The following is a 66,013-nucleotide window of genomic DNA, read 5'->3' as shown; positions in this document are numbered from 1 at the left end:
ACACTGCATTTTATTATGGATATGAATGTGGATACAGTTGTAGATTGAATGAGTCGCCTAAAGAATACAAGTGTGGGGGAGACCTTACCTATTTTGATCTAGGTTTCTCTGTAACTAGTGGGAACACAAGTGACATAGTAAAAAGGTTCCTTGATACAACAGTTATAACTAACTAGTTGCAAACTCGCGCAATGTGTGGGAAAATCTAATATGGTTATTTTTTATTGGATAATTACTAAATTAATATATTAGATTGTGTATTTCTAAAAATTCAGTATGTGTTATTTGAAATTATGTTTTAAATTAGAAATTTTTTTTTGTAGTGTAACAAAATATATTTTGTAGTCAGGTATTATATATAGTGAGATATGTATGAAAATGTAATGTAATATATATATATATATATGTATGTATGTGTATATATATATATATTTTAAATTGGTAGTGTGAGAATTATTAGACCAAGTTATAGCTATGTATATTTTGTTTATTACCATATAAATGTATATGATTCAATTCTTATTGATATATTTTTCTCCAAAACATAGACCCGTATTGATCTCTTTCTTCCTCACAATTGAAACAAAGTGAAAAAGTAAATAAAGATAACTATGCAATAGATCATTATCAATAAATTATATATTATAAAGTGAAAATATAAAATAAAATAAAATAAAATGCAAAAAGAAAAAGTTTCTTAAGTATCTATTTATAAAAACATTAATAGCATAATGATGTTCTAGAGTAAATTATTATTTTATCTTATTCTCTTTTTGACATTTTCAGTAAAGATAATCCATTAAGCAAAGTAAAAGTTGTTGAGGGTCATTTTTTGAAATAGGCAGAAGGCGGCCCAACCCAGAAATATAGGCAGCAGAGGAGTGCAGACTAAGTAAAATCATTAGGCTTAAGCGGCAGGAATAATGGATCACAGACCCTTAATATAAATAAATGGGTCTTGAGGAAGTAAGTGGGCTTAAAAAGGCCCGAAAAGAGAGAAAACAGCACCCATGAGCAGTATGTAGTATGGAAAAGTAAGAATAGGCCGTGGCAGGCCCAAAGTAATGTAAACAAAGAAAGTAGGGGATAATGACAAGCCCATGAACCCCAAGGATGAGAATGAGGAAATTGGGTCAGGAAAGCTCAATTGAGTTAGTAAATACTCATGGGATGCGGAGTTAGTAAATGAACCGAGGAAGTCCAAAGGAAGTGAATGGGCTGAATAGGCCCAAGTGAAAAGAAAGGGACACTGGAGCCCATAAGTGAGAATATCATTGGCCATATTAAGCCACTGGAGAAAGAAAGGAACGGCAGGCTTGAAAAGAGGCCTAGCAGGAACAAATCGCCGCGACAGGAAATGCCAAGTAACGCGGTAGGAAGCCAAGGCAATTAAAGGATTGGGTTGAAGAGAACGCAAAGCCCAGTACGCGGTAAAGCCCAGACCCTATGGGAGCGGGAAATTAGAGTAGCAGCTCGTGAAAAGCCAGAAATAGACGGCAGGCAATACAAGCAAAGTCTCCAGTCCATGACAGATGCATGAACAACAAGCAGATTTTAGACATATGCATGCGCAAGGCCCAGACATCACCAGCTTGTACCTAGCCAATGTGGGACGTGGTGGGGTCGTGGGTCAGAGGTAAGAGGGCATGGTTTGGAGGTGGGGAGAGGAGAAGACCTGTTTTGAGGTTCCTACTCAAGTTCTTTTGGGGGATACGTCTTGCTGGGATGACATACTACCCAAAAGAGGCAAGACTGAGTTGGAACCAATAGGTGCATGCCAAGAGGATAGAGAGAAAGAAACATCACCGTGACAGGAAGAGGTGCCGCAGCAGACTAACAGACAAAAAAGTTGTCTTTGTCTGTAACAGGAGAACTCGCAAACGGAACAATGATGGTCGGCAAGTACGCCCAGACTAGACAAAGGTGGTTAAGGGGTAGAATACTAAAATTCGGTCGCGGCAGGCACTATAAGAAGGAAGCCTCTGCTGTGTACAGGAACAACCACAGGAAGGAAGAGAGCAATACAACACAACGTAAAGAAAAAGACTCTGAAACATACTTAGAAAAATAGGGGAGCATAATACTAAAAACTACGATTGTGGAAATCACTAAGGAAAGACTAGAAAAGAGAGAAAGATAGAGAGAAAAGAGCAAGTGTTAGTGGCATGCACTGATAGGTCCCTTCCCTTCTCTCCCTCTCAAATCCCTGCTCTCTTATATAACCGTCCTGGGCATTGTCCATTTAGGTCCGCCTCCCTCAAACCATTAATTTCCACGGCAGGAATTCTTTTCCTCGGAGGTTAATCGTGTTGAGAAGAGGCGTTCTTCCTCCCTGACCTTGCCCCTGCGGACCAACTCGGCTTATTTCCTTCATTCGTTGATTAATCTTTATTACCATTTGCCCTTACTGTTTTATTTGTTAAAATTGTTCATATTATTGTAATTATGGATCATTTGGTCATTCACTATTAAAAGAACTATCTGGTCATTCAGAATACATTGCTCTATTTTTTATCAATTATGTCTGCTTGTCGCAAGCTCCTCTGAAACAGCTTTGCCTGCCGCAAGTACCCTTCTGGTAGACAAGGCCTAGTTTGTGCACAACCCGGCCAAGTTGAGTTCCAGTTGGACCGGTCTCGGCTCCTGCAACCCAGAACATTTGGGCCTACAACCACAAAAGGGCAGCCCAGCCCAACATAGTAAAAAAGGCCCCTACAAAAGCTTACCAAGAAAGTTGAAATTAACTAAAAATTTGATGGTGGAGATGCTAATTATTTGTAATAAAACGACCAAAATAAAAATAACAAAATAGATTTGAGAAAAACACATAAAATTTCTAAAAGAAATTTTACCAAACACATAGGATGCAATAATACAAAATTACTACACTGAATACTTTTTTGATACACTACAAATAAAACAACTTTATTCACTTTTTGTCATAGTATAGACTATAGAGTGATTACAATGCTTATTATATCCCCCCCCCCAAATTTTATAAGTACTTTGATTGAAATCAAAATATCCTTTTTATTTCTTTTCAATTTTTTCCCAAAGGCAAGCCAGCCTACCAGATAATCCAAATGGTTATCATAAGGACATGCTACCATAGAGCAATTTTTGGTAAATGTTTGTTATATCAAACATTTGATGATATTTTAGGTTGGGATATCATAGATCTGACTTCTCAACATAAGCTGAATGTCTCTCCACTATAAGTCTAATAAGGGGATTCTCTACAACATCACAAACCTGAGTCTTGTAACGGAAAACTAATATTTTTTCATTGTTTGTAACAACTACAAACTCGTCTTTGTGAGTTAGAAGCTCATTTGCCACAACCATATGCATCTTGTACTTTTTAAGAGTCATATCAATCTTCTCCAAAAGTATTTGTATATTTGTCTCTAGCTGTTTAGTCAGGAAAAGGAAAAATTTCAGTTCCATTTCATTATAAAATAGCAAAAAGTCTAAAAACTTATAGCAAAAGGCTTTCTATACAAAATTCTAATAAAAGGGAGACTAATAGACCATCCACTTTCTTCAAGACATAGGGGATTATGGAAGACCATACATCCTTTGACTACCCTTTCGTCTTTCTCAAATTCACATTACTAAAGAAGTGTATGAAGTTAAAAACATTGTGAATACATCTCTGTTCAGTGGAAGTCCATTGGCAGGCACATTCAAATTCATAGCCATGTATATTTTATTTTGATATAAACTCAAATTTCTATTTAAAATTACGTATTAACCCAAACCAAAATTTAACCAAAACTATAGGAGTGATTTGTGAAGGGAAATTTAAAAAATACAACACAAAAAAATTAAATAAAAAACCATGAGTTATAAGAAAGAATAAAAATCAAACAGGAGAGAGAGAGAGAGAGAGACAGAGAGAGAGTACTCACAGTTTGTTTTTGTGTGGAAAAAATATAGATTGAATGGAATAAATGATAACAAATTTATACAAAATAAGATGGAGAGAAGAAGAATTAAAATATAAGAAAGAGGAAATGATGAAGAAAGTTTAACAGTAAAATAAAGAGTAGTAAGGAGATAAAAGAGGCAAAGAGGAAGGGGAAAGGTTGGAGGAAGAAAAGAAGAGTTTTTTTTTTTTTTTTTTTTCAAGAATAGGAAGATGAAAAAGTTTAAATATTCAATTTTAACAATTATTTGAAATTAAAAAGAAGAAAACAAAAAGTTGAAATCAATTTAAGTAGCTGAATATAGTCAAACATTTGCATATAATGAATAGTAATATTTGTAATGAATAGTCAAACATGTACATTATAATACATATATCCACTAAAAAAATAATTAATTATTCAATTTTAACAATTACTTGAAATTAGTATCCAAAAGCAATTACTTGAAATTAGAAAGAAGAAAATGAAAAGTTAAAATCAATATAGGTAGCTGAATAGTCAAATATTTCCATTTAAAACAAATAAATAGTAAACTGTTGAATAGTAATGGAATACATTAATAAGTTTGTCTATGAACCATATTTAATTATTTAAATAAAATAAAATAGAAAAATCATAAAGGATTTTTTTTTAAAAGTATGACGTGGCTGATGAGGTGGCTTAATAGGAGTATAACAACAATAAACTATACGTCTCAGCTTTTAGATATATATAGAATATAGATTATTTATTTGTTTAGTATGCTTTGTAAACTATTTTTTCCCATATTTATACTTTATAGCACTCTTCAGAACCGTAGAAACTTTTGAAAGTAAAATATTGAACCAACAAAAAAAAAAAAAAAAAAAAAAATTCAGCTCACCTCCTCTTCAAAGCAAACCGGGCTCAAGAGGCAGATGCAAAATCAAGACGCAAAACACAATTCTATACAGACACAACACAACCTAAGTGTGGAAGAACAAAAAAAAATATATGATAGAGATGTTGATTTGACCCAATATGGACCTCATGACATTGGCGGTGGAAGGAACTACAACAATGGAGGTTTTGTTAAGGAGCAAAGTTTTTTTTTTTTTTTTTTCCAAACTACTTTGAATCTATCTCTTTTTGTTGAGGGCCTCTAAGACAAGGCAGCATTGTGTGGCAAGAATGCCGATACGGATGGTAGGTCTCTCAGTGTTGAATGAGTGGAGAGATAAGTAAATGATTTTGAAATGAAAATTATAATAATAGGAATAAAACATTTAAATGAAGTAAAAAATTGATAGAGAAGCTGTTGGGGGAAGTTAGTTTATTTTTTCAAATTTGGGTGAGAAACTGAAAAGGTTCTTGGAGATGCTCTTACTCCATTTTTTTTTATAGGACTTGCACCATGTATTTGTGTGTGGGAGAGACATTTAGTCAGCGTGCATATGAATAAAAGTGCAAGCATGTTTTGAGTGTACATAACTACATTTGCAGTATAGTCCATAAGACTCCATACTCATACTCCATAGTTCATATGATGTGTGTGCGTGTAAAAAAATCTATCAAGTAGTGGAGCATTAGAATACATATATATATATATATATATGAAAGGGCCCACAGTTTTAAAAAGTCTGCGAAGGAAAATAAAGAAGGGAAAACAAAAAAGGGGGACATAAAGTTCTTTTATTCACATACGGACCGCAGGAACGCTCCATATGTTTAGGGGGCTAAATGTTGAGGGTCATTTTTTGAAATAGGTAGAAGGCGGCCCAACCCAGAAATACGGGCAGCAGAGAAGTGGCAAACTAAGTAAAACCATTAGGCTCAAGCGGCAGGAATAATGGATCACAGACCCTTAATATAAATAAATGGGTCTTGAGGAAGTAAATGGGCCTAAAAGGCTTGGAAGGAGAGAAAACAGCACCCATGGGCAGTATGTGGTATGGAAAAGCAAGAATGGGTCGTGGCAGGCCCAAAGTAATGTAAACAAAGAAAGTAGGGGATAATGGCAAGCCCATGAACCCCAAGGATGAGAATGAGGAAATTGGGCGAGGGAAGCCCAATTGAGTTAGTAAATACCCATGGGATGCAGAGTTAGTATATAGACCGAGGAAGTCCAAAGGAAGTGAATGGGCCGGGTAGGCCCAAGTGAAAAGAAAGGGACATTGGAGCCCATAAGTGAGAACACCAGTGGCCATATTAAGCCATTGGGGGAAAGAAAGGAATGACAGGCCTAAAAAGAGGCCTAGCAGGAACAAATTGCCACGGCGGGAAAGGCCAAGTAACGCGGTAGGAAGCCAAGGCAATTAAAGAATTGGGTTGAAGAGAACGCAAAGCCCAGTACGCGGTAAAGCCCAGACCCTATGGGAGCGGGAAATCAGAGTAGCAGCCCGTGAAAGGCCAGAAACGGATGACAGGCAATACAAGCAAAGTCTCCAGTCCACGGCAGATGCATGAATAGTAGGCAGATTTCAGACATATGCACGCGCAAGGCCCAGGCACCACCAGCCTGTACCCAGCCAATACAGGACGTGGTGGGGTCGTGGGTCAGAGGTAAGTGGGCATGGTTTGGAGGTGGGGAGAGGGAAAGACCTGTTTTGAGGTTCCTGCTAGAGCTCTTTTGGGGGATACGTACTGCTAGGATGACATACCACCCAAAAAAGGCAAGGCTAAGTTGGAACCAATAGGTGCATGCCATGAGGGATAGAGAGAGAGAAACATCACCGCGACAGGAAGAGGTGCCGCGGTGGACTAACAGACAAAAAAGTTGTCTTTGTCTGTAACAGGGGAACTCATAGACGGAACAGTGATGGTCGGCAAGTACGCCTAGACCAGACAAAGGTGGTTAAGGGGTAGAATAGTAAAATTCAATAGTGGCAGGCACTATAAGAAGGAAGCCTCTGCCGTGTATAGGAACAACAACAGGAAGGAAGAGAGCAATACAACACAACGTAAAGAAAAAGGCTCTGAAACATACTTAGAAAAACAGGGGAGCATAATACTAAAAACTACAATTGTGGAAATCACTAAGGAAAGACTAGAAAAGAGAGAAAGATAGAGAGAAAAGAGCAAGTGTTAGTGGCATGCACCGATAGGTCCCTTCCCTTCTCTCCCTCTCAAATCCTTGCTCTCTTATATAATCGTCCTGGGCATTGTCCATTCAGGTCCACCTCCCTTAAACCCATTAATTTCCACGGCAGGAATTCTTTTCCTCGGAGGTTAATTGTGTTGAGAAGAGGCGTTCTTCTTCCCTGACCTTGCCCCTGTGGACTGAACTCGGCTTATTTCCTTTATTCGTTGATTAATCCTTATTACCATTTGCCCTTACTGTTTTATTTGTTAAAATTGTTCATATTATTGTGATTATGAATCATTTGGTCATTCACTATTAAAAGAACTATTTGGTCATTCCAGAATACATTGCTCTATTTTTTATCAATTATGTTTGCTTGCCGCAAGCTCCTCTGAAACAGCTCTGCCTGCCGCAAGTACTCTCCTGGCAGACAAGGCCTAGTTTGTGCACAACCCGGCCAAGTTGAGTTCCAGTTGGTCCGGTCTCGACTCCCGCAACCCAGAACACTTGGGCCTACAACCATAAAGGGGCAGCCCAGCCCAACACGGTAAAAAAGGCCCCTACAAGCATATCAATTTTTTTTTTTGAGCAATTTCTTACCTAGACTCAACCCACTTTTGTTATGAATAGATTACATCAATAAACTTATTAAAAATTATATAAGCAAATGTGATAGAATGAGCCAACACTAAGCCTAACAATATTTTCAATTTTAAAACTAATTCTATTTTATTAATTAAATAGAAGTTAATGAATCCTCCAGAATATAAATAAAGAAATAAATAAAAGAAAACTCAGTTCAAGGCATCAATTCAGATGCAAAACCAATAAGCTTGAATTGAGTAAAAGCCATAAAAAAATTGTGAGATTTACTTTTACATCACATCATAGAAATTCTGAAAATAGGTTAATTTGTTGTATCTAGCCAAGTTTAAACGGAACAAAAATCCAAAATTTGGTTTTCTTCCCTAATGTCAACTTTTTTAGTCCATGGCTACGTGCACTTGAGTGAAACTAAGCTTTAGACTAAATCTAATTATGTGAAATTCATCAACGTATCATTTTTGTTAAATTCAAAACTAAGGTTCATCATAAAAAAATATAACAGTACACTATGAAAATCATCAACATTTGATCAAAACATCCTTTGCAACTCTAATATGATAACCCAAACACAAACTACTAAAATTCACATGCCAAAATTTATGATTAAACCTCAATTTCAATTTATTTTGTTTTACAACAAGAATGAAACAAACAAATATATATATATATATATATAAACCTTAATAAAGCTAACAAATTCCTTTTTTATCCATTAGAATGAAATTTCTAAGAAACCAATTTTTTCATGGAAGATGGAGAGAAGACATCCTGTTATTTTGATGAGTTCTTATTTTTAGTTTTTAAAATGGAAAACAAGACCAAATTTAAGTAAAAGTGTCAATGTTTCAATAATAGTAATGGGTTTGTGTTGTAGTCAGTGATAAAACTAAGATTTGATACCCATGAAAAATAATAAACACATATTATATATGCACACATTCAAATTACATAAATATAATACTTAAGACCAATTTAAACACAGAGTGTGACTTAAAAATATAAATTGATATTTTAATATTAGAAAACCCAAAAAAGAGAAGATATTTATCATATTGTGTTTATTTGGAGAGTTTAATAAATAAACGAATTAAAAAATATATATATTGTAAGAGAATTGGGAAAAAAAAATTTGAAGTTTTTTAATAAAAATAAACTTTTGATAATTTTAAAAATCAAAATAATATTTTACTTTTAAAAAAATATAAAAATATTGCTGGAGAATAATTGCCACCGTGTAAATTTCCTAAATTCAACACTCCAAAATCCGAGAAGAATTCGGATTTTCGGATTTCCGAGTGAGCTTCGGAATATAACTTCATATTAAATATGAATGATGGCAACGTTGGATTATCACAACTCTTTTTTTCAATCCAAGTAATCACTCTCTCTTTCATTGGTTTCTTTCAAATGGCTACTTATGTTACCCTGAATCTCATCGTTGATAACTACCCTGTCTTTCCCATGTCCACTCTTCAAGTTCTATATTCCGAGCGATACCAGAAATTACGTTATAACTCTTCAGTTCCACTTGAAGGTTATGTGACTACTTTGCCCACTCCTCTCTTATTGCTGCAGATTCCACACCAATTTCTCTTACACCCACCTTCTCACCACGCTTACCTTACTTCTGCACTCTCGCGCCTCAACCTGCCTCCTTAGTTTCTCCACCAAATCATATCGTTGGCTCTCAACTTGGCCACCAGCAATAGCCTTTTTGGGTCTTATTTCATTGTGGCTGGATTGGAGTACCTCCATGTTGAACAAATAAACGACGACGATGAGATTCTTCGTGCCGAATTCAGGGACATGGTGAATGCTGGGGTGGCACCGAGTGACGATATTGATTATTTACTTAACGATTTTACGAACTTGTTGAATGGTTTCGGTTGGGAGTCGGAATCAACTGAGGAAGGTGCATCAACAAGCGCAATTGACGAGAACAAGTTGGTCAAAAACGGTGGCTTTGTTGCGAGCAGCAGTCAAGAAAGGCAAGGATTTGATGTGGGTTTTACTTGCAGTGTGTGTTTGGAGGGACCGCAAGCAGGGGATAAGCTCATACGTATGAACTGCTCTCATATATATCACCAATCTTGTCTACTTCCATGGCTTCAGAAGCATAACACCTGTCCTAATTGCCGTTGCAAACTCGATGAACAATGATGATTATCTTGCAATTTTTTTTCCTTTTTAGTGTTAGAAATTTCTTTTAGTTGTATTTGGATTCTTTGAAATTAATGTAAAGTGTTGGAATGGCTTGAATTGTCAAAATTGGTAGCTTGACAATTAAACAACAAACCATCAGAAAGTTACATAATTGCGATACGTGAAGAAATGCAAAGAAGTTGCATGTACTCAGTCGAGTATATTGACTTCTTGGTTGATAGAAGTCTTGCATTCTCATTGGTCTAGAACACTTGACATGAAGTCGAAGTATATGACTTCATTGAATTCATGAATTGTCAAGAAGAGTGTGCTAGCTGAATTGGGTGAATTCATGTTGAACAAACAAACGACGACGATGAGATTCTTCATGCCGAATTCAGGGACATGGTGAATGCTGGGGTGGCACCGAGTGACGATATTGATTATTTACTTAACGATTTTACGAACTTGTTGAATGGTTTCGGTTGGGAGTCGGAATCAACTAAGGAAGGTGCATCAACAAGCGCAATTGACGAGAACAAGTTGGTAAAAAACGGTGGCTTTGTTGCGAGTAGCAGTCAAGAAAGGTAAGGATTTGATGTGGGTTTTACTTGCAGTGTGTGTTTGGAGGAACCGCAAGCAGGGGATAAGCTCATACGTATGAACTGCTCTCATATATATCACCAATCTTGTCTACTTCCATGGCTTTAGAAGCATAACACCTGTCCTAATTGTTGTTGCAAACTCGATGAACAATGATGATTATCTTGCAATTTTTTTTCCTTTTTAGTGTTAGAAATTTCTTTTAGTTGTATTTAGATTCTTTGAAATTAATGTAAAGTGTTGGAATGGCTTGAATTGTCAAAATTGGTGGCTTGACAATTAAACAACAAACCATCAGAAAGTTGCATAATTGCGATACGTGAAGAAATGCAAAGAAGTTGCATGTACTCAGCCGAGTATATTGACTTCTTGGTTGATAGAAGTCTTGCATTCTCATTGGTCTAGAACACTTGACATACAACCGAAATATATGATTTCATTGAATTCATGAATTGTCAAGAATAGTGTGCTAGCTGAATTGGGTGAATTCTTTGGCAATAAATGCTTGGCCATTATTGTTGACTTCCTTAACAATTGGTGTTTCACGTTGGTGACATTTCAGCTGAATCCTTGGCTGTAAATAGAGGTGAATCAAATGAGGAAGCATGCAAGTGAGCTACGGATAGCAATTAGTGTCTTGCAACTTTTGTCAAAATATAATAGGGTGTTCTCTATTTATTTGTGAGAGAATCAATGGTGTATTTGGGGTTTAGATTTGTGTGAAAATGTCTTCAAGTCATTGTTGTAATCTCCACAGTTATAGTGAAAATTAAATTCTTTTTTACCTTTGGAACATGTCGCACCTCTTCTAATGTCCTCACCACATTATTGAACATCTTTATCTTAATTGTTCCTATTCCAACAACTTTGCAAGTAGCATCGTTGCCCATTAGAATAGAACCACAATTAATTGACTTAAGTGTCAAACCAATCTCTACAAGGAGTCACGTGGAAAGAACATGCTGAATCTAGAATCCAAGAATCGATTAACCTATTGGCACTAGATGAAATAGAAAGCATATCTCCATCTGAATCTGAATTTGCTGCCACAATGTTTGCAGATCTTGATGACCCTTCCTTATCTTTGTCCTTGCCTCTTTTCTACTCTGGACAATCTCGCTTAATATGCCCATTTTTTTGGCATTAATAGCATTTCACTGTTTTGCTTTCGGATTTGGATCTACTATTTCTCTTAGCAGAACTGTCATCTTTGTCTTTCTTCCTTCCACGATCTTAATTACCCTTTACCATAAGCCCTTCACCAGAACTTTCATCCAAATTCTACTTCCGTTTGAAGTGATCCAACAAGGCTCCTAAGATCTCTTCAAATTCCAGAGTCTCTTTTCCCCAAAGTAGGGTTGTAACCAAGTGTTCGTAAGATGCTGGGAGGGAGGACAGAATCATCATCACCTTGTTTTCATCATCAAATTTTATATCAATCTGCAACAAGTCACTAATAATTTTATTGAACGTGTGGACGTGTAGAGCCAAATCCGCACCCTCTATCATCTTAAGCTCATACAGTTTTCGCTTAAGATTAAGTTTATTTGTGAGGGATTTGGACATATACCGGTTCTCCAACTTCAACCATATAGCCGCAGTAGACACGTCATCCAAGACATCGTACATAAGCTCATCTGCCCGACATAGTCGAATTGTACTAACCGCCTTCATATCGAGTTCTTCCCATTCGTCATCCGCCATCATCTCTGGTTTCTTTGCTTTCCCGTACAAAGCCTTCACCAAACCTTGTTGTACCAACAATTCTTTTACCTTTCTTTGCCATAACCCAAACTAGTTCCGTCGAACTTAACTATGTCTACTTTGGCAATAGAAGTGTTGATCTCCATTGAATAAATCAACCTGGAGCTCTGATACTAGTTGTTGAGAGAATTGGGTGAAAGTTCTGGTGAAGGGCTCATGGTAAAGGGTAATCAAGATTGTGGAAGGAACAAAGACAGAGATGACAGTTTTGCTAGGAGACATAGCAGATCTAAATTCAAAAGCAAGACAGTGAAGTGCTATAAATGCCAAAAGAATGGGCATATTAAGCGAGATTGTCCAGAGTGGAAAAGAGGCAAGGACAAAGACAAGGAAGGGTCATTAAGATTTGTGAACATTGTGGTAACAGATTCAAATTCAGATGGAGATATGCTTTCTATTTCATCTAGTGCCAACAGGCTAATCGATTCTTGGATTCTGGATTCAGCATGTTCTTTCCACGTGACTTCTCATAGAGATTGATTCGACACTTACAAGTCAGTTAATTGTGGTTCTATTTTAATGGGCAACAATGCTACTTACAAAGTTGTTGAAATAGGAACAATTAAGATAAAGATGTTCGATAATGTGGTGAGGACATTAGGAGAGGCACGACATGTTTCAGAGGTGAAAAAGAATTTAATTTCATTGGGAACCCTAGGCTCTAATGGCTATTGCTATAAGTTTGAGAATGGGTTAATGAAGATTTCAAAGGGCGCTATGGTTGTGATGAAGGGGCAAAAAGTAGAAGGTAATATCTATAAGTTACTCGGCAATACCATTGTAGGTGGAGCTGCTACAGTGACTAAATCTGAGCAGGATGATACACTCTTGTGGCATATATGACTAGGGCATATGAATGAGCGTGGTACAAGGGAATTGCAGAAGAGAAATCTGTTGGCTGGAGTTAAGTCATGTAAGTTAGATTTCTGCAAATACTGTGTCATGGGAAAGCAGTGTAGGATGTGATTCAAAACAGCCACGCACAAGACAGAAGGTATATTGGATTATGTACACTCTGATATTTGGGGGCCGGTGCATGTGGTCTCTAAAGGTAGAGCTCGGTATTTTATGAGTTCCATTGATGATTATTCTAGAAAGGTTTGGGTTTACTTCTTGAAAAACAAGTCTAAGGCATTTGCAAAGTTCAAGAAGTGGAAAGTCGAAGTGGAAAACTAGACTAGAAGGAAGATCAAATGCTTAAGATCTGATAATGGCACTGAGTACAAGGATAGGGAGTTCTTGAAGTTTTGTGAAGAGCATGGTATCAAGAGGCACTTTATAGTACGAAGAACACCTTAACAGAATGGAATGACTGAGAGACTTAACCAGACATTCGATGAGATACCTAGATGCATAAGACTAAATGCTGGGCTTACTAAAGTGTTTTGGGTTGGAGCAGTGAACATGGCTTGTTACATTCTTAACCGATCACCTAGAGTTGCGCTTGATGGGAAAGTTGCTAAAGAGGTATGAATAGGGAAAGAAGTTGATTACTCGTTAATGAAGATATTCGAGTGTCCAGCCTATGTTCATATTCCTATCGAAGAAAGGTCAAAGCTTGATTCAAAGCCCAAGAAGTGTATTTTTCTCAGGTTCGAGAAAGGAGTAAAAAGGTACAAGCTTTGGGATCCAGTGGCACAAAAGGTGGTGATTAGCAGGGATGTGGTGTTTGACGAGAAGTCCATGATAAAAGATTTTAGAAAGGAAGAAGAGTCTCAAGAAAAGGGAAGCAGTAGTGGCAGCAATAAATCAGTGGTGCAGGTGGAGCTAGATGAAGTGGACTTTCAGCTAAAGAAGGAACCTTACAATAGTGATCAAGAAGATCACAACATAATATCAGAACGGCCTAAATGCAACATAAGACCACCGGTTAGGTATGGTTTCGAGGATATTGCTTCTTATTGCTTAGTAATCAATAGCAAGGATCCTTCCACTTTCAAGAAGCAATTGATAGCTCTGAAAGGGACAAGTGGATGGAAGCTATGGTGGAGGAGATGGAGTCCTTGAATAAGAACAAGACTTGGGAGTTGTCAGAACTTCCAAAGGGAAAGAAACCAATAGGTTGCAAGTAGGTGTTCAGAAAGAAGGAAACAGTATCAGAAAAGGAAGGAGAACGATTCAAAGCAAGATTGGTAGCAAAGAGATATTCACAAAGACATGGGATTGACTAAATGTTAGGGGTATTTTTTTGATAGAAAAAAAGGAGGTAAAAACCGTAAAATATTAATAGATTACCAAGGAAATTTGTTCTGTGCATTCTAGCTGGGTGTGTTAAAATGCACCGAAATTGTATGTATATATATATATATATATTATTCAAAATAGGGTATCCTGACATTTTTTAGTATTTGACTATTCTCTCAGGTGTATGGAGTCTCCATCCCATATGCACACACACACAAAATGCACTAAAATTGTATCTCTTTTTTTTTTTTTTTTTGGGATAAACGAGAATATCTAGACTTTTTTCAAGTATTTAACTAAGTATTCTATTTTCTCCTTATGCACACACACACAAAATGCACTAAAATTGTATCTCTTTTTTTTTTTTTTTTTGGGATAAACGAGAATATCTAGACTTTTTTCAAGTATTTAACTAAGTATTCTATTTTCTCCTAGGTTATATTTCTAACCTAGGATCTAATGAATATCATTAGGCCTTTGGAACTACTAAACTCTCGATTGTATGCAGTCCCTCTGTCCCATCAAAATTGTATCTTAGAGTTATGATTTTGGTGCATTTTTTTCTTGTGTTTATAGATGTGTAAAATAGTATGTAATAACATTTATCATTTGGCAATGCAAATTGCTCATTCTAAGTCTAATTGAAATTTATTTCAATTTTCTAATTTTACTTTCATTCAAGTGAGTCCTTTAAGTTTTAAATTTATTCAATTCAGTCATTATGCCCAATCTCATTAAAAAACTACCGTTAAGTATGCAATTAACTAAAGAAAAAATTGAAACAAAAATCTCTTATAAAATAATTTTATTAATTTTAAGAATTTTTTTTTTCATGTGAATATATATTTTTTTTAATAAAATGGGATAAAAGACCTTAGTAAAACTCAATTAAACAAAAATAAAGATAAATGACTGAAATTTAGATGGTGTGATTTGCATTTTAGTTTTATGCAGCGTTTGATACGGGAAAATTTACATTACTCTTAGCATCCAAATTCTTAGAAATATGATTCCTTACAATCTGGATGCCTAAGAATGCAGCTATTCCTATGTTTAGTTTTATTGGAAATCTCTTAAGATTCCTAGGAATGTAATATGATAATATTTGGTTTATTTATAAGAATTTTAAATGAATTGTTTATTTTTTTTATTCTATTCTTAAATTTGAATGTGAACTACTAAGTTCTTTAAAAAAAAATTTCATCTAAATAAATAATGAAAACCAAAATACAAACTATTAATAATTTATTACTGAATACTTGGCAATAGTGAAAGGTTCCTTTCAAACCTTTTTTTTTTTCTACACGTGAAACTTAAATAGAACTTTGTTAAAAAATATCAACAGAATTGTCTATATATAAAGACAAAAGAAAAAATATTGATAATTTATTTTATATTTTATCTTAATTGTTTAAATGATAAAGAAAAAAAGATTAAAATTGTCAATCTATAAAAAATAAAATTTCCTATAACTTGGAAATACCTAACTTTAAAGAGAATCTATATTCCTATCAAAGAGGTTTAAAGGAGAATCTAAATCCCTTGACATTTGATTGCCGGACATAATTTACAACCAACTGAGAGTTTTTAAATATTTTAGAGAATCCTAAAACATTTCCCACGTGAAAAATCGCTTTACGGTTTTCTTTTCACCCGAGTCGAACGGTATTTACACTTTGGTCTGTGAGTTTGTGCAGTCAAAGTGTTTGATAGTGGTCTTTGGACTAAAATTAGTGCACGCCCATTTTATATATATATCATCGTAATCTTAGCAGCAACTGATCAATCTCCATCATGCTTGTTTGTTTCTCAGCATTTATAACAATCATTGTGTACTCCATACTTTCCTTTCTCTACTCTGTAACTGTAATGTCCTCCAAACCTGAATCTTTCTCTCCTTCAGTTAAGCCTTCATTGTTGTACCCAGAAAAAACCATAATTCAATGCTCCAAACCCATTTACCATCATCATCACTGCCTTGCATGGAAGTTTTCGTACAATTCCAGCACACCCAGGTTCAAAAAACCCAAAAAGGTACTTTACTGGCCTTAATTTGCAATTGCTTGTGTATTTTAAGATTGAATTAAATTGCTTTCCTGTTCTAGGACAATGTTATCCTTTTTGTAAAAACTAAGAAATCAAAGTATTTGGTAGTTTCTGCCTTTCTGGTTCAGGTTGATTTTTTTTTTTTTGGGGGGTTTTTATTGTGTTATGTATATGGTACTTATGGTGGTGCCAATTTGGGAAGGAAGAGAAATAGAAACTTGAAATGTATAAGGAATTGTGTAGCTAAAATTTTCATATGGCTTAAATGGGGCATACCAGTAATTCTTTGTTATTATTATTATGATTATTTTTTCCTTAGGCAAACAATATTAATATCATTAACTCCTCATTTCGTGTATCTTTAATGGCTTGGACCTCACCTTAGAGGTTAGAGGCTTAGAGATCCACTACAGAAAAGAAGAGAGATGTACACTAGACTACAAGGCCATTTGTTATTATTTTTATCATGTTGGTTGGCCGTCTTTAGTTCATGTGAGTCAAAAGAAGCAAACCCATTTTCATTTTTATTTTCTTAATGAAAAAATGTAACCCAAATAAACCCTTTAGTATCTAGTAGAAATGAAGAAGTTTTAAGTATTTTATGAGAATTAAAACTTGCAATTATGATGTGCTCAAGTTGGAAATATAATTGAGTAAAAATCTAGTATAAAATCCATAGTAATCAGATAGAAAAGAATTGATACTACAATCTCATTTGTCGGGATACCAATGGTAATGCTAATCGTATTAAACGGGTGACTTCAAAATTTGAAGCTTCTATATATCTATCTCTGTCATACTTTTGTCCGTTCCTGATGGGGCGTCCAATAGTTCTTGCTAAGATTGTATTTGATCATGAGCTGCTAAATGGGTTATTTTCAAAATTACATTATCTTTTATATGTAACAAATTATTGCTTGTTGTGTATCCTAGGGTAAAAAAAAGGATTTTTATGATGATCTGTAGGCTCTTTTCTCTCCCGCCCTGCTTTCCAGAAAATGATGTATTGTATAATAATTTGATTTTTATTATGATTTTGGTACGTACTAGAGAATTCAGTCAATACAAAACTTTGTCATGACTCACAAGTATCGGATTTGTCTTAGTTTTAAGACACACACACAGTCGTGTTTTTTTTTCTTTTTCTTTTTTGTTTTCCTTGATAGGTAAATAGGGGGAGAGGGGTTAGTGGGGTTTGAACCCCAATGCTCAGGCACCAAAGAGTTTCTGCAACTGGGGTATCCGTCAAACCCTCCCACACTGGTGTATGCCGGGGAGGCAACATTTTGATGCTTAAAGGTGAGGATGGTTATTACAGGTCAATTTAACAAAGGAGTAATGCCTTAGGATTCATGTGCCCTACAAATGATTGTTTTCTTTCAACCATAGGTGATAGTATTATAAAACAAAATGAATCACTCTTAAGATGGACAAAACCATCTCCTATGAATCTATCAAATTGGCCAAAAAAGGTTAACAGTGATTATGGGAAAAAAGAAAACAGCGGTTATATATGGATATATGTCATAGATGATGACATTATCAAATATTACTTGCCACCAGAGGCTGATTCCATTACTATCTAAGACTCAACTATAAAAGGATTCTCATTTGAGTTCATTTAGGTCCTCAATATGAATGGGCATGAATAATTGTGAATTTTTTTGATATAGACTTGTACAGCGTACTATTGCAAGAAACTATCACCATACTAGTGTAATAGCAGTCATGTAATTAATTCTCAAATAAAGTAATGATGATTTCACTAATTTCTAAGTTACCAGAATTTCACTATAACTGTGTTAAAAGTAAAAGTGAAAGATGTGTTATTTATGCTGTATACCTAATCTTCTATTACTGAATATGCATGATTTTACCTGTTCACTGTGATTGGATCTTTATGACAAGAAGCAGTAAATTACATTATCTGTGTTCTTTTGGTATTATGAAGCTCCTTGTTTGACTTACTGAGTAAACATATGGTCTTCAACAGTATTCCTTTTACTTGCATGATATCTATGGTTTGTTCCCCTTATTTTTGAGGATGATGTATTGTATAGTGGTTTGAACATTTATTTTCAATTGTTTACATATGTATAGTCTATTAGATAGACAACCTTGTTGGTTTCTTATGTTAAACAAGACACACACACACACACTCAAGCACACACACATAGAGAGAGAGAGAGAGAGAGAGAGAGGTTTATGTTGCCAACCTATCGATGCTTAGTATGAGGTGCACTATTGTATGACCCAATATCAAGGGGAGGGCACCCTTGGGGTGGCATGCATTCTAAAATTTATTTCGCTTGTGTGTTCTTGGTCAATGGTATTTTTGTTATATCACCTTAGAATGAAAGAGAATCATAGTTCAAGTAGCCAAAATAACAACAAATTGTAAGCTTAGACTTGATATGTTCAACCTTAGATAGTTTCATTGTGCAATAAATCAACTTGGCTATATATTGGAAATACGACTTAAGTGCGATGATAGTTAATAATAGTTTTGTGTAGCAGTATACTATAATTGCTACATAGCCTATATTTTGGTATAAAGTTCAGCATGGACAGCAAATTTCACCACCATGTATGTTTACCTGAAAATTACTTCTTTTTGATTAGGTGTAGAAACTTATGCTTCAAAAGAAAACTTTGCATGGTAACAATTATTATAAACTGATGCTTTAAAATAGGTAGATGATGATTTACTACTTTCTTATGTTTATAAGTGATGTGTGTTAGAACAAAGCTTAAGTTATCTAGGTAGTATACATTACTAATCAAGGGAAAAATTCATTACTCTAATCTTTATGATGGATATGTGAAATTGAACTAATTTTATGCAAATGCGATTGTATATAAAACACGACTTGACAAAAGTAAACAAAATAAATAAGTGCACCTTATTTTGATATTTTTTTTGGGGGATTGGGGCACCGGGGGAGGCGGTTGGGGGTAGTGTGAGTAAATTGTAAGATAAAATTAGGGAATTCCATTGTATATGGTAACTGTTGCTTGTTAGAAAAGGTAAGAAATTTAAAGTTTAGAATTAATCAGAAGGCCTCTAGAAACCGCCAGTGTATCACGGTAGGGTTATAGAAAATTAACCGTTTGCTCCCCTTTATTTTCTCGAGATTGTCACTCACCTAACTCCAAAACCACCGACCACTTGTTGCAATGCATGAAGGCTTAAATGGCCAGTTGGCAAAAAATTTTGATGGTTGATGAGTCCTATAAATTGCTCTTTCTCACTCAGTCAAGAAGTCATTTCTAATTGTTTTCCAATCTTTTTCCCAATCACAGGTCAGTTGGGTTGGTTGTTTCGGGTGAGTTCCTTTTGTTAGAAAATTAAAATCAAAATTCTTTGATAAGTAATTTTTGCACTCTTTGTTTGGCCATCTAGGGATTATGTATTTCACATTATTATAGCTCATTTGAAAAATTTAATCACATATCTTCTTTAGGAAAAGGTTTTGAAAACAATTTATACCTCGAAGTGGGTACTAACCTTAGGTTATCTGATTTGCTCCCCAAACCCCTTTTTCCTTGAAGGTTGAAACTTTTTAGCTTATTCATGAGCAGAATGAATCCCAAAATTGTGCATATCTTGTCTTTATCCTTGATGATGGAGTTTGACAGAATTTGTTTTGGTGATTGTACTGTGATGGCACATGGAATCTGGCTCCTTATAACCAAGTAATTCTAACTCATACAATTGTGAGGTTATTTATTTCATTGATCTCAAATTCACCTTTTAACCTAAAATGATCACTTGTAGCAGAATTTTTGTGGGATCACAAGTTGGCTCAAATCAGTAGATTGTATGATTATCTTTTGAAAGATTTGTTGTGTTTCAATTTTTATTCTTGATTTTCTTTTTCTTTTTCTTTCTGTTGCTTTCTAATAACCTATTTGGTTGGTACTCTCTAACTTCTGCTTCCCCCCTTTTCCTTTAAAGCTGTTTTTAGCTTTTATCCATTGATTCGCTAATTTTTCTGTGTGCATGTTTTTTCTTATCAAGGCCTTGATCTCAACTATGTGAGGAGGGTTCATATGTTGGCAGCAGGATTTACAGTTGTGGACACGATGACCTATAGGTTTTGTGTCAGTCTCCTTAACCATTTCGACATCCTGATACTTGTCATGCATGTGCGTTTGTATACAGATGATGCTTGCCATACATGATTACACATGCACACACATAAAGTCTTCTCTTTTTTTCTTTTTCTTTTTTTGGTTGTTGCTTTTAAGCTGTAAATCTTTCTAAAATATGGTATTTCGATATTACTGAAATTCAAAATTTGGTCCAAAATGTCATTGTTTTGTGTACTTAATGGTGAAAGTGTGAGGTAGTTGATAGAAGAACTAAATTGCCCACATTTGAAAAGGTGAGAGTCCAAGTTGACCAAATTAAAAATCTAGAGACCAAATTGACAACTCCTCCAAGTTATAAGGGGGACCAAATAGTAGTTTAGGCTTTTTTTTTGGGGAAAAAATTCAATTTAATGCCTTGACTTTTACTTCAATTGTCAAATTAGTTCTTAAGGTTTGAATTTTGTCTATTTAGTCCATCATTGTATCAAAATGAGTCAATCTGGTCCTTCTATCCAAATTTTTTAGCTAACAATGCTGTTTAAATATTTTTTATTATTAAAATTTTAACTAAAAACATTAATGAGATGTGTCATTTAGGGTCCGTTTGGATAGCACTTATTGTTGCTGAAAGTTGATAAAAACTGATTGTTGCTGAAAACACTGTAGCAAAATAATTTTTAAATGTGTGAATAGTATTTACTTTAAATTTTTTAATACATAAACAGATCATGAACAGTGTGTAAACAGTGCACGCACTGTTCATGCACAGTAAATTTTGTCCCCCCAGTCAACAAATGCAGCAAAAAAAAAAAAAAAAAAAAAAGAAGAGGAGCAAAACGCAACTTTGACCAACAAACCCTCCTATCCAAACGCAGTCTTAATATATTTTGTTGTTTGATGAGAATAATTGTTTTTTTAAATAATTAAAAAATGTTTAAAAGACTTTATTTGCTAACAAATTTGGATAGAATGACCAGAATGACTCATTTTAACAAAGTGAAGGGGCGAAATTGACAAAAATCAAATCTTAAGAACTAATTTGACAAGTTAATTAAATGTCAAGGGACTGAACAAAATTTTAGCCTTTTTTCCCCTTATAAACCCTTTCATAGCCGTCCACAATAAATCATTGATTTTTTGCCACCATGCAATGAGATTTATTATATTTATGGCCTTTCCCACCCTACATATTTTCCTCTCTCTCTCTCTCTCTCTCTCTATATATATATATATATGAATTTTTTTTTGAGCATGGCTGTATCTTAAATCCATTGGTTACATATTCATACCTTTTTCTCCTCTAGATCCCAATTGTCTGGACTGTTTGTTTATTTGAGTGCCTGTTTCGTCTACAGTAAAAATGATCTGATTGGAGATTGATTTTCTGTTTTATGTATTAGCATTAGATAGAAGAAGAGGGGCACTCCTATTAATCTTCATTCTTTGCTCCATACACACTCCATTTTTTTTTTTTTTTGGACTGTTTGCTATTTCATCCTTGTAGGCATAATGTCAATAAAATTTAAAATGATGATTTCTGTATATAAACACATTAGTGCCCTTGTGGTGCTGGGATAACAACTATGGCTCACCAGTTACCTACTAGCAAGCTCAGACCTAGCGGGTAGGATGTTACTATTGTAACACCTTGGTAGGGAAGTCATTCTAGTTGACCCTCCTACCCTTTTTTCATATATATAAATATATAAGAAGAAGTAAAATTCTGATATAATTCCCTAGAGACTCTCTAAATGCACTCTCTTTCTTTAATCATATTCATGGCTGTTTGTGTTCCAGTCACTTGGTATATGATGAACTGTCATGAGATTTTTAAACTTGTTTCTTTTAGAAGCATTATAATGTGTTATTGTGAAATGCAATAAGATGCAAAACTCAGTGCATGCTGTTTTGATATGGAGTATGAATTTCTTCATCTTTTTTTAAAAAATTCATGGGTATTTACGATTATGGACATTAAGGTGGAGGTCTAAATAATAGAAATACTTTACTTTGTCATAGCTTTTATAATTTTTTGGAAAGGGCTGCCTTGGTGCCTAAGTGCCTAGCTTCATTGCTAGTGGAGAGGCTTTGTATATAGAAATTGGGGTACCTGGAGGTCAGCAGAGAATCATAAATAGATTAGCCATTACAAGGAAGGTCAATTGTCCTTAACTTCTCTTTATTCTTGCCCTCTCATTATATTTGAATTTGAAAATGCCTCAATTCTTGTTTGCAACTCATGCTTTATATTGTTAATGCTGTCCATGTTTTATGCATCAGTAAGAATTTCTTTGTTATTCCCTTGACAAGTTTTTCTTTTGAATGTTTTTCAGTTTATTTATTTAATTTATAATTTATAATGTTCTTTATATTAATACATATTTGTTGAACTTGGAATGGCGCCTAATAGTGATCCAAATTACCAGGTTTGATGACTGAGGAACTTGAACTCAGAGACTTTTTTGCATGATGCGGTTTTGGTATGTTTGAATCTATTTGATACAGTTAGATAGTGCTCTTTATCTATGCAGTAATTCTTTGATATATTTATTGTGATATTGGGTTTGCTGTTTGTGGCTTTGAGGTGAAGTCTTTTTGCCTTACTAAGTTTGAAGGGTTTAAGTAATTTGTTTATCTACATAAAAAAAAGTCATAGACAATCCACATGAGTTTGTTTCTTATTTTTATTTTTTGTTGGCTCTAGATATTGCTACAGTTTCCAGAATTTATAGTTGGAGATTAGAGAATTTCATCTAAACATAAATCTTAAATTTCTGTGGCAATGAAATAAATAAAGAAAAGTCATGAAGACTTGGTGTTGTTATTAACATTGATTACTGCACGCTTTGCATGTTTTTTTATTTATTTAATTTATTTATGAACTGAAAAACAACTATGCATGTTAGAACAATCATTATGATCTCTTCATACTGCAGATGGATTTGATTGTTCAATATGACAAATTGGAGTACCAGGTTTTTCTTGAGAAGAAAGAGGTTAAAAAGGAAATTTAAAATGTTTGAAACTGGCAGTAAGCCCATCCGAAAGAGGAGTGATGCTTGGTATGAAGTAGAATCTGCAGAAGACATCCTTGCTGATATTCTCTCAAGGGTTCCCATTAAGTCCCTTCTAGCTTTCAAATCTGTTTCTAAACAATGGCGTAGATTGATAGAGAGTTCAACCTTCATCAAATTGCAGTTACGCTGGTCCCTGGAAAAACCCAATTATTTAATTTATCCCTATATGGATGGGTTAGTGAATTTGTATCAGACAAAGGGCAATGGGGAAATCATTGAAAAGATTACTCTTTTTGGTTGTGAAGATATTTATGCTCTCAGTCTGCTTTGTTCTTGTAATGGTCTACTGTGTTTCATCAACTACCCATTTGTTCCGGACTCAAACAGGGAATTAGTATATTTGATAGACTTTGATATCCGTATCTGCAATCCCGCTACTCACGAAGTCTATTTACTTCCCAAGGGTAGTCCTTCTGAGAAGAAAATATCTATTGGAGTTGCTTTTGGCCCCAAACCTTGGGAGTACAAAGTGTTTCGGTTTTTCCATCCCAAGTATGATTCCGATGATATCAAGTGTGAGGTATATTCATCCATTACTGGATCCTGGAGAGGCATAGGTGATGTCCAGTACTGTCCCATTGGTATCCTGTACTGCCCCTTGGGTTCAAATCATGTATATGTTAATGGAAAAATATACTGGTTTCTTCCTGAAGAAGGAGATATTATAACCCCTGGCTCCATTCTTTCAGTTGATATAGAGGAAAATTTTAAAGTTATCAGTCTTCCGGATGAAGTCACTGCACATGCATTCTTGGTTGATTTGGAAGGTTTCTTATCACTAGTTGCTGTATATGATGATGATCAAGTTGTGGATGTATGGATTCTACATGACTCAAATGAGTCTAATTGGGAAAAGAAATGTAGTGATTATGTTCCCTTCTCATGTGTAGACTCTATTAATTTTGTAGCTGCACGGAAGACTGAAATTTTTTTCATCACTTCAGACCAGTATCTGATCTATAATTTGGACAATGGCACCTGGACAGAACTTGATTTTGAAGATGATTTTGAAAGTAATCTTCCTGTTGTGCTTCCTTATACAGAAAGCCTCCTCCCATGTGAGTACTGAAACTCGTTTCATGTTATTATTTCCTCTTATGGTAGAATATCACTGATTATATATGCATTTAACCTCCTACTTGCCAGTTTTTTTACATAGATGTTTAAGATTTTGACATATTACAAGCAGATTCCTGTTTCAGTTTGAATCAAGTGGATGGTAATTCAACATATATTGCCACCTTTTTTGTAATTTGGTAGAGTGGCATGATCTAAGAAATTTTCATGTTCCCTTAGTGGTCATTAATATCTGACACCAGTGGTGGAGGTCGGGGCCAGGGAGCCATGGCCCCCTCTGACTTTTTGCACTCCCTCCCTCATATTATGTATACATTAAAATTTAAAAGGATTTATTATTGTTATATACTTAATTTTTTTCTTTTGAAAAAAGGATTTGTTATTATTGGCTCCCTTAAAGTTTTCATAATCTTTTATATTTGTATTAATCCTTTATAATTGAAGTTGATTATTTTCTTGATTCTTATAAGTTCAAAAAAAAAGTTGATTTTTTTTTTATAGATATACTTCTTATGCGTGTTCTCTTTTAAAACTAATAACTAATTATTTGTCATTTGGGATTGTACAATGTCATTGTAAATTCATGACATCATTATGTGTCATGTGACTTTCAATTTATGAACCTAGGGCTATTTAACAATAATGTTAATTTCACGAACACTGTGTTGATAAACCTTTCACAAACTCTATTCTTAACATTTATTTTTAAATCAAAATATTGATATTGTAAAATGTGAGACATTAAATTGTTTAAATTTTGCAAATGAAATGTTTATGACAATGGTATTGCTTACATTTTCACTTAAGGTGATGGTCAATTGCTACTTACTGAGTTATACGCTTCAACTCAGAGTACATTAATTTATCATTTTTGCATATATACATAGGTTAAATTAGTTTGAGACTTTCATCACCTTGTTACTAGACCATGTATGGTTAAGTTATTAACTCTAAAATTTTCATATCAATATAAAAGCTTGACCCTTGATATTATTTTTTTACTTCACCACTGTCTGACATGTTTTATAATATCTTATACAGGTAATGGAATCTTGGGTTCTGAAAGAGAGCATAACAATTAAAAAGGAAATTGGTTTCCATTCTTGAGGTTTTGTTAGAAGCATGACAAGGTTTGCAGTGGGCAACATTATGATTCCCTAGATCATGATTCTCAGTGAAATCTCTCTCTCTCTCTCTTGCTCTCTTCTTTTACTTGTTTACCTCTTCCTTTTAGAACATATGAACTGATAGTTGTCTGGGTATGCTTTTATTGCATTCTGTGCAATCTGGAGAAGTTTTACTCTTGACTTCTTCCATGTGTATGCTCCTTTCATGTAGCGTTTTGCTTAAATGAACATGCCTCTTTTCTGGGGCACATGAAAACACTGATAATCTATTTTAGTTTGAAAGACTAAGGAGGATATTCTTATGGATTTTTGGAATGAACTCCTTGAAGGTGGCTTGGGTTTTCTTTATTGGTGTTACAATATTGGGAAGTATATATTACCTTCTGTTACTTCCATCATATCAGAAGGAAAAACCAGGACATACCATATTGTGGGTCCTACTATTTTCAAGTGTTTGTACCAATATTAAGAACGAATGAATGAATGTACAACAACTAATTGCATATAGGTTTTCAATTTTATATACATGGTTTCATTTAATAGCAATATTACATTACAGTAAGGATGAAGGTCTGTTTAACCAGGGAGGGAGTAAAAGTGCTATCTGCAGTGTTTGATGTGTTAATTTTTTTTTAACCCATGTTAAGAATGATAGAAAATAATTTTCTTCTTATTCTGAGCAATTTCTAGCTATAAAAGAGTAACAAATAAAGGAAAAAAAAGAAAGGAGTTTAGGATAGGTATATGAAATTTTAGCCCAGAAAAGCATCAGAAAATTGCGATTGCTTTTGCTTTTTTGATTTTCTTGCTTGTAGAAGTTTGAGGTTAGTGAGATTTAAAATTAGATTATCGACAAATAGGTATCTTCCTTAGATAATGACAATTTTTGTAGCTATCTACAGAATTGACCTTTGAGTCTTTGAACCGAGGGAATTCACATACGAGGGAGAGAATAGTTAGGTGTTCAAAGACCTTTGGATACACTTATTTCTCAATATATATATATATATATAGAAAATGAAATATTACATTTTAATATATTAGAGATGCTATTGGGTGATGAATGATGATCATCAAAATGTATCTTAGTGTAAGCATTGTACAGATAATTAGGTTAAGCCGAAATAAGATAATGCATTTCTATGGGTAAAGAATTGACATTTAATAATTTAGGCCCCGACCACCCCACCCCCACCAAAACACACCAAAAAAAAAAAAAAATTCAATAAAGAAAGAAACTTTATTACAATTTTTCATTTACATTTAAAATAGTCATAGAGGTTAACAGTGATGTTGTAGTCTGTGTAGAGAGCAATTGAAGATACGCACCATATATATTTCTTTTGATTTTTAAAATGACATCAACTTCCCTTAAGATTTTTCAAATTACTTCCCAAGTTACTTCCTTCTTGAAATTTTTATTAATATAAACAGTTTAGTTTTCACTAAATAAATATTCTATTCTTAAACAGATTCTTATATTTCACCAAATTTTTTATTTTTATTAATTTACACATAATTAAGGGGGGGAGTGTCATTCATCCACAAATATCAAAGGAGGGAGATGTCACTTTTTTCAAAAAAAATTTCCTATTAATTTATAGTACATAATTAAGGGGGCAGTGTCATTCATCCATATATATCAAAGGAAGGAGTTGCCACTTTTGTCCATAATTTAGGTAAAAATCTTTTTTGAAAATGAAATATTCCATTATAAAATAATAGTTTAAAAGAGCATGAACTTAACGGTTATATTTATACAAACCTCAAGAAAATTTAATGAAACAAAATTGTAGTTTTATAAAACCTTAAAGAAGAGCAATGTAATTTTATTTTATGGCCCCGGGGGGGGGTGGGGTGCTAATAAGAATTGTGTAAGTGTTGGGTTATAAGAAATGGATGTTATTCTAATTATAACTTTTCGTGTCAGCAGTTTAGAAAATTTATGTTCTTAACATTACTCTTTTTTTTTGGTTGAATTATGGTGTGGATACATCAAAACACACACAAATGTGTGTATGTGAAAAAAAAAAAAATACAAATATTAATTTTTTTTATAACAAAATAAGCAACTCACATACATAATCAAGTTATAGCTAATGTAACTTTTTGTTAATATTAGACCACTATTTTTTTTTTTTTTTTTTGAGAAGGTAATATTAGACCACTTGATAACACACATATTTATATGGTGGGAGGTGGAAGACATAATCAAGTTATAGCTTATGTAACTTTTGTTAATATTATACTATTCAATAACTTTCAATTGGATTAAAATTTTAAAAATCTCATTGTTTGATTACATGTTCTCATTATTCTTAAACAAGCTTGACAAATTTTGTGTTAGTCAAATATTATTTATTATTTGATCAATAAAATCAAGTTTTGTATTTAATTTTAAAATTTTAAAATATTTAATTTAAAACATGTTCTAAATGAGATAGTCATTTATCTTTGAATATCATGAAATTTTGCAAATATGGAGAGTATAAGGAGAAAATGTAATCCAAAAATGGATTTGTTATACAATGTATCCAACAGGACAAAACTTAAGTACAGTACTTTAGGTGTTGCTCTTTAAGTTCCTATTTTAAGATTTAGCCATGTGACTACTTAATTAAAAAATACACTTCCATCTTATGAGAAAAAATTCACATGACAGAATCTCAATAGGGAAACCTAAGGAACAACACCTAAGTACTGTACTTAAATCTTACTCTATCTAATAATAAGTTAGTTGCTGAATTGTGTAACATTATTAAAAGTTACATAAGGTGTAACTCAATCTCAATTGTATGTGTATATGTATGTATTATCAATTTAGCATACAAAAGTTATCAAGTTTGTTATAACATAGTTAAACAATCCAAAAAATTAAAAAGAACAATTTCCTATCAAAGTGGATGATGTTTTTTCATAAAATCAAATCTATTTTAATGAAGTTGTTAACAATTTTAATACCAATTTTTATTTTTTGAAAAAAAAAAAAAATTCCATATTCAAAATACTAATAGTAGGCAGTAGGTGTGGAGGGAGGGGTGCTAGGGGCCATGGCCGCCTTTGAGTTTTCAAAAATCCCTCCTTCCTCTTATATATTTGGTAAAAAAATATATATAAATTTAGATGTAAATTTTTACTGAAAACATTTAGCACATTTATTTGGTTGACTAATTTTGTTTCCTCTAATTACTTTTATACCATACATAACTCATTAATTCAAAGTGTATTTAATGTATTTCATAAAAATAGAAAAATTTTATATTATTAATGCACTATTTTCCCCATTTAATTACTCTTATATCATAATTGCATATCCTAAAAATATATAAGATTTTTTTTTTTTTTTGAGAATACTAAGTATTTTAACATACACATATACATAATCACACACACATGGGGAGAGGGGAGAAAGTTTTAAAGAAACTGACTAAATGCTTTTAATAAAAAAACTTTTTTACCATAGCTTTTAAGTAAAGTTTGTGGTATGCGTTTCTGTTAGTGAGTCCAAATTTTCTATTTCACTCTTTTTACTCCACTATATACTCCACAAATAAAAAGATGTCACATGTCTATCTACTTTATTAAATGTTAAATTTATGTCTTCTATTATTTCAATTACTTAAATATGATGGGTTATTTATTTATTTATTTTAGGAAATTGAAATAATAGAAGGCATAAATTTAGCATTTAATAAAGTAGATGAACATGTGTCATGTTTTTATTTGTGGAGTATATAGTGGAGCAGGAAGAGTGTGATAGAAGTTTTGGACTCTGTTTCAGAACCCTTTCTCATTTCCCTCTCCTTTGCATATGTGCTTGTTTCTCCAAAAATAATAATAATAAATTTCTTCATTTATTTTATTTTTCATTTAGAAAATTAGAGATATGAATTTTTTCCTATCAGAATAAACAATAAATGTGAATTTCATGATTAGGAGTTAAAAAGCCTTTAGTTTTATTAATGTTATATATATTCTTTTGATCATAATATATATATATATATATAAATATATATTTAACTCGGCCTCCTTTGAAATTTTTTTTATCTCCTCTACTAGTAGGCAGGTTTTTATGGTATATTTATGGCATCAAGAACATGAGAAAAAAATTGGCTAAAAAGGATGCATTCTTTGCCCAAATACGAAGGTACACGATAAATTTCTAGGAAGATCAAAGCCATGTTTATTGCATCATAGATCATTTCTAGGCAGTCCTGTTTGATTGTTTTACCTCAACAAACAAATTAATTCATAGCATATAACAAATGCAACAAACTTCGCTAAAGCTCTCTCTCTCTCTCTCTCTCTCCCCCTCTCTACACACACACTAGCCTCTGAGGCTCTTTTATTTTTTTGAAGTAAAAATTAATAATTTGTATTTATTATAATTTAGAATTTTTTTTTTCAAACAAATAAAAACAATAAACTTTAGAAATAAGCAATAATTGTAATTTCTTTTTTGAATGTGAAGAGAAAAAATCTTAAATTTTAGAAGTTTTACTCTAACTTAATCTAAGTGTATATGTGTGTGAAGCTCCCTCCTAGAGACTTGAACCTCGGCTCTTGCCCTCCACACTCCAAAAACACTTATACTTGTGGAGTGACCATCGCACTAAGGGTGTGTGGTGGTTATTTTTAAATGAAGTTACCCTTCATTAATGATGGTATTTTTGAACCACTTAAGGCCTCGTTTGGGAGGAGGGAATGTAATGGAATAGAAAGGAATGAAAATAATAGTTTTAGAGTATTCCTTCATTCCTTTGTTTGAGAGTTTTGATAGAGGAAATGAAAAGTCCAGTCTCTTATTTGAGAGTTTAAGTGAAAGGGAATGAAATGGATAGGAGGGAACACTCATTCTTCTTTATTCCTTTAAAACTTCAAATTTTCATTCCCTTCAAAATTGGGAGGAATGAGAGGGAATAAAATTAGATTTAATGAATGTTTTTACTAAAACTCCCAAAATACCCCTATACATTCAACATTTTATTTTAAAATATGGTGTCTAATAGTAATATTGTCATAATATGATTTCATTCCATTTCCTCCATATTACTCCCAAACAAGATTACTTATATTCCATTAATTTTCATTCATTTCAATTCGTTTATTTTAAAACATCCAATCAAGGTTACTTAATTTCATTCCATTCCATTCCATTCATTTCCTTTCTATTCCCTTATAATCATTCCGTTCCATTGCATTCCATTCCCCTATGAACTCCTAAACGAAGTCTAAAAGTTCAGTTGAAAGAGAAAAATCCTTTTATATGTATACTAGACTTAGAGGCTCTTTTATTTTTTTGGATAAAGGTTAATAATTTACATCTATTGTAATTAGAAATTTTTATTTTTTTATTTTTCAAACAAATAAAAATGATAAATTTAGAGATAAGACGGTAATATCTTTTTTGAACATGAAGAGAAAAAAAAATCCTAAATTTTAGGATTTAAAAAAAAAAAATTTAAAATGAAATTTGTTATTTAATATTTATGACTCTATTTCTAAATAAAGTTACCCTTCATTAATGAAGGTATTTTTGAACCAAATAAAAGTCTAGTGGTATCCACTCCTGATTATAACTTTTAACATTAGACTAAGATATCAATCGATTTTTGGTGGAGGCGGCAAGACACCAATTGATTTTTAGTGTAGACAAGGATTAAATCATAAATTTCTTATTTAACTATTAGAGACTTTACTAGTTAAACTAACTGAAACCAACTTGTCATAGAATATTAATCCATCATAGATAACAAAAACTTGGACTTGCTGGCTGTTATCACTTTCCTATTGCAACAGATGGAGATTGCACATTTTTCGAGCTGAAGGGGTGTGATTTAGAGGTTTCTTACGTGTCATTACACCCTAATGACTTACAGGAAAGAGAATCCCCTAGAAACATTAATAGGAGCGTATGAAAAATATTATATTGTGCAAAACTAGGGTGCAGTATCCAGTTATATTAGACCGATCACAATAGTTATATGTGTCTATTTTTAGTCATATGTCATCATCCCAATAGGTCTAGTACAGTGGATGCACTGAGTCCAAGTCAAGTTCTATATTGTTTTCTATTCCATGATTAAAAACTGCAAAATCAGAAAATATTCGGAGTGCATAAAAAGACTAAAATAAAATTTCACAACAAATTTCATGTTTGTTGGAATTGAGAGATTATTATTATTTTTTGGTAATGTTATTATTTATTCTCATCTAAACCTATTGTTGATACTATTTTATTATCCATCATTACTAATTTATCAAATTAATAGTTGTGATTTTTGTGAAGTTTGTTATAAAATATATTATGATTGTACTTGTGATTTTTGTGAGATATACTATAAAATATGTTATGACTCTAGACTTATTGAATACTAAATTACTAATGTTGTTAAAAAAAGAAAAAATAAATAAAACAATAAAATGAAAAACAAAAATAGAAAAAAAAGGGGTTAGCTTTTAAATTTTCAATCAAAATTTAATTAGTTTCCAAAGTTTGAAGCTTTCTATTTTAGTTCTTTAAAAATTATAAATGTATCAAATTAGTAATTTGGTAGCATGGCCGTGATAATTTTTTTATTTTATTTTTATTTTTTTATAATTTAGTAAATTTCAACAAAGCCACTTGAGTTTCCATTTTAACAAAGTTACGGAAAGACTAACTTGATGTGTTTACATTTTTTTGAGGATTAGAGTTTTAAAAAACTAAAATAAAACTTTAGAGACTAAAATAGAATATGACTCAAATTTTAGTGACCAATGCTATGTTTTAACCAAAGGAAAATGATACTAGATCTAATCAACCTAATGGCTTGATGCGGTACTTAATCCCTTTGGGAGTTTGTTTATGAGATTCAATCCATCTATCTAATTTGGGTCATTTAGCCTCGTTAAATGTACACATGTTGCAAGTAAATTTCATTATATATATTTATAGGTCTTATATAACCTCATAGCTTAAACACTTTTCCCTTTAAACCCCCAAGCATTTTGTGTATAGAACTATGTCAATTTAGTTACAAGGCATTTGTCAAGGAAAAGGTACGAGTAAATTTGAGAATTTACAAACTTTGTGTCTTTTTGCTTTGGGAGGGGTGCAATATGTAATCGATCACATACTACGTCGAAAACAAAACCAACCATAACAGGGGAACCAAGGTGCAGTTTGGCCTCAACGTCTGCGTCTGGAGGCTGCGTTTTCCTCCTTTTTTTTTTTTTGGAAAGTGAACAGTAAAATCACATGATTTTACTGTACAGAGACAAAAAATACTGTTCATGCACTGTTTGACACTGTTCACGCACTAAAAAATATTAAAAATGAGTTTCACGGTACTATTTACACATTTAAAAATTATTTTGCTACAGTATTTTCAGTTTTCAGTTTTCAGTTTCAGCAACAATAAGTTCAATCCAAACGGACCCCAAATATGGCCATTGCCGAATAGCAAGAATGTGACATTGTTTGTCCCTACATAACAATGCAAAGTCATAAAAAACTACCTACTACATTCCTAAAAATCATCAAATTTATTTTTAAGTTATCGTCATCAACTAGATTCAATTGTTTAAAGAAATATTCAACGACAATCACAGCAAATAATTCTTATGGAGTGTAAGTAACTACATGCAAACAAATAAACAGTAAAGTTAGATCACAAATTAATATACCTTGTAAAATTTCTGATTGGAACTATGGAAACAAACAAAAATGTTGGCCTATAAACCAAGATAATCGACCAATACCGGCTATATTTTAAAAAACCCATTGATGCATTCAAATTAGCATTGACCATAGCTATAATGAAAAAGACAATATTGCAGATTACAGTATAATAGGCTGCCGATATTCTAAGAGGAGTTAACTATGCATATATAAATATTGGATACATTTGAATATAAGGGTGAAAATAATAGCAAAAAAGTTGGCCACTTAGGCTAGAAGGAGCATTGGAAATGGGGGCCAAAGATAGCATTTTCAGATATGCAGATCGGGTGGACATGTTGTTCATGTTGTTTGGGACTTTGGGTAGCATTGGAGATGGGTTGCAGAACCCTCTGATGATGTTCATTCTACTCGATGTGATCAATGAATATGGAAGTGGCAAAGCTTTGACAAACGATGTTGTAAATAAGGTAGGCGTAACGTTGATCAATTCTCTCATTTAATTACCTTATTGTCTATAATAACGTGAATCACATTCCAGTCACCAGTGCAATAGTTTTGAAGGGTTGTAACTAAAAATTAAAAGTTTGAATGATTTTTTTTTTTGATAAAGGCAAAATGATAAAAAGTTAATAAGTGAAATTTTTGTGAAAGAGATTCTCTTATCCACTAAGAAAAATTTTCATATGAGCCTGTCTTATACAATATCTCTCTCACAGAAATGTGAGACCTTCATGTTTGTGAGAGAGATGTTGTATAGGACGGACGCAAGAGATACTTTCTTTGCCACTCATATTTGTGTTTTTTAGGTTCTTGTTGTTCTAAACTTTCAGTTCTTCTACTAGTTAGTAGTATTTATTTATTTATAATTTATTTAAACACACCCACAATATTAGAATTGTTTATGGAGCTATGTTGTTGCCATAACTTGTGCCACAACTTCGCCAATCACAACTTGCCACATGAGCAAGTTATAGCACAAGTTATGGCACCAACATTACTCTTGTTTATGGGATTGCTTATCCATTAATGCTGCCACTCGTATTTGTGCTTTCTTGGTGGTGGTGGTTGTTGTTCTAATATTAGTATTTATTTAAAGCAAGAGTTTATTTTTCAAACTTTAAATCACAACTTGCCACTATCTAAATACCAAAGGCAAGTATCACATGCCTTTAAGGCGGTTAAAGCAATATAACAAACATAATTATTGTGAGAAGTAGTTATACGTAAACATTCAATGATAGGTTTAGCACATCTAAAAAGACATAGAGAACAAGAGTGAAAAGATACAATTCTCATCCTAGTTGCTTTAAAGAAACACAACAAGAAACCCATGACAATAGGGGTCAAGGATCAACTCTAGGTAAAGATACCTAAAAACAAGAGCTAACCCGCTCTAATACCAATTGAGAGTTTTTTGAGACCCCTTAAACAGATTGTTTAACCTAATTTATTAACCAAGTGATTACTTAGATTAATTTTCAGATCTAGGTTAAAAAAAAAAAAATCATATCATGCAAAGTTATGGAAAGGTAAATAACACCACGATATGATTACTTAGGAAAACCAATAAAACTAACCTGGAGAGGATTTAACCTAACTACTTTTAAGCTAAACCAAATCTACTATAAGAAAATTGAAGTTTTTACAAAAGATTTAACCCTAAATCTAATGCTACCTTATGTAGTAACTTACTGACTTGACTACGTGCAAGCTCTGAATCCACGGACTCCTTCTCTTCTTAGATTAACATCAACACAAGCACACCATTGCTTGTGACTTTGAGACTCCACTCAAAGGTTTCAGATCACCATCAATAGTTGATCTTGAATGCAGCAACTAGTTCTATCAATCCTTGATTGTAGTTTAAGCTCCAATAGAATCTTGTGTAGTTAGAAGGTACAGAACCTCTCAAATCTCACAAAGATTAACACACAAGTCTTCCAAAATTTTCAAAATGTAGCTAGGGTTTTATTTTTATATGTGTAGAAGTTTAAGTGTAACCTTAAACGTTTTTGTTGTGATTGGATTGAAATAACCTTCTGCAAAAAAAACCTATCTGCGATTTTCGATCAATCGGGTCTATTTCTCGATCGGTCGAGAATGACAAAACTTGAATTCTCTTTTCTGTGACCAACTGGACTTTGCAATCTTGAAACACACTTATTTAAGCACACTCTAAACACTTAGACTAGACTAGTTTTGCTCTCGGTTTGCCAACACATTACAACCATGATTCTAAACACTTAATCTAAATCTTTAGAACCTAACACGACCCATTCTTCTACTATACTCTAACATCGTGGCCCAACAAGGAAAGAATGAGTGACCCACTTTCTGAGTTGAGAGGCCTCAAGACCTTCCAATAATTCATGAGCAAAGAAGTTCAATGCCAAGCTTCCTATTCTTGGGCTATGTTTAATGATCACTGAGACCAAGAAAAAGAGACACACGAAGCACCACTTTCAGAAATTGAGAAGAATTTTTTTTTTTTTTTTGAGAGAATTGAGAAGATGGAACAAGGGGGTTTAAAAGGCAAGTTGATTTGACAAAATACGTTCAAGATGTTAGGGATGGCAATTTTGCCTCGCCCTGCTTGACTTGCCCCTCCTCGCTTCACCCCGTGTGAGTTTTCCTTGCCTCGCAAAGGTGGTGGGGCGGGGATGGGGCGAGATTTTAGACCCACACCACGGGGCTGGGCGGGGATGGGTTTACACTTTTTACACCCACCCTGCCCCACCCCACCCCACCCTTTTTTTTTTTTTTTTTTTTTTTTTTTTTTTTTTTTTTTTTTTTTTTTGTCTTTATTAGAAAAAAATTTATATCCTATTGAATTACTGGTTTCATTCATGATTCATACGTCTTTCTCAACTTCTCAACTTACTTTTCATCATGAACATAATATAATTTTTTTTTAATGAGGTACGGGTTTGAGGCTTTAAATATTTGTGTTTGTGTCATTGTTTTTGTAATTTTGTGTGGGCATTTGGTTACTTAACAACACTGCTTCTTTATGCTTGTCAAAATCCATATCGATTTTACAAGTTGAGTTTTTGTTTTTGTTTTTTTTTGGAGAGCGAGGTGATGAGGAATATGTTTCCCTATTAATATTGGTTTGATTGTCGATATGATGGCATCAATCATGTACTAGCTCTAGCTAATCGTTCTCGTTCTCCACACAAAATTTATATACAATTTAATTTAGTTTTCTGTATTTTTATTAAAAAAATATAAGGTACAGGTTTGAGACACAAAATGGGAGGAATTAAATAATGCACACTACTGAGTATAAATGAGATTTGTTTTAGTGTTTTTTAGGCCAATGAAATATAAACATTTGGATAATATTATTTAGTTTTTGCTAAAAATTAGTTTGATTTGATAGGATAAATTTATTTATAATTTCAAGTATATTTTTATTATTGAAACATGTCATTTTATTTGAAAAAATGGTAATAGTTGTAGGGAAAATTAACAAAAAATAAAGTTTTACGATGTAGGGCGGGGCCTTAGGAGGTGGGGATGAGGCAAGAAATTTTCCCTCTCATGTAGGGATGGGGCAAGAAAAATCCATGCTGGGCGGGGGCAAAGATCTCATCCTTCGGCCCCACCCTGCCCCATTGCCATCCCTACAAGATGTTACTTCTAGACAAATTCGATGAATCGAGCTGACAACCCAACTCAAGATATATGTGAGAGCTTTGTCCAATAACTAAAATTTTAGTCAAATTATAATTATTTTTTGGTAGAAATAAAAAAGGTTAAACGAAAGAGGGTGACATCTCTTATAGAACTATGTCTCTTTGCACGTGGGTCAAAAACAAGGGTGTTTTATTACCTACTTAAGTTGCTCTTAATGGAAAATTTGAAAGGCTAAGGGGGCATTGCCCCCTAACTTCACTTGTTTCGTTCATTTTATATGATTTTTTTTCTGTAAATTTTATTTTACATTTTCTGATATTGATACGGTAAAAAACACAAGTTAACTTAAAATGTTTTTTTTTTTTTGGTTGTTATTGTGGTTAATGGAAAACGTGTTTTGTGGTTCATAGAAGTTAATCCAATAGAGGGGAAATGTTTTCACATACATTACATAATGGGTTTTTTTTTTTTTTTTTGAAAGCATAATGGGTTGAAAAACTATCGCATATTAAACTTTCACACTACAAAAACTCTCCCAATAGTAACTTATGTCTCTCTTTTCCTTCCTTCTTCTCTCCACTGGCTGGTAATTGACTTAATTGACCAATTATTGATCACCGTTGACTTCTTCTCAAATGACATTTTTGCACAAACCAATCGCTTTCTTACATAATTTAATTTCTTGCATAGATTCCGAATTTGAGTTTTTCCTCATTTGTGACTCCCAAATGTCCTAAAAACAGAAAATATTTTTTTTATTTGAGGTTTTGTTATCGTGAATGAAAAATTTTATTCATATATTTATTTGGAATTACAAGAAATATAATTGATTTTTTTATGCAAGCCAAACTATGGAAAATATTTTCCTGCTCATTTGAGTGTTGCAACCAAATACAGAAAAACTAAAAAATGTTCTCAAAAAACAAGTGATTTTCCAAAAACATTTTTTTGAAGAAATAATCCCATCATAACTTTTCTTTTATTCTTCCTCAGACAACATGTATTAGGATCATCTCTATTTCATATCATTTTAATATGGAGAGTGATAATTTCCTGGTGAAGATTTAGTTTAGTTTAGTTTAAACTAAGCTGTCATTCCTAAGCTGTCATTTATTTTAAAAGCAAATGGTGTTCATGGTGATCTCTCAATTTCAAAGTGAATGGAGAGAATTCACTTCCCTCTTCGTCGTACATGTTGCTACCTAAGTTAGAAAAACATTGCATCCTTAATGTGATTTTCCAATGACCATGAGAACCCCTTTTATTGTATCATGTATTTTTAACACTTTGGGCAATTTGAGAACTTGCTACAATCGTTTCCATTTTTTCAGCATGCGCTCAAGTTGCTTTATGCTGCAATTGGAGTTGGATTTTCTGCCTTCATAGGTATGCTGCAATTTTTGTTAACTTGATTCCTTTCAGGAATCATCTTTTGCTTTAAAAAAAAAAAATGAAGAGAGTCACATAAATATTAGTCCTTAACTATGTTTCTTGTTTTGTTGTGGTTAATATTTGCTTTTGCAGAAGGACAATGTTGGACAAGAACTGCTGAGAGACAGACCTCTCGGATGAGAATGGAATACCTGAAATCTGTCCTTAGACAAGATGTTGGTTTCTTTGACACTCAAACTGCTAGTACTTCAACAACCAACCAAGTAGTGACACTCATTTCCTCTGATGCCAATTCAATCCAAGTCGCCTTATGTGAGAAGGTATGATTTCAGTGACTCCCTTATTAGGCTTACTATCCAGGAAGACAGAGATGGAAATCCTCAAAATCATATTTTAAAATTGCACAGCACAAGAAGTCCCATCATGAATCATTTTCAGAATTATGTATCCTAAATAATTTATGCATTCATATAAAGATGATAGCCCTTTACAACTGGTTATAACTATACTTCTTGAAATGAATACAACTTCTGTATTAGTACTTAGTCATATTTCATTTATGTTATATCATTTTCTGAGTAAGCTGGTTTTGGACTGCAATAAGTTTGTTATATTAAGAAAGAGTGAGGAGACAATGGTTGAAAAGTTTGGCTCTAAATATCTACCATGTAAATCTGGTGGCTATTAGATGATCTAGTATCATCAATGACAAGAAGCTGCACTTCCTGAAAGGATAGGCTGAGTACACAAAAGTTGGAATTTTTATCATTGTGCTGCTTGTTGAATTGGATTCTTTTTTAAATGCAGATACCTGATTGCCTTGCTTACATGTCAACTTTTGTCTTCTGCCACATATCTGCCTTCATATTGTCATGGAGACTCACATTGGCAGCTATACCACTCTCAATCATGTTCGTTGTTCCGGGGCTTGTCTTTGGGAAGATCATGATAGGCCTAATAATGAAGATGATTGAGTCCTATGGGGTTGCAGGAGGGATTGCAGAGCAAGCAATTTCTTCGATAAGAACTGTATATTCATATGTGGGGGAGAAGGAGACACTAGATAGATTCAGCCGTGCACTTCAGACAACCTTGGAATTTGGAATCAAACAAGGACTTGTAAAGGGAATGCTGTTGGGGAGCATGGGAATGATATACATCGGTTGGGGTTTTCAGGCTTGGGTTGGTACTTATTTGGTTACTCAAAAACATGAAAAGGGTGGCCATGTATTCATCGCTGGGTTTAATGTACTCATGGGAGGATTGTGAGTCTTTTCCTCACAACTAATTTTATATTTCTCACTTGTTGCTTAGGCTTCAACTTCTTTATTTCAATTTAGAATTAATAAATTTTGTTTTGTGATTTCAGGAGTGTTTTGAGTGCACTCCCATATCTAACAGGCATCACTGAGGACACAACTGCTGCCTCTCAGATTTTCGAAATGATTGATTGAGTTCCTACTGTAGACTCTGAAGATAAAAAGGGAAAAGCTTTATCGTTTGTGAGAGGAGAAATTGAATTCAAAGATGTATATTTTTGTTATCCATCAAGACCTGATACGCCAATCTTAGAAGACTTCAATCTTAAGGTTCGAGCTGGTAAGACGGTAGGTCTAGTTGGGGGCAGTGGTTCTGGTCAGTCCACAGTCATTGCACTACTTGAAAGATTTTACGATCCCATTGAAGGAGAAATACTCTTGGATGGATATAAGATAAGAAGACTTCAGCTGAAATGGTTGAGATCCCAATTGGTTCTAGTAAATCAGGAACCTGTCCTATTTGCAACAACCATAAAAGAGAATATACTATTTGGAAAGGAAGGAGCTACAATCGACAGTGTCATAAATGCGGCCAAAGCAGCGAATGCACATGACTTCATCACGAAGTTACCAGATGGCTATGAAACTCAAGTAAGCCTACTTTTTAGACTCAGAAATTGTTTCTTGTCTGCTATGTTTGGGTCAAGTTTAAGGTACTCCAACAAATAAAGACTAACAAGGAGATTTTAAGTATTTTTTAAGGCCTTCTAAAATTTTTTATGCAATTGCAGCAAAGATTGTATTGTAACTATATCCAAAAGCATGTGTGATAAATTGAGTAAGCTGCTTAATCCCCAAAACAGTTTTCTTATAACATTTACCCAATTGCAGTTGGTCCTTTCTTCCACAGGAATTACTATCTTGATTTGACTTTGAAGTATTTAATTTAGACACGAATTATGAACTTCGAAAATTTTTGAAATGATTCTTGTGGCAAGCTTATTTATGTGAATACTGTATAACATCAACTACTACGGTTTCCATAGGTTGGCCAATTTGGATTCCAAATGTCTGGAGGTCAAAGCAACGAATTGCCATAGCCAGAGCACTGTTAAAAGATCCCAAGATCCTGCTGCTTGATGAAGCCACTAGTGCGTTGGATGCACAATCTGAAAGGATAGTACAAGAGGCGATTGATCAGGCATCAAAAGGGAGGACAACAATCATCATTGCTCATCGCTTGTCCACAATTAGGACAGCAAACCTAATCGTGGTTCTTCAAGCTGGCAGAGTAATTGAGTCAGGCTCACACAATGAGTTGATATCAATTAATGATGGAGAAGGTGAGGAATATTCAAAGATGGTGCAATTGCAGCAGGTGGCAATGCAAAATGAAGCCTCTACCACTCCTTGTTCTCCAATAGAGGGAAGAAGCCACCACAAAATGAGCATCCACCAAGTCCAATGAGTGTGAGATCAAGCGTTCACAGTACTCCAATGTTAAACCCCCTTCAGTCAGGCATATTGCATGGGCACACCCTACTCCATCTCAATGCCATATGATCCTGATGATGATGATGATGATGATATATATTTAAAGAAATCTACCTATCCTCATGCTTCCCAGTGCCGTTTACTAGAAATGATTACGCCAGAGTGGGGAAGAGCCATGCTTGGATGCTTGGGAGCCTTAGGTTCTGGAGCAGTACAACCCATAAATGCCTACTGCGTGGGATCACATATATCGGTCTATTTCCTCAAGGATGAGTCTGAAATCAAGTCCAAATCCAGAATCTTGTCCCTCATATTCTTAGGAATTGGTATTTTCAACTTTATCACCAATTTCCTCCAACACTACAATTATTCAATTATGGGAGAAAGGTTGACAAAAAGGGTAAGGGAGAATATACTGGAAAAACTGATGACCTTTGAAATTGGGTGGTTTGATCAAGATGATAGCACAGGTGCAGCAGTTTGTGCAAGGTTAGCCACTGAGGCTAACATGGTTCGATCCCTTGTTGGGGACCAGATGTCATTGCTTGTTCAAGCAATTTTTGGGGCTTCGTTTTCTTACACACTAGGACTTATGCTCACATGGAGGCTATCCCTTGTGATGATTGCAGTGCAGCCAATAGTCATTGGGAGCTTTTATGCAAGAACTGTTTTGATGAAGAGTATGGCTGAAAAGGCTCGAAAAGCACAGAAGGAAGGAAGCCAACTAGCAAGCAAGCTGTCATTAATCACAGAACTATAACTGCCTTCTCTTCTCAGAAAAGAATATTGTGTCTTTTTGGTGAAACCTTAAAAGGTCCTAGGAAGGAGAGTATTAAACAATCCTGGATTTCAGGTTTTGGGTTGTTTAGCTCCCAGTTTTTTAACACAGCTTCGTCAGCTTTGGCATTCTGTTATGGTGGGAGGCTCCTACAACAAGATTTAATAGAACCAAAGCATCTTTTTCAAGCATTTTTAATATTGCTATTTACTGCATACATTATTACTGAAGCTGGGAGCATGACTAACGATTTATCTAAAGGAAGCAGTGCTATTCAATCAGTTCTAGCCATCCTAGACCGGAAAAGTGAGATTGATCCAGATGACAAATGGGGACTTGACATAAAAGAAGAATAAAGGGTCGTGTGAAGCTCAAAAATGTCTTCTTTGCATATCCATCAAGACCTGATCAAATGATCTTTAAGGGCCTAACCCTTAGATTGATGCAGGGCAAACAGTGGCACTAGTGGGGCAGAGTGGTTCTGGCAAGTCAACCATCATTGGCCTTGTTGAAAGATTTTATGATCCTGATAAGGGATCAATCTATATAGATGAACAAGAAATTAAGAACTATAATTTGAGAATTCTGAGGTCACATATTGCATTAGTAAGCCAGGAGCCAACTCTTTTTGCTGGAACAATAGAAAACATTTCCTATGGGAAAGGGGATGCTACAGAATCTGAGATAAGAAGAGCTGCTGTCCATGCCAACGCTCATGAATTTATATGGTACAGAATTACATAACATAATTTAGAAAAATTTCCCTTTCTAATCCTTACTATATCATTGAATTTTCTTGACAAGAAACCCATGATTTGATTTTAGCTACACCAAAAACATGTTATTAATTGTGTCAAACGTTTCTGAGCCCCTTAACCGGTCCTTTGAGAAAGAAACTTGAGCAATTCATGAAATTTAAGGAGGTAAACCAAAAAAAAAAAATCACCACCTAATCTTTTAGCCTCAATATTGGTTAGCCAAAAGAAAAATGAATAATGTACTAGAAAATGTCAGGCATCATAGCAAATGAAACTAGCAGCTTCCTTATTGATAACATATTCACATTTTATTGCAGTGGAATGGAAGATGGGTATAACACATTGTGGAGAAAGAGGAGCCCAACTATCTGGAGGTCAGAAGCAAAGAATAGCACTAGCTTGTGCCATCCTAAAAAACCCTTCAATCCTCCTATTGGATGAGGCTACCAGTGCACTTGATAGCGTGTCAGAGAACCTAGTTCAAGAAGCACTTGAGAAGATGATGGTTGGCAGGACATGTGTAGTTGTGGCTCACCGGCTATCAACAATTCAGAAAGCCGACTCCATTGCTGTGATCAAGAATGGAAAGGTTGCGGAACAAGGGTCACATAATCATTTAGTTTCTCTGGGTCGAGGTGGAACAAGGTGATGCATATATAAATAAATTCATCACTTATAATAGGGAAAAAAAAAAAGATTTTCATAACATAAGAAATATGTAATTTTATCAAGAACCTACCAATATAATGATGATAGTGTGACACTTACAAATTATAGTCTATACGATATATTAGATTTTCTAAATTATGCTATTTATATTTGTCATTTGAAAATATTTAATTTTTTTTTCAGTTTTTATTTTCAAGAAAACATAATGCATTTTACATTCAAATATTATATAAGGTAAAATATTTTGTAAATAATGTAATGTGCAGTTGGAATTTGTTTTTAGTACTCATTACAAATGGGTCATCCTATATACGTCTTGAATAGCCTAAAGATGATGCATATATAAATAAATTCATCACTTATAATAGGAGGAAAAAAAAAAAACTTTCATAACATAAGAAATATGTAATTTTATTAAGAACCTACCAATATTATGATGATAGTGTGACATAATTGTCAATGAAACAATCTTTTATACACAAACCTCTTCTCTCAAAGCACCACTGAAGGGAACTAAATGGACAGAAGTGGACCGATTGGATCGAGAAAAACTAAAGTGGACCAAATGGATCGAATGAACTGAATGAAATGAAGTAGATCAAAATGAACTGAACAAAATGGGGTGGACCAAATAAACATACTGGAATGAAGTAATCCAAATGGGCCGAAGTAGACAAAAATGAACCAAAGTGAACCAAAATGCTATAGTGATTTGGCTCAACGGAAAAATAATAATAATAAATACTACGTTTAAACTTTTAGATATTATATAGATATAAATTATCTAGTCTCTCTCAATGGTGAATTTGAAACCCCCTCTCCACATGGGAAAAAAATCACTAATTACAGTCAATTAATCCAAAAATATATCTAAATCCAATTATTTTAACTTTTTAATTTTTTTGATAATGGCTTAATCCACATTCAGATTCATGATGGTCAGCATAACAGTCCTGTCTAAAGAGTGTCATCTACAACTATGAATCCTATGCTGGTTACAATATGAAAATTTGACTCGACTATTTATAAAGAAGTTTAGTTGAGTTTCTTTTTTTTTTTTTTTTTTTTTTTTGCTGAATAGAAGTTTAGTTGAGTTTCATACATATTTCATACCAACCTCTGATAGGATTTATTAACATGGGTAGATTATTCGAATTTATACAATCTCAGCAAGTACATTATAAAGCTGTCACTTTTTTTTTTTTTTTTTGATACGTAAAGCTGTCACTTTTATACTGTGGAAACGCGCTAGGCTCAATTGATAGCTTCCTTAAAATCCAAGACGCGCTCTTATGTGGGACCGATTTTTCTCCCTACACGCTCCAATCAAAACCTCACGGGTCACGGCCCTCACGGACTAACCAATGAAACTAGTTAGAAATCAGAATAATTTTCCATGGTCAAGGTCAAGTTTCAAAATAAGATTAAAAAAATATCCCCTGTTTTTGTTTTTAAAGTAAAAACAAATTTTTTTCACTAAAGGGTCTTTCCAATTTATTTTTTTTATTATTTTTTTTTGAAAAGGGGGCCTTTCGAGGTTACCATTTTATTTGAGAATTGTTTTTTTTTTTTTTTTTATAGTTTATTTATATAACATGTGATAAAAATTAAAATTTAACTTCATTTTAAAAAGTTAGATAATCTAAACAAAAATCTAGCTTTTTAATTAGTTGCTAATCGATTACTCCAAGCTAGCATTTTACTTATAGATAATCTCTTGTTTGTAGATTTTCACACAACTTTTTGTCTAGCATTATTTTAAATGATTTAAATTCAGTTTTTTAAAATAATTTAATTTTTACCTTTTTATCTTATATTATATAAATATATTACCGAAATAAACAATTTTTAAATGGATACTAATGTTAACAAATATATTTTCTTTTCCAATAAATAAATTGTATTTTCTACGAAAACATTTCAGGTCAAGGTCTAGGGGAGATGCTATACATAATTACATATGTTATAAGAGAATATACTGTAAATTTTTTTTTAAGGTACGTAACATTGCTCATGTTCTAAATGATCAAGAATATATTCAGCAAAAAGAAAAAAGAAAAAGAAATATTGTTTGTTGAATGAAATATTGTTTGTTTCCCCATTAAAAAAAGAAAAAAAGAAATAGTACGGAACAAGATAATCTCATGGACCATGTCAGCGTTAGATTCCCTCTCTCGGTCTCAATTGTTCAATTTGCAACAAAGATAATGTCTTATTCTTATAATTAAAACTACGAAATGAGTAGGTGGGTGCTCCGAATTTTCCCCACCATTATTATTATTAAAAAATTTTTTTGAAGGGTATTATTATTATTATATTGATTAGTGGTATAATTAATAATCTCCACCACTTTTAGAAGTTCATATAAAGTTATAAACTATAAACATGCTTGCCATAAAAATAGAAATAAATAAAATCAAAGTGCTTTATCCGCCGGTCAAAGAACATTTTCGAGGACAAATCTCCAATTTTACATTTTGAATTCATTAAAAAGTAAAACAAAAATTGTATAGCAAATTAGCAATGTACCAGAAATTCAGACCAACCCCAAAAGATCACCAAGAATGGTAAAAAAATTTCATTTCCAACCAAAAGAATTCAACAATTCCATGTGTAAAAAGTGTTCCAAAAAATTCACAACACCATCTCTCCTAAACCCTAAAATAGCACAATTAAAAACAACAAAACCAACCTCCAAAAATTCAAATAACTTGAAATTATGGAAAAAAAAAAAGTCATCATCAAAAGTCAAGAAAAACCAAGACCACCGAACTAACCAAAGCCCCCATCTGCGCACAATAGCGTTTATGCCCTGATGCGCCTGACCGGAGCTTGATTTTCTTCTCGTAGGTTTTGATGCCTTGGTTATTGACATCCACATCAGACCCAACATCTAACTTGTGCCTCTTAGTCTTCCAAGCCATGATCTTGAACCTCACAGCCGTGGCCAAATCCACATGAAATTTTGCAGTCCCATTTGGATAAGTAGCCTGTGAAAGCAGTGTCTTGTTGAGCGCCAAAGACCCTGGTTTTGTGGCTTTTTTCTTGTGCCCTTGGTAGAACCCAGGAATGGTGTAGTTCCCCATGAGATGTGACTTATTGGGAAAGTCATAGAAAGTGAGGTTAATGGCGTCATAGTAAATCCCTTTGTCCTTGTTGCCATTCTCTAGTCTGAGCTCAATGACTAGGGTGTTGTTTGTTGAGTTTTTTAAGGTTGTGTTTAGGCCTGGGAGGTAAAAATATTGGATGTAACAGGTGGGGTTGTCTGTACGCAGACTTAGCCACATGAATAGAGCTGTGAGGCCGAGAGTGAATATGAAACTGCAACAACATCGGCAACATCCACCAGGCTGCGGATCAACCATGTTTGGTTTTTCTTGGGGGGGGGGGTACTATGACAAAGTGATGAGGAGCTAAGCTTAGTTCAGCTTTAAAGAAAGTGATGAAGAAGAAGAAGAAGAAGAAGATGAGGCTGTAAAGAGAAGCATATGTTTTGGGAATTATTGAGGTCTTGGTCTTTTTTCTTTTATAAAGCTATTGTACTATTTTTGTTTTATTTTTTTGTCGCTAGCATATGGCTTGTCACAATTGTATTGACTTTCAACGAAGTTCAGTGGTGATAAATAGGTAGTTGCTAGTGATTGTAGTATTGCTCTCTTTTTTTATTAGCATTTTCTGAGAAGTTACTTATTTTGCTGAATTTTCTAAGAAGTTACTTGGATAGGGGACTTTGTATATTAAGTATTGGGTTTAAATCTCCTAAGTTGGGTTCATACAGTTTAAAACATTTAAAATACTATTAAACATCAACAGTAATTTCCACTTTCAAACATTAGAAAAAGACCTAAAAGTTCCTCTATTGTAAAGAAATTTACTACAAATTGCTAGCTACCTATTTTTAACAATAATTAGTGTTTTGTATATACATTTTGTCGTAACTATCAGAGCGTGAGCTATGAAAAAATAAATTGTGAATTTATGTAATAATAATAGACAATTAATTACAGTTACAATCAATTACATGTAGCAAAATGTGTTTAAAAGTGTGCAGTGTTAGTATTATTAATTTTAAAATCACTCTTATTTTTATGGTACTCAATTTTAATGCGATTCTTTTGAAAAAATAAAAATATATCTACCCTCTTTCTCATGTGTCAGTGTCATACGAAGGACAACTTGGTTTCCACGCGGGAACACGGTTTGGGAATTTGGGGGTAAGTTCCTGCTTATTATTTTAACATGAAAATTGTTTAGCAAAAATAAAATAAAATAAAATGTCATTTTTGGGTCAACATGGTCGCGGATCTTAAAAAGGATCCGATGCTATGGCAATTGGAACAATCTTTACAATTATAACCTATCAAAGACCATATCAAAAAACAAAAACAAAAACAAACATAGAAACAATAACATCGACATTGAAGAAGTCGAGCATGAAACTATTTTAAACGAATCAACCAGCAATTATATACTACCGTGGTGTTTAATGTTATCGATAAGTAAACTAAGATGAAAGGCATCTAGCAATAATAATGTTATAAAGTGTTTAATAACAATAAGATTGGTTACAAAATGTTCATAGAGTTCCTCTTGAATAGATTTGGCGTAGCCTTGAGCTAAGGGGCATATGCTACTTCAAAGGGAAAGTTCTAGGCCTTATCAATATGCAATGTTTTCAATTCCTTGATTTTTTTGTTAGACTTTCCAGTTCAGGTGAGGCAATTAGTCTTGAACTTTTACTTCTTTTGTAGGGTTTAACTTAGTCACACGATTTTTGAATCATGTTCTCCTCCATTAAATCGATTGATTTGGCCTATTAGATTAACACTAAGACATCAATAATGAATTGTGTTGAGATAGGTAGTGCACTTGACTTTGCAAAATTTGAAGGCAAGTAATACAATTGACTATCCGGAATAGTTTGAATTTGGCTTCTATTTATGGCTTGGTTATTGTGGGGGGTAAAAACCCAGAGCTACTCAATGGGCCTGGGGCACCATGTTGAGGATTATTATATTTCCGAGAAGTAATAGTTGGCTGGAACGACCCATCTGAAGGCAGGAAGCCCAGAAGTAGAGAGGGAGTACCGTCCGAAGAGGCCACTACTGGTCCGAAGATGTCTTACTCCTCGGTCACAAATAACCTTGATCAATCAAACGTGTGGAAGGTCCAAATGATCTTCCTAGCAATCCCAATGATAATGATAAGTTCTAGGTAGGTCTGGAGATGATCAGAACCAAAAAATATCTAAAGGAAAAGCTGCTACCACCGCATTTAATGCACTGCAACAGCTTTTCTGGCCGCATTTATGTGGAGAAGACCCATGAACAGGGCAATCTCAGCTACCGCCACTCACAAAGAACTAAAGTAGACACATGACGTGACATGTACTTGAGTAGATACGCAGATGAAGAACAGGTGGACGGTGGAGATGATGGAAAAGGGTGCTATATAAAGAAGAAGGGTCCCTGATAATGGGGGACGAGAAAAAAAGGAAGAAAAACTTTACTGTAGCTCTGAATGTTGTAATTACTGTTCACTTAATAAAACATCTCTTCGGACATTCATTCAGGGAGTCGTTGAAGCATTATTTCATGTTATCATCACTGCAAGTAACCTAGCCAACCATTGTTTAATTCATAACCAGCCCAGCTCTTTTGCCCACTCTCTACAAATTCATTGTCCTGGGTTCGTTGGGCCTTTAACCCATATCTTTTGGGCTTGGGCTACAAACGCAAACCCTACAGTTATTATGATGATTACATGGTTTAAAATTTCCTTCATTTGTTTTAAAATTCGATTTTGAATTGATGACTGGTTTTCGCCAACTTACGAAATTAATTTGGGTGAACAATTAGTTTGATATTAGGCCCTGATCAAATTTTTGTCACATGCTCAAAATAAAATTTTAAAAAAATGGCTTACAAAAATGAGGTAATAAATGAATGAATTTGAAATTAGGCTCTAACATGATCAATTTATATTTTTTCAAAAGCTTTGTTAATAAAATCATTAAATGATTGAATTTGAAATTAGGCTTTCCTCACATGTCTTATTCTAGAATTTGAATTTGTCACATGGCTAAATCTAGGGGTGTTCATCAAACCGTATAAACCGCACAAACCATAAAAACCGCACCAAAACCGCTCTCAAAATGGCACAACCGCACCGCACCGCAAGTAATAGTGCACCGCACCGCACCGCACCACACCGCATGGTGTAGTGTGGTTTGCGGTTTTATAATAAGAAAACTACACAAACCGCACCGCACCACACTCTTTCTATATATTAATATATTTAATTATTTTTAATTTTAAGTATATAATTAATAGTTTAATAACCCTAGTTTTCAAAAAAAAAAAAGTTTGATAACTCTAGCAATTGTTGATTAGGAAAGACAGCCAAAATAAAGAAAAACTAACTCAATAGTTTAAAATTTAGACCAAAACAAAGGAAAAAAATTAGTTTTGGGTTGGGTAGAAAAAGCCCAAAATTTGAAAAATATACCAACTTCATATCATTCAAACCACATCTTATACACTACATTGTATATGCGACCGCAAAAATGAGGTGCAGTGCGGTTATGGTTTTGGCTAAACTTTAAACTGTACCACACCACACCGCACATGTGACTGCAAAAATAAAGTGCGGTGCAGTTATAGTTTTAGCTAAACCACACTGCAAAGTGCGGTGCTAAAAATGGTCCAAAACTGCACCGCATCGCACCACGAACACTTCTAGCTAAACCTATCCATAAATATGCTAATTGTTTTGAAGAGGGATTCTGGCTTTATTGGGTGCTTTTATTTAGTTGTTTTGAATTTTGTAACATGATTAGATAGTTAGGGAAAATGGGTATTTGCCCATAATTTACAAACTATGTAACAAAATGCACCTATTTGAAACTATTTAGCTAAATACCCATCTTTTTTAAACTTGATTTTAATAAAATCAAGTTTTGTGTAAAACTCAAACTTGAGTTCTATGTATATTTTTAAGTGGAATTCGACACTTGCAATGTCGAGTTCCACTTAGATTTTGAAAAAATATTTAAGTGACAAAATATGCATAGAACTCAACATTACTAATATCGAGTTATACCTATAACTCGATTTTGTTAAAATTGAGTTTAAAAAACATAAGCATTTTGCTAAATAGTTTCAAAACATGAGCATTTTGCTTTATAGTTTGTAAATTAAGGGCAAATGCCTATTTTTCAATAGATAGTTTGAATTTCTATGGTTAATGTGTCCCTTGATTTTAAGGTCTTTGCCTTTTGGATGTTGGGTTCTTTCTATAGATTCTTGATTACCAATATATGATAAATAGGCAATTAGTAATTGAATTATGTGTTTAAGGTGGCCACTTTAGTAAGTTCTTTGTGGCCAAGAACCTTGTAATTGAATTGATACCGCTCCATGCATATAGTTCTTGGAGGTTTAGGGGAAAAAAGATTCGAGTTATGGGGTTAGCATAATATTGTAATTATCTCTTAGAAAAAATAGTAAATTCTTCATGTCTACTTTTTTTTTTTTTTAATGGGAAAAGTTACTAGATGCTCTAAGGACATTGGTTTAGAAATTATTTATGTGAAAAGAAAAAAGCAACTAATTTTTTTAACAACTTTTTACATATTCCATGAAAGTGATATTAAAACTTCCCTAAAATGGTTCATTAACAAATGTCCTAAGGTCACCTTAAACCAGACTATTTTTTAATTAATGTGAAAATTTTAAGCAACATGATTACCGCCATATTCGTTAAAACATGAATTGTATTGTGAATCGATTTTTTATTTTTCTATATCGTACTAATAAATAACAACTTATATAAAAAAAAAATACAAATAATTCAAAATAATAATTTATTTTCATCATATTCATCATCTTGCATGATCAACTCCATTTAAGTTAGTATTATATTAATGTTCTTCATTTTGCAAATTTATTTTTTCATTAAAATTTTCTTTATCATCATCAATATTTACTATCTTTTCTTCTTTTTTTTTTTTCTTTTTTTAATATTTCTTCTTAGCATTCTAGATTCTTAAACTTATAACAATAATGACAAAAAAATAATTATATTGTCAATTAATACCTTATTCATAGTATGTGAAAGAAATTTGCAAATATGAAAGTGAAGTGTAAGTGTATAGTCCAAATTTTGTACAAGAAAGAAAGAAAGAAAAAAAGATTGGACTAAACTAAGTAACCTAATATTTTTGTGTTAAAATAAGTCTAACAACTTGTTGGATTCAAATAAAAGCATAAATTTTACAAAAAAAAAAAAAAAACCAATTTTAAAGAACATGTCTATGTATCGTAAAATACGATAAAATTTGACAATTCGTACAATATATACTATTGTATCATACAATTTATATGCACTTACTATACGCGCTTACGATACAAAATTTTTTGTACACGATACCATATGTATCGTATTATTCTATATTGACAATTATGATTACCATATTACTATGTGACACTAAAAGTTTTTTCTTATAACACAATTGCTCACAAATTAAGGTCAACTTGTATTTTTTTTTTAATGTTTTTAACGAATACGTTCAATTTGAATATCTCCACCTTCTCTTAATAATGTGTGTGTCTATATATATATATATATATATTTATTTATTTATTTATTTATAAAATAAAAAAAGGAGCTAAATTAACCACACTTATATAGTTCATGATGGGCTTAGCTCAAATGGTGTATCAGTGTATGTATGTTTCTATACATTCACAGCGGGTTAACTTTCAATTGTATTCCAATAAATTTGAAGCCCAAGGGGCTTCCTCCGGAATTCAGCCCTTTTACATAACCAACAGCATGTGAAGAGATGTGAGACTAGGGCCTATACTATTAGCTAATCTTTTAGGCCCTTAACACAGTAATGCCCTGGGCTTATACAATACTAAAAACTTGGCATGGCTGACACTTTTGAAAACAAAATCTCTGTAAATGATGGCAAAATGCCAGTTCCTACGGGCTGAATTGTAGCTCTGCAAATGAGCTATAGACACTCAGGATTAAATTGATCTGGATTACTCATTCTCGTCGTGTATTATATGTAGAGGAAATTATTGCTCATCTAAAGATTTAATTGTCGAGGGGAACCTGAATTTTAGGATTAACATAAAGATGTCATTACAAGGGGATCCGTACCTAAATGAGTAGCAAATTAGTATGTGTGCGGTTGACATCAGTTTATTTTTCTTTTTGCCGAAAATGTGTTATAATATTTTTGTATTTTAAAAAAGTGGATATGTAATAACTTCGTTCTTTGCACAAGGCATAGCAAATAAGTGGGCCTATAATGATTTCTACAAACTAAAGTCTTATGTAGTGGATTTCTAAATGATAATTCAGATTCTTTCTTAATTACTATGTATTGTCAAGTAACCTCCACGGTTGTCCAAGTTGTGAACTCATTACTTTAGGCTATGATGTAAATTCTAAGGGTTCATGATCAAATCCACCATGCTATTTATTATGTAAATATGAACGTTGATGAGGTTTTTGGGATGTCTCATAGACAAGAAGTGAAATAGTTTAGTAAAAGGCTAAGACACCACTTCCTTATATATATAGTTACATAATATGTAGACCTAACAAATAAGTTGAGTTGAACGGGTTCAGAATTGACTAGACTAAATTTGTGCCAAAAAAGGATCAAACTAAAATACCTTATTCATAGTATATTGTCAATTAATACCTTATTCATAGTATAGAAAACAAATTTGCAAATATGAAAGTGAAATGTATAGTCCAAATTTTGTATAAGAAAGAAAGAAAGAAAAAAAAAAAAAAACTTAAGATGTGTAATTTTATTGGGCTAAATTAAGTAACCTAATATTTTTGTGTTAAAAACAAGTCTAGTAACTTGTTGGATTCAAATAAAAGCACAAATTTTACACAAAAAAAAAAAAAAAAAAAATTTAAAGCATATATTATGATATGCACCATTGTATCATACAATTTATATAAACTTACAATAGGCGCTTACAATATAAAACTTTTTATACACAATAACATACATATCGACATCGTATATTGTACAATACTGATAATGATGATTAGCGCACCACTTTGCGACATGAAAAGTTTTTTCTTATAACACAATTGCTTGCAAATTAAGGTCAACTGGTATTTTTAGTATTTTTAAGGAATACGTTCAATTTAAATATCCCTCCTTCTCTTAAAAATGTATATATATTATAATAAAAAAAAAAAAAAAAAAAGGAAAAAAAAGAGGAGAATTGCAGAAANCCAAGAACCTTGTAATTGAATTGATACCGCTCCATGCATATAGTTCTTGGAGGTTTAGGGGAAAAAATATTCGAGTTATGGGGTTAGCATAATATTGTAATTATCTCTTAGAAAAAATAGTAAATTCTTCATGTCTACTTTTTTTTTTTTTTTTTTTTTTTATGGGAAAAGTTACTAGATGCTCTAAGGACATTGGTTTAGAAATTATTTATGTGAAAAGAAAAAAGTAACTGATTTTTTTAACAACTTTTTACATATTCCATGAAAGTGATATTAAAACTTCGCTAAAATGGTTCATTAACAAATGTCCTAAGGTCACCTTAAACTAGACTATTTTTTAATTAATGTGAAAATTTTAAGCAACATGATTACCGCCATATTCGTTAAAACATGAATCGTATTGTGAATCGATTTTTTATTTTTCTATATCGTAATAATAAATAATAGCTTATAAAAAAAATAAAAATAATTCAAAATAATAATTTATTTTCATCATCTTGCATGATCAACTCCATTTAAGTTAGTATTATATTAATGTTCTTCATTTTGCAAATTTATTTTTTCATTAAAATTTTCTTTATCATCATCAATATTTACTATCTTTTCTTCTTTTTTTTTTTTCTTTTTTTAATATTTCTTCTTAGCATTCTAGATTCTTAAACTTATAACAATAAGGACAAAAAAATAATTATATTGTCAATTAATACCTTATTCATAGTATGTGAAAGAAATTTGCAAATATGAAAGTGAAGTGTAAGTGCATAGTCCAAATTTTGTACAAGAAAGAAAGAAAGAAAAAAAGATTGGACTAAACTAGGTAACCTAATATTTTTGTGTTAAAATAAGTCTAACAACTTGTTGGATTCAAATAAAAGCACAAATTTTACACAAAAAAAAAAAACCAATTTTAAAGAACATGTCTATGTATCGTAAAATACGATAAAATTTGACAATTCGTACAATATATACCATTGTATCATACGATTTATATGCACTTACCATACGCGCTTACGATACAAAATTTTTTGTACACGATACCATATGTATCGTATATTATTCTATATTGACAACAATTATGATTACCATATTACTATGTGACACTAAAAGTTTTTTCTTATAACACAATTGCTCACAAATTAAGGTCAACTTGTATTTTTTTTAATGTTTTTAACGGATACGTTCAATTTGAATATCTCCACCTTCTCTTAATAATGTGTGTGTCTATATATATATATATATATATATATTTATTTACAAAATAAAAAAAGGAGCTAAATTAACCACACTTATATAGTTCATGATGGGCTTAGCTCAAATGGTGTATCAGTGTATGTATGTTTCTATACATTCACAGCGGGTTGACTTTCAATTGTATTCCAATAAATTTGAAGCCCAAGGGGCTTCCTCCGGAACTCAGCCCTTTTACATAACCAACACAATGTGAAAAGATGTGAGACTTGGGCCTATACTATTAGCTAATCTTTTAGGCCCTTAACACAGTAATGCCCTGGGCTTATACAATACTAAAACTTGGCTTGGCTGACACTTTTGAAAACAAAATCTCTGTAAATGATGGCAAAATGCCAGTTCCTACGGGCTGAATTGTAGCTCTACAAATGAGGTATAGACACTCAGGATTAAATTGATCTGGATTACTCATTCTCGTCGTGTATTATATGTAGAGGAAATTATTGCTCATCTAAAGATTTAATTGTCGAGGGGAACCTGAATTTTAGGATTAACATAAAGATGTCATTACAAGGGGATCCGTACCTAAATGAGTAGCAAATTAGTATGTGTGCGGTTGACATCAGTTTATTTTTCTTTTTGCCGAAAATGTGTTATAATATTTTTGTATTTTAAAAAAGTGGATATGTAATAACTTCGTTCTTTGCACAAGGCATAGCAAATAAGCGGGCCTATAATGACTTCTACAAACTAAAGTCTTATGTAGTGGATTTCTAAATGATAATTCAGATTCTTTCTTAATTACTATGTATTGTCAAGTAACCTCCACGGTTGTCCAAGTTGTGAACTCATTACTTTGGGCTATGATGTAAATTCTAAGGGTTCATGATCAAATCCACCATGCTATTTATCATGTAAATTCAAACGTTGATGAGGTTTTTGGGATATCTCATAGACAAGAAGTGAAATAGTTTAGTAAAAGGCTAAGACACCACTTCCTTATATATATAGTTACATAATATGTAGACCTAACAAATAAGTTGAGTTGAACGGGTTTAGAATTGACTAGACTAAATTTGTGCCAAAAAAGGATCAAACTAAAATACCTTATTCATAGTATATTGTCAATTAATACCTTATTCATAGTATAGAAAACAAATTTGCAAATATGAAAGTGAAATGTATAGTCCAAATTTTGTATAAGAAAGAAAGAAAGAAAGAAAAAAAAAAAAAACTTAAGATGTGTAATTTTATTGGGCTAAATTAAGTAACCTAATATTTTTGTGTTAAAAACAAGTCTAGTAACTTGTTGGATTCAAATAAAAGCACAAATTTTACACCCAAAAAAAAAAAAAAAAAAAAATTAAAGCATATATTATGATATGCACCATTGTATCATACAATTTATATAAACTTACAATACGTGCTTACAATATAAAAATTTTTATACATGATAACATACATATCGACACCGTGTATTGTACAATACTGATAATGATGATTAGCGCACCACTATGCGACATGAAAAGTTTTTTCTTATAACACAATTGCTTGCAAATTAAGGTCAACTGGTATTTTTAGTATTTTTAAGGAATACGTTCAATTTAAATATCCCTCCTTCTCTTAAAAATGTATATATATATATTATAATAAAAAAAAAGAAAAAAAAAAGAAAAAGAGGAGAATTGCAGAAATCCCAAATAAAGCAATGAGCTTTACACAAGCAGCTAGAGTGTATCAGTGTAGAGCTCATATAAGAAAATAGTTCATGATGGGCTTAGCTGGAATGGTGTATCAGTGTATGTATGCTTCTCTACATTCACAGTGGGCTTACTTTCAATTGTTTTCTATTAAATTGGAAGCCAATAGGCTTCCTCCGGACTCATCTTGTACATAACCAACAGCATGTGAAAAGTTGAGAGACTTGGGCATATATTATTAGCTAATCCTTAGGCCTTAACATAATAATGCCCTGGCTTATACAAAACTAAAAACACGGCTTGGCTGACACTTTTGAAAACAAAATCTCTGTAAATGTTGGCAAAATGCCAGTTCCTACGTTCTGGCTTGTAGCTCTGCAAATGAGGTATAGACACTCAGGATTAATTGATCTGGATTACTCATTCTCTTCGTGTATTATATGTAGAGGAAATTATTGCTCATCTAAAGATTTAATTGTCGTGGGGAACTGAATTTTAGGATTAACATAAAGATGCCATTGCGGGATCCTTGCCTAATCGAGTAGCAAATTAGTATGTGTGAATTTGACATTAGCTTATTTAGCTTTTACTGAAAATATCTATAATTATTTTGTATTTTTAAAAGTGGGTATGTAATAACCTATTCTTAGCAAAGGCATGGTATATAAGTGGGCCTATATGACTTTTCTTTTGGGTAAAACAATGATGCAATAAGTGAGCCCCATAATGACTTCTCCAAACTAAAGTCTTATGCGGTGGATTTCTTAAAGGTAATTTAGATTATTTTCAATTATTATGCATCCATCAGTAACTCCACAGTTGTCCAAGTTGTGAACTCATTAGTTTAGGTTGTGATGTAAATTCTAAGGTTCCATGATCAAATTCATTGCGCTATCTATTATATAAATTCGAAGGTTGATGAGGTTTTTGGAATGTCTCATGGACAAGAAGTGAAATAGTCTAATAAAAGTTTAAGACACCACTTCTATATATATATAGTATATATATATTTATTTTTTTTTTTTTTATATGTGTCCTACATGTTTTGGGGTTTTTGGATAAACAATTTTTTTTGAGCCTGTCTGTTTTGGGGCGTTTGAACAATTTGCATCCTTTTATATGTATAAGATATATTTGTTGGTATTTTCTTCTTCCGTAAAGAATTTGTACTGAAATTTTATTTTCGTCCTTATGGGGGCTTAGAAAAGTTTCAAATAGAATACTTTCTTCATCCTTCTGTGGACTTAGAAAATTTTCAAGCAAAATATTCTCTTTGTCCATACGGGACTCAGAGAATTTTCGAATAGAACACTTCCTTCGGTGGACTTAGAGAATTTTTTAACGAAATAATCTTTGGACGATGTATATTTGTTGCGGAATCTTGTCCCCTTTTTCTTTTTAGCTTAGACGATGTACATCCGACTAAGGAATTTGATCGTCTTTTTTGTTTGGACGATGTACATCCATTTAAGGAATCTTATCGTCTTTTTCTTTTGGACGATGTACATCCATTTAAGGAATCTTATCATCTTTTTTGATTTGGACCCGGATGGTTGTTTTGGGTTTGGAGGGAGAGACAATGAGAGCGCATGAATTACTGAATAATACTTGCACGATACTGAGTAATCATTTATTCAAATACATGATTTGTGTTGAAAAAGCATGAAAAGGAATCATATAAACTGCTTACAATTAGGCTATGGGTCCTTTTCATAATACCTCTTCAGATGTTCGATATTCCATGGACGAGGTAACTTGTTCCCTTCTAAGTCTTCCAGGTGGTAACTCCCCCATCTTGAATAGTGAACGACTCTATACGGTCCTTCTCAAGTTGGACCTAGCTTGCCTTGTGTTGGATCTTTTGTTGCAGGGGTCACTTTTCGAAGGCCGAGATCCCCAATGCTCAATCTTTTCAGATTTACCCTCTGATTGTAGTACTTCGCCATCTTCTGTTGGTACCTGGACATTCTTCGGGCTGCTTAGTCTCTGACTTCATCCAGACAATCTAGGTTCAGCTTCAATTGGTCGTCGTTGTTGTGCTCGTTAAAGAACTCTCTCCTGAGGCTGGTGAGTCCTACTTCAACTGGGATGACAGCTTCGACACCGTACGTTAAGTTGAATGGTGTTTCTCTTATTGGCGTTCGTGCCGTAGTTCTGTAAGCCCACAGGATGCTAGGTGATTCCTTTAGCCACGCTCTTTTCGCCCCCACTGGCCAGGACTTGATAAGTTTGAGCAAGGTCCGGTTCGTTACTTCAGTCTTTCCGTTGGCCTGAGGGTGTCCTGGTGACGAGAACTTGTTTTTTATTCCTAGGCTTGAGCAGAACGTCCTGAACCCACGACTGTCAAATTGGCGGCCATTGTCTGAAATGATCGTCTTTGGTATCCCAAACCTACAAACAATATTTTTCCATACAAAATTTTGTACCTTTGCCTCTGTGATCGTTGCAAGAGCCTCTGCCTCTACCCATTTTGTGAAGTAGTCAATGGCGACGAGTAAAAACTTCATTTGTCTCTTCCCCTGTGGAAAGGGGCCCATGATGTCGATCCCCCATTGTGCGAATGGCCAGGGTGAGGTAATGATTGTCATCTTTTCTCTTGGGACTCGTTGAACATTTCCATATCTCTGGCAACTGTCACATTTCTTCACGAAATCTGCTTCGTTTTGCTGCATAGTGGGCCAGAAGTAGCCTTCCCTCATAATCTTCTTGACAAGGGGTCTTGACCCCATGTGATCTCCGCAGATTCCTCCATGTACTTCTTCTAGGACATATCTGGCTTCGTCTTCCTCTATGCATTTCAAGTAGGGCTGGGAGAAGCCCCTCTTGTAAAGCTGTTCATTCAATACTGTGAATTGGGCAGCTCTTCTCTGGATCTTCTTAGCTTCTTATGGATTTGCTGGTAACCGTCCCTCCTTGAGGTGAGACAAAATTGGATGCGTCCATCCTGGGCAGGTATGCATAGGGAGTGTCTGGAACTCTTTGATGCTTGGGGAGTTTTGTTCTTCTAGTTTCCAAGTATTTACCTTGTCCTGGACTTCTGCTGATGCACTACGTGCTACTTTGTTGGCTTCTGCATTCTAATCTTGGGGAATCTGGATAAACTATGCGCGATCAAAGCTGTTCACCAATTGATTCGTCAATCGGAGGTATTTCTGCATCCTTGTCTCCTTTGCTTCAAAATCTCCTCTGACTTGCCCTATGACAAGCTGCGAGTCACTCTTGAGTATGATGTTTTTAGCTCCAAGAACTTAGGCTATTCTTAGCCCAGTCAAGAAAGCCTCATACTCCGCTTCATTATTTGTCACAGGGAACTTGAGCTGGACCCCATATTTGAGAACATCTTCTTGAGGAGAGGTAATAACGACTCCTGCCCCGCCTCCTTTTTGAGTGGACGAACCATCTGTTTTAATCGTCCATAGATCTTCCTCATTGTTTGTGTACTCAGGGATTGTGAATTCTGCAATGAAGTCTACTAATGTCTGGGCTTTTATGGCCATTTGAGGTTGATATTCTATATCAAACTGGCTGAGTTCGATGGCCCACTGTATCATTTGTCCAACAGCTTCAGGCTTGGTCATCGCTTTCTTGATGGGCTGGTCCGTCATTACAATGATGGGGTTTGCTTCAAAGTATGGACGGAGTTTCCTTGAAGTGACAATTAGGGCAAAGGTGATCTTCTCTATCTTTGGGTATCGGGCTTCAGCTCCCTGAAAGGTCTGGCTGACGTAATATAGCAGACGTTGTATCTTGTTTTTCTCCCTGATCAAAGCTGCGCTGACCGCGGTTGTCGATATGGCTAAGTAAAGAAACAAATCTTCTCCTTCCTTGGATGGGCTCAGGAAAGGAGGGTGGCTCAAGTAGTGTTTCAACTCCTGAAAGGCTGTCTCGCATTCTTCCGTCCAAGCAAAGGCTCGTTTCAAAGTCTTGAAGAAAGGAAGGCATTTGTCTGTTGCCCTTGAGACGAACCTGTTTAGGGCTGCCATCCTTTCTGTGAGGGCTTGTACCTCTTTGACCGTCTTTGGAGAAGACATCTTGAGGATAGCTTTCACTTTCTCAAGATTTGCCTCTATCCCTCTTTGTGACCCCATGAACCCAAGGAATTTACCTGAGGAGACCCTGAAGGCGCACTTGGACGGGTTGAGCTTCATTCTGTACTGCCTGAATGTGTTGAACGTTTCTCTAAGATCTGCCAGATGGTCTTCTTCTTCTTTGCTCTTGATGAGCATATCATCGACATATATCTCCATGTTCCTCCCAATCTACTTTTCAAACATTTGGTTCACTAACCGTTGGTACGTAGCTCCTGCATTCTTCAAGCCAAAAGGCATGACCCTGTAGCAGTAAAGCCCTTGGTTGGTAATAAATGCTGTCTTTTCTTGATCTTCTTCGGTCATCTGAATTTGATTGTAGGCAGAAAATGCGTCCATAAACGTGAGTAACTTGTGTCCAGCTGTAGAGTCAACCAGCTGATCAATCCTAGGCAGGGGGAAGCTATCTTTTGGGCAAACTTTGTTTAAGTCTGTGAAGTCAACGCACATTCTCCACTTCCCATTTGCCTTTTTGACCATGACGGCGTTTGCCAGTCACTCTGGGTACTAGACTTCTTGAATGAAATTAGCGTTGAGCAACTTGTTCACCAAATCCATTACTACTTTGTTCCGTTCAGGGGCGAAGACTCTTCTTCTCTGTTAGACAGGCTTCTTCTCTGTTAGACAGGCTTCTTCTCGGGGTCCACTTTCAGGTGATGCTGGATAATAGAGGCTGGAATGCCTGGCATGTCCTCATAACTCCAGGCAAATACATCGAGGTTATCCTTCAAGAAGCTGATAATCTCTTCCTTCGTCTTTGGACTTAGATCCGTCCCTACTTGGGTCGTCTTTACTGGATCTCCCTCGACTAGTTCTACTGTTTCCAGCTTCTCGATGATTTTTGGTGTTTTATCTTTAATTATCCACATGTGGTTCTCCTTTGAGGCTAAGGCTGCCTGGTAACATTCCCTTGCTAATACCTTGTTTCCTCGTATTTCTCCTACACCATGTTCTGTTGGAAATTTCACCTTTAGGCAGTATGTTGAAATGGCAACTTTCCATCGGTTGAGGGTTAGTCGCCCTATGATCACATTGTAGGATGAGGGTGAATCAACCACTAGAAAGTTATGCTTATTTGTTACTTGGAGAGGATAAGATCATGCAGTGACTGTCAATGTTACTATCCCACAGGGGTATACTTTATCCCCACTGAAACTGACGAGGGGTGATTTGAAAGGATGAAACCTCTTCGGGTCCACTTTTAGCTGTTGAAAAGCAGAAAGGTAGATAATGTTTGCCGAGCTCCTGTTGTCTACCAGAACTCTTCTTGTATTGAACCCTTCGATCATGACCATGATGACCAGTGGGTCATCGTGGGGTTGCTTTATTCCCCTGGCATCTTCTTCGGAGAAGTACAGATCTTGGTTTGTCCTTCTTAATTCCAAAGGAGGCTGGCCATGAATGGTGTTTACCTACCATTGGTGTGACTTTCTGAGTGATTTGACCGACCCTCCTGTGGCTGGTCCTCCTGCAATAGTTTTTATCTCCCCGATTGCGCTCTGCGGACGGTGTGGTAGATGGTCTTCGTCCCTTTGGGAACCTCCTTGTTGGTCCTTCTTATTGTTCCTGAAATTGTTGGAGTCTCCCCTCTTTACATACTTCTATAACTTTCCTTTCCGGATAAGTTCTTCTATTTGCTCCTTCAAATCCCGGCAATCCTCTGTATAATGCCCATGGTCTTTGTGAAAACGGCAGTATTTCCTTTTGTTGTGCACATTGGGTGACGAGTGGAGTGGTCTGGGCCATTTAAGATTTTGGTTGTCTTTGATCTCCGTCAGGATCTGATCAACTGGCATCACCAGAGGTGTGAACTTAGTCTGTCGAGGATTCTTTTCATCCCTTCGTCTACTTCCTTCGCCACCTCTTTGGTCTGGTCGATCTCTTTTTTGTCCTCTTCGCTTGTCTTCCTTTTCCTTCTTCTTCTCCTTTGGTTTTTCTACTCCCTCTATGGCTGCCAGAGCTTCCTTTGCGTTCATATACTTCTGGGCTTTCAATAATGCTTCTGCCATTGTCTTGGGGGGATTCTTCGCCAGAGAGACCATAGAGTCTCTGGACTTCAGTCCTGCCTTGAAGGTTATGAGCTGCACCTTATCGTCTGACTCGTCTACCTCCAGCATTCCTCAGGTGAAACGGGTTACGTAGGATCTCAAAGTTTCCTTTTCTCCCTGTTTGATGGTGAGCAAATGGTCAGTTGTCCTTTTTGGGCATTGCCCGCCGACAAAATGACGGACGAATGAATTACTGAGCTGCTCGAAGTTGTCAATGGACGAGATTGGTAATTTAGTGAACCATTCTCTAACTGCCCCCTTTAGGGTAGTGGGAAAAGAACAGCACAAAATCTCATCAGGAGGCTGTTGGAGACCCAGGGTCGTCTTGAATGTATTGAGGTGATCCAATGGATCTCTTAGCCTGTCAAAGGGCTCAAGTTGGGGCAGTCGGAATTTAGAAGGCACCGGACACTCCTAGACTGCTAGTGTGAAAGGTGAGTCTGTCTTCCTGACTATCCTGTCCAGACTTTGATCCGTCTTTCCTTTGACAGCATTCCTTAGTTCGTCCATCTCCTTTCTCATCTCCCTGAGGAGATCTAAATTTGCTTCCCCTGGAGTGTTGGTTCGCCTCCTATGACTGTCTTCTTCATCATCTCTATTGGTTTCCGGGCAATTATCTCCCTGTTGCAGCCTTTGCCTCATTTCCTGGTTTTGCTTAGTGAGTTCTTCTATAGTGGTTGTGAGTGTCTGAATTTGTAGGGCCAGTGCTGTAGGATCAGGATTAGTGTTAGATTCCATGTGGACTTATAGCTTGGAATAGAACAGTGTTCTTGAACTAGGTGCCCAAGAATCGTTCAGTGTCAACAATGATATTTTCCCCACAGACAGCGCCAAACTGATGATGCTCAAATCATCAGCAAGAGCTTTCGTCCAGACAAGGTCGTCCACAGCTAATCCGGGTCCTGGAAAAATAGGGGATGGTCACCGGTGTGGCGCCAGCCACAGAGCCTCCAATGCCAAAGTTAAGAAAAAGAAAGTTGAGAAGTGTAAGGGAGATCGAAATGGAGTATTAGAAAATTCTATGTATACATGTACCTTTTCTCGGGTTCTGCCAATGGATATATATAGATGCTTTTTTCTTAGCCGTTGGTTCGGCTTTAATGGTGCAATCATTGCTGAAGTTGTAACGCCCACGCAAGATGTTAAATGGATAAATATACTCCCAACGGTATGAAAATCTATTATTGCATCTATAACCCTTTGTCATGACGACGATGGAATTCTTGTCAGGCAATTCTCCCAGGGCAAGGTTGGCTCTAGGGTTGTCTCTATTTGTCGTCCTTCCAGGATGGACGAGATTACTTTTTAGGACCATCACTAATAGTAGGTTCTAGGTTCAACTAGCCCGTTATGGTGTGCAAGCGGAGAGAGAGAGAAGGCTAACCTTAGTTATGTCGCCTATTATTATTGTTGAAGAAAAAAAAAAACCCTAGTTTCCAATCCTTGGGCTGTTTTGTTTCATTCAATCAGTGCAAAAATACCTATTGTTTGTATCATTAAAATTGAAATAGTACTAAAAGCCTTGTGGTTCAACTGACATCTTCTAATATTTCAACAAATACATCTAGGGTTCAATTCCTCCAAGCCCAACTATACAATTATTATTAAAAAATATATTTTAAATCACAGCTTATCAAATTGGAACATGATGTTATTTTTTAAATCCCAAAAATCTATGAATGATTTTGTACTAAAATTCAATGCAATTTTTTTTTTAATAATATAAAATCGAAGATTACATAAATAATTTTCCATTTTATTGCAAAATCTAATTTTGATAATATTTATGGTTGTTTGTTCATTTGTCATAGAAACTGTAACAATGAGTATACATGCAACCAATTTATAAATTAGTTGTTAGACTATTACTCCCTCCGTCCCCTTTTTTTTGTCTGGTTTGAAAAGTCAAACTTTTTAAGAGAACATCATTTATTATCTTGTTTATCTTTCAAAAATGTATAAGTTTCCAAAACTACCTTTAAAAAAATTTATCAAAAAATTGAATTAGTAAATTAATAGAGGTATAATAGGAACATTAGTAAATTAATGACTTTTATTTTTAGAAACAGGACAATATTTTGGGACACCTTAAAATGGAATAGAAGACAAAAAAAAAGGGACAGAGGTAGTAATTTTTTTGATCCTTGCTAGTTATTGTTACAATTCAGATTTTTTATTTTTCTTTTAAAGTTGAATTTAGAATGTCGAACTACATTTTGCTCATAATTATGGATAACACTTGGTTCCAACAAACAAATATCATCAATTCTAAAAATTCATTTCTCTTTTAAGGATCCAAAATTAAGTTAAGATTATGGATAAAATTTAAGTATAGTACTTTAGGTGCTGTTCCTTAGGTTTCACTCTTAAAATTCAGTTACGTGGATTTTTTCTCAAGGGATGGAAGTATATTTTTTAGTTAAGTAGTCACATGGCTAAATTTTAAGAGTGGAATTTAAGGAACAACGCCTAAGTACTGTACCTAAGTCTTGCCCTAAAAATATAAACCTCCAATGCATGCTTCTTGCAATTAAGAATTTATTGCATCCTAAAATATATCAAATTGTTAATGATGGTCTATAATAAAGTCATCTTACTCGAAACCCCCCAAAAAAAAAAAATTGTTTTTATATTTTTGAGAATATTCAAATAATCATTTAGGTGGAGCCATACAACATGTCAGCACCCAAATCCCCTATAGCCAAACTTTTACCTTGGGTAAAAAAAATCTAAGTATTATACCGATTACCCAAGTCATAAATCATTACTTTCTTTTTTCCTAGACGAGATTTTTTATTTTTATTTTTTTTCATTGATAATAGATTTATTTTTATTTTTTAGTAAAAGTAGAATTTTGTTTTTATTTTGGGAGAGAGCCACTGGTCATTAATACGAATTAGGTCATAGGTGGCCATATTATTTTTGAGTTTTATGGGTACTAGCTTTCAATTTGGGAGGTAGGTACATTTTTTTTGTCCAAATTTTCAAATATTACCTCATAATAGTTCGTCCACAAATATTGGTACATAAGTATTAAGATGTGACTTCTCAAATTATTATTATTATTTTAATTTTTATATAAAAAAAGTGGTATATGTTAGTTGTTAGCTAGACTATTTTATTCATTGTCTATGAGATGTCTTGAAAACCTAATGTATTGATAGTGTAATGCATTGAACTTGGGATCATGAGTGGAGCGAGTGGAATTGAGCGGGGGCAATTGCCCCTGGCCCCACTGTGGACACAACAAAGGAGTCGCCACTTAGTTTTTGCCATGGCCTAGGAACCATGAATATAGAGTCCTTTCGAGGAAGGACTATTGATCTTGCTGCTAGAGATATGGGTTCGACATTTAGGTATGTTCTTGGA

General features: G+C 34.0%; 4 protein-coding genes and 2 pseudogenes across 7 annotated transcripts; 4 read left to right on the top strand and 2 right to left on the bottom strand.

Moving 5' to 3' along the window:
• The first annotated feature begins 9,381 nt into the window (after window positions 1–9,381).
• Window positions 9,382–9,735, top strand: LOC136064438 (uncharacterized). The gene has a single exon (XM_065766184.1). It carries the CDS (start codon window positions 9,382–9,384, stop codon window positions 9,733–9,735), a length of 354 nt encoding a protein of 117 aa, XP_065622256.1.
• A 6,159-nt stretch (window positions 9,736–15,894) lies between these two features.
• LOC111989407 (F-box protein At5g49610) lies at window positions 15,895–26,236 on the top strand. 4 transcript variants are annotated; one of them, XM_065766188.1, is made up of 6 exons: window positions 15,895–16,302; window positions 17,481–17,613; window positions 20,336–20,411; window positions 22,836–22,889; window positions 23,346–24,544; window positions 25,605–26,236. In XM_065766188.1, exons 5-6 carry the CDS (start codon window positions 23,365–23,367, stop codon window positions 25,643–25,645), a joined length of 1,221 nt encoding a protein of 406 aa, XP_065622260.1. In that variant the 5' UTR covers window positions 15,895–16,302; window positions 17,481–17,613; window positions 20,336–20,411; window positions 22,836–22,889; window positions 23,346–23,364; the 3' UTR covers window positions 25,646–26,236. The 4 variants fall into 4 exon arrangements, with proteins under 4 accessions (XP_065622260.1, XP_065622259.1, XP_023876955.2 ...); XM_065766187.1 differs by having other exon boundaries at window positions 20,336–20,418; XM_024021187.2 differs by having other exon boundaries at window positions 20,336–20,463.
• Window positions 26,237–33,643: 7,407 nt separating this feature from the next.
• LOC111989429 (putative multidrug resistance protein) lies at window positions 33,644–43,325 on the top strand (annotated as a pseudogene).
• On the top strand, window positions 36,428–36,520 carry LOC111989442 (small nucleolar RNA Z102/R77; annotated as a pseudogene).
• Window positions 43,326–45,898: 2,573 nt separating the features above from the next.
• Window positions 45,899–46,867, bottom strand: LOC111992000 (protein NDR1). Its single transcript, XM_024023806.2, has one exon. It carries the CDS (start codon window positions 46,708–46,710, stop codon window positions 46,087–46,089), a length of 624 nt encoding a protein of 207 aa, XP_023879574.2. The 5' UTR covers window positions 46,711–46,867; the 3' UTR covers window positions 45,899–46,086.
• A 15,330-nt stretch (window positions 46,868–62,197) lies between these two features.
• On the bottom strand, window positions 62,198–62,713 carry LOC111989431 (uncharacterized). The gene has a single exon (XM_024021213.1). The coding sequence runs from the start codon at window positions 62,711–62,713 to the stop codon at window positions 62,198–62,200; it is 516 nt and encodes a 171-aa protein (XP_023876981.1).
• Window positions 62,714–66,013: the final 3,300 nt, after the last annotated feature.

Source organism: Quercus suber, unplaced genomic scaffold (assembly GCF_002906115.3).
Source record: "Quercus suber isolate HL8 unplaced genomic scaffold, Cork oak 2.0 scaffold_689, whole genome shotgun sequence".
Taxonomy (NCBI): Eukaryota; Viridiplantae; Streptophyta; class Magnoliopsida; order Fagales; family Fagaceae; genus Quercus; species Quercus suber.
This window is presented reverse-complemented; position numbering and strand designations above follow the sequence as displayed.

What these genes read in the sequence shown, in the direction of transcription:
- LOC111989407 (XM_024021189.2), top strand. Translation starts at nt 23,365, where the DNA reads ATGACAAATTGGAGTACCAGGTTTTTCTTGAGAAGAAAGAGGTTAAAA. An exon ending in TACAGAAAGCCTCCTCCCAT is followed by an intron (nt 24,545 to 25,604) that starts GTGAGTACTGAA and finishes TATCTTATACAG; the next exon opens with GTAATGGAATCTTGGGTTCT.
- LOC111992000 (XM_024023806.2), bottom strand. Translation starts at nt 46,710, where the DNA reads ATGGTTGATCCGCAGCCTGGTGGATGTTGCCGATGTTGTTGCAGTTTC.
- LOC111989431 (XM_024021213.1), bottom strand. Translation starts at nt 62,713, where the DNA reads ATGCTGGAGGTAGACGAGTCAGACGATAAGGTGCAGCTCATAACCTTC.
- LOC136064438 (XM_065766184.1), top strand. Translation starts at nt 9,382, where the DNA reads ATGGTGAATGCTGGGGTGGCACCGAGTGACGATATTGATTATTTACTT.